The 72,089-nt window shown below is 44.0% G+C and overlaps 3 protein-coding genes across 3 annotated transcripts; 1 reads left to right on the forward strand and 2 right to left on the reverse strand.

The window, feature by feature from the left end:
• Positions 1-22,517: 22,517 nt before the first annotated feature.
• On the forward strand, positions 22,518-27,089 carry LOC124693063. Its single transcript, XM_047226516.1, has 7 exons — positions 22,518-23,000; positions 23,097-23,177; positions 23,281-23,457; positions 24,047-24,217; positions 25,029-25,238; positions 25,370-25,458; positions 26,144-27,089. Exons 1-7 carry the CDS (start codon positions 22,904-22,906, stop codon positions 26,792-26,794), a joined length of 1,476 nt encoding a protein of 491 aa, XP_047082472.1. The 5' UTR covers positions 22,518-22,903; the 3' UTR covers positions 26,795-27,089.
• A 548-nt stretch (positions 27,090-27,637) lies between these two features.
• LOC124693065 (rRNA-processing protein fcf2-like) lies at positions 27,638-29,640 on the reverse strand. Its single transcript, XM_047226518.1, has 5 exons — positions 29,371-29,640; positions 29,238-29,298; positions 28,605-28,679; positions 28,382-28,497; positions 27,638-28,012 (listed from the first exon to the last, which is right to left on the reverse strand). The coding sequence occupies exons 1-5, from the start codon at positions 29,601-29,603 to the stop codon at positions 27,904-27,906; spliced, it is 594 nt and encodes a 197-aa protein (XP_047082474.1). The 5' UTR covers positions 29,604-29,640; the 3' UTR covers positions 27,638-27,903.
• A 1,795-nt stretch (positions 29,641-31,435) lies between these two features.
• Positions 31,436-36,332, reverse strand: LOC124693064. The gene is made up of 6 exons (XM_047226517.1): positions 36,028-36,332; positions 35,834-35,904; positions 33,533-34,645; positions 32,823-33,035; positions 32,109-32,297; positions 31,436-31,952 (listed from the first exon to the last, which is right to left on the reverse strand). Exons 2-6 carry the CDS (start codon positions 35,894-35,896, stop codon positions 31,905-31,907), a joined length of 1,626 nt encoding a protein of 541 aa, XP_047082473.1. The 5' UTR covers positions 35,897-35,904; positions 36,028-36,332; the 3' UTR covers positions 31,436-31,904.
• Between the last annotated feature and the right edge of the window lie 35,757 nt (positions 36,333-72,089).

Consider the following 72,089-nt stretch of genomic DNA (forward strand, 5'->3'; position numbering starts at 1 on the left):
AGCTAAAGATCGGTTGCTATCTTTGCCTAAGAATAGAATTGATTCATGGACTAAATGTAAAGATGCTTTCATTGGTAGATATTATCCTCCTGCTAAAATTATATCTTTGAGAAGTAGTATTATGAATTTTAAGCAATTGTATAATGAACATGTTGCTCAATCATGGGAAAGAATGAAATATTTGGTAAAGAATTGCCCTACCCATGGACTAACTACTTGGATGATCATCCAAATCTTTTATGCAAGATTGAATTTTTCTTCGAGGAACCTATTGGATTCAGCTGCTGGAGGTACTTTTATGTCCATCACTTTGGGGGCGGCAACAAAGCTTCTTGATAATATGATGATCAACTACTCTGAATGGCACACTGAAAGGACTCCTCAAGGTAAGAATGTAAATTCTGTTGAAGAAACCTCTTCTTTGAGTGATAAGATTGATGTTATTATGTCTATGATTGTTAATGGTAGATCGAATGTTGATCCTAATAATGTTCCTTTAGCTTCACTGGTTGCCCAAGAAGAACATGTTGATGTGAACTTCATTAAAAATAATAATTTCAACAACAATGCTTATAGGAATAATTCTGGTAACAACTATATGCCATATCCTTCTAATAATAGTAATGGTTATGGTAATTTTTATGGTAATTCTTACAACAATAGTAGGAGTGTATCCTCTGATATTGAAGTCATGCTTAAAGAATTTATTAGTACACAAACTGCTTTTAACAAATTTGTTGAAGAAAAGCTTGGAAAAATTGATATTCTTGCTTCTAAGGTTGATAGTCTTGCTGCTGATGTTGATCTTTTAAAATTGAAAGTTATGCCTAATGAAGATAAAGATATTAAGTTATTTGCTACAACAAACGCTATACAAGTTCGAATTAATGAAAATATTAGATTGATGGCTGAATTGCATGCTAGGTGGGAAAGAGAAGAAAAACTAGCTAAAGAGGATAATGTAGCTAAAGTTTGGACTATTACCACCACTAGTAATGTTGATACTTCACATGTTGCTAAACCTCCTACTATCAATGGTAAAATAATTGGTGTTGGCAATGTTTCTACTCCTAGTACAAAGCGTGCAAAATTGCCTGAAACTGCTGAAACTGCTTGTGATAAAAGTGCTGAAATTTTTCAGAATATTGGGAACAATGATCCCATTGCTTTAGATCATAATGGTTTAGATTTTGATAATTGTCATATCTCTGAAGTTATTAAGTTCTTACAAGAACTTGCTAGAAGTCCTAATGCTAGTGCTATAAATTTGGCATTTACTAAACATATTACAAATGCTCTCATTCAAGCTAGAGAAGAGAAATTAAAACTTGAAACTTCTATTCCTAGGAAGTTGGAAGATGGTTGGGAGCCCATCATTAAAATGAGGGTCAATGATTTTGATTGTAATGCTTTATGTGATCTTGGTGCAAGTATTTCTTTTATGCCAAAGAAACTCTATGATATGCTTGACTTGCCACCATTGAAAAATTGTTATTTGGATGTTAATCTTGCTGATAATTCTATAAAGAAACCTTTGGGGAGGATTGATAATGTTCATATTACGGTTAACAATAACCTAGTCCCCGTTGATTTTGTTGTCTTGGATATTGAATGCAATGCATCTTGTCCTATTATCTTGGGAATACCCTTTCTTCGAACTGTTGGTGCTATTATTGATATGAAAGAAGGAAATATTAAGTATCAATTCCCGCTTAAGAAAGGTATGGAACACTTCCCTAGAAAGAGAATGAAGTTACCTTTTGATTCTATTATTAGAACAAGTTATGATGTTGATGCTTCTTCTCTCGATGTTACGTGAGTTACACTTTCTGCGCCTAGCTGAAAGGCGTTAAAGAAAAGCGCTTATGGGAGACAACTCATTGTTTTATTTCTGCAATTTTTGTTTTATATTTGTGTCTCGGAAGTTGTTACTACTGTAGCAACCTCTCCTTATCTTTATTTTATTGCATTGTTGTGCCAAGTAAAGTCTTTGATAGTAAGGTTGATACTAGATTTGGATTTCTGCGCAGAAACAGATTTCTAGCTGTCACGAATTTGAGTAGAACTTTCTGTAGGAAACTCAGAAAAATCTGCGAAAATTCATGAGTGATCCTCAGATATGTACGCAACTTTCATTCAATTTGAGCTTCTTCATCTGAGCAAGTTAAGTGCCTCTATAAATTCGTCTTTACGGACTGTTCTGTTTTGACAGATTCTGCCTTTTATTTCACATTGCCTCTTTTACTGTGTTGAATGGATTTCTTTGTTCCATTAACTTTCAGTAGCTTTGAGGAATGTCCAGAAGTGTTAAGAATAATTGTGTCTTCTCTGAACATGTGGATTTTTGATTATGCACTAACCCTCTAATGAGTTTGTTTTGAGTTTGGTGTGGAGGAAGTTTTCAAGGGTCAAGAGAGGAGGATGATATAATATGATCAAGAAGAGTGAAAAGTCTAAGCTTGGGGATGCCCCCGTGGTTCATCCCTGCATATTTCAAGAAGACTCAAGCATCTAAGCTTGGGGATGCCTTGGGCATCCCCTTCTTCATCGACAACTTATCAGGTCACCTTTAGTGAAACTATATTTTTATTCCGTCACATCTTATGTGCTTCACTTGGAGCGTCTGTATGTTTTTATTTTTGTTTTTGTTTGAATAAACTTGGATCCTAACATTCTTTGTGTGGGAGAAAGACACGCTCCGCTGTTTCACATGAACACTGGTGTTCTTAGCTTTACTTTTAATGTTCATGGCGAAGGTTGAAAACTGCTTCGTTCATTGCTATTTGGTTGGAAACAGAAAATGCTTCATGTGGTAATTGATATATGGTCTTGAATAATTTGATACTTGGCAATTGTTTTGGGTTCTCAAGTAGATCATGTTTAAGCTCTTGCATCATGTAGTTTAAACCTATTAGTGAAGAACTACCACAGAGCTTGTTGAAATTTGGTTTGCATGATTGGTCTCTCTAAAAGTCTAGATATTTTCTGGTAAAGGTGTTTGAACAACAAGGAGACAGTGTAGAGTCTTTTAATGCTTGCAATATGTTCTTATGTAAGTTTTGCTGTACCGGTTCATACTTGTGTTTGCTTCAAACAACCTTGCTAGCCAAAGCCTTGTACTGAGAGGGAATGCTTCTCGTGCATCCAAAACCTTGAGCCAAAAACCATGCCATTTGTGTCCACCATATCTACCTACTATGTGGTATTTTTCTGCCATTCCAAAGTAAATTGCTTGCGTTCTACCTTTAAAATTTCATTCCTTGCCTTTGCAATACATAGCTCATGGGAAAGTAGCCTAAAAACTATTGTGGTGATGAATGTGTCGCTTATGTATCTTATTTCTTATAAGTTGCTTGTTGAGCGGTAACCATGTTTCTGGGGACGCCATCAACTGTTACACCTTTGTTGAATATCATGTGAGTTGCTATGCATGTTCGTCTTGTCTGAAGTAAGGGTGATTTATCATGATTAAATGGTTTGAGTATGCATATTGTCAGAGAAGAACATTGGGCCGCCAACCAAAGCCAAGTATCATGGTGGAAGTTTCAGTTTGGACATTAATCCCCAATCTCTTATGAGTATATTATCTGTTGTTGAATGCTTAAGCATTAAAGAGGAGTCCATTATATGTTTTCTATGTTGTCCCGATACGGATGTCCTCAAGTTGAGATTTATCAAAAACGAGAAATCAAATGTGATCTATCTCCTTGGACCTTTGTACAGGCGACATAGAGGTACCCCTTTGTGACACTTGGTTGAAACATATGTAATGCAATGATAATCCATGGAAATCCAAGCTAATTAGGACAAGGTGCGAGCACTATTGGTATTCGATGCATGAGGCTTGCAACTTATAGGATGTTTTATGCATAACACATATGAATTATTACTACCGTTGACAAAATTGTTCTATGCTTCCAAAATGAAAATCTCTAGCACATGAGTAATCCCTGCTTCCCTCTGCGAAGGGCCTTTCTTTTACTTTATGTTGAGTCAGTTTACCTACTTCTTTCTATCTTAGAAGCAAACACTTGTGTTAACTGTGTGCATTGATTCTCACATACTTGCTTATTTGCATTCATCATATTACTTTTTATTGACAATTATCCATGAGATATACATGTTGAAGTTGAAAGCAACTGCTGAAACTTATATCATCCTTTGTGTTGCTTCAAAACCTTCTACTAAGAATCTATTGCTTTACGAGTTAACTCCTATGCAAGACTTATTGATGCTTGTCTTGAAAGTACTATTCATGAAAAGTCTTTGCTATATGATTCAGTTGTTTAGTCATTATCTTTACCATTGCTTTGAATCACTTCATTCATCTCATATGCTTTACAATAGTATTGATCAAGATTATGATAGTAGCATGTCACTTCAGAAATTATCCTTGTTATCGTTTACCTACTCGAGGGCGAGTAGGAACTAAGCTTGGGGATGCTTGATACGTCTCAAACGTATCTTTAATTTCTTATGTTCCATGCTAGTTATATGACAATACTCACATGTTTTATATACACTTTACATCATTTTGATGCATTTTCCGGCACTAACCTATTAACAAGATGCCGAAGCGCTAGTTCCTGTTTTTTGCTGTTTTTGGTTTCAGAAATCCGACACAGGAAATATTCTCGGAATTGGATGAAACAAAAGCCCACGGTCTTATTTTGCACGGAGCCTTCCAGAACACCGAAGGAGAGACGGAGGGGGGCCAAGGTGGCCCCACACCCTAGGGCGGCGCGGCCAGGAAGGGGGGCGCGCTGGCCTGTGGGGTGGGCCCCTCGACCGCCTCCCGACTCTGCCCCTTCGCCTATTTATTCTCTCTGTCGCGAAAACCCTATGACCGAGAGCCACGATACGAGAAAAGTTCCAGAGACGCCGCCGCCGCCAATCCCATCTCGGGGGATTCGGGAGATCGCCTCCGGCACCCTGCCGGAGAGGGGAATCATCACCGGAGGGCTCTACATCATCATGCCCGCCTCCGGATTGATGCGTGAGTAGTTCATCCTTGGACTATGGGTCCATAGCAGTAGCTAGATGGTTGTCTTCTCCTCTTGTGCTATCATGTTTAGATCTTGTGAGCTGCCTATCATGATCAAGATCGTCTATTTGTAATGCTACATGTTGTGTTTGTTGGGATCCGATGAATATGGAATACTATGTCAAGTTGATTAATTGATCTATCATATATGTGTTGTTTATGATCTTGCATGCTCTCCGTTGCTAGTAGAGGCTCTGGCCAGGTTGATACTTGTGACTCCAAGAGGGAGTATTTATGCTCGATAGTGGATTCATGCCTCCATTGAATCTGGGACAGTGACAGGAAGTTCTAAGGTTGTGGATGTGTTGTTGCCACTAGGGATAAAACATTAATGCTTTGTCTAAGGATATTTGCGTTGATTACATTACGCACCATACTTAATGCAATTGTCTGTTGTTTGCAACTTAATACTGGAAGGGGTGCAGATGCTAACCCGAAGGTGGACTTTTTAGGCATAGATGCATGCTGGATAGCGGTCTATGTACTTTGTCGTAATGCCCTAAGTAAAACTCATAGTAGTCATCATGATATGTATGTGCATTGTGATGCCCTCTCTATTTCTCAATTGCCCAACTGTAATTTGTTCACCCAACATGCTATTTCTTATTGGAGAGACACCACTAGTGAATTGTGGACCCTGGTCCTTTCTTTTACATCTGAAATACAATCTACTGCAAACTCTGTTCTCTGCTGTTCTTTGCAAACAAACATCATTCTCCACACCATACGTTTAATCCTTTGTTTACAGCAAGCCGGTGAGATTGACAACCTCACTTTGTTAAGTTGGGGCAAAGTATTTTGATTGTGTTGTGCAGGTTCCACGTTGGCGCCGGAATCCCTGGTGTTGCGCCGCACTACACTCCTTCACCAACAACCTTCACGTGGCCTTCATCTCCTACTGGTTCGATAACCTCGGTTTCTTACCGAGGGAAACTTGCTGCTGTACGCATCACACCTTCCTCTTGGGGTTCCCAACGGACGTGTGCTTTACGCATCATCAGCCTCCTACTCCCGCAAACTTTTTGTGTGGTTCTTATGCGCTCTTGTTCCTTCTAAGCATACTATCGGAGGACTCTGAGGCACACCCTCACGAGTTACACCAGCTACCTCATCTGAAAAATGGCAAGTGTCTAGTCCTGATCAGACTAATCACTATGTCACTTTGACCAGAGGATAGTCTCTGAGACGATATGTGGTTGAACACAACGACGTATGAAACCTCCACGAGAGTGAGGGGTGCACACTAAAAAACTTCATTCAAAAGCATATGAATGTTACAAATTACGCCTCACAGGCAAATGTCTACAATATCTTGCTACTACTTACACTCCCTTCACCAGAAGGAGTACACCCTATCCTCCTGCAGCAGGGTCTAGCCTTTTCATGAGCACGACCAACCTCTTGTTAGGTGAATCTTTGATGGGAGCTCACCAGTCTAGCAGGAAGGAAGGAATGTCGACGCGGAGGCCGGAATTGTCCCAGACGCTCATGGAGAAGTTGCCTTCGCCGCGGTAGCAAAGCCTCAGGCTGTACCCGCGGCAGAGGTCGTTCTCCTCGACGAAGCTCCTCCAGCCCAGCACCAGCACCAGGACTCCTAGCACGGGACCTTCGACGGCGAAGTGCCAGTGGGGCCGACTGACAAGGGATTAACTTATCAATGCCTACGTATTGTAGACTAGGGTTTTAGTCGGAAGTAGAGGGCAAGTAGATCTCGAAGGTTTTAGCCGAAAAGTACTGGACGATTATGAAAACTAGGGTTGCGTGAAACAATGAGTCGATCCTTTCTTTGTCCCTCGACTCCCCCTTATATAGGAGGCGGAGCCGAGGGATTCGTAATACACAAGTTACAGAGTCCGGGAGGGTTTCCAACCCGTCCCGTAAAATTACAAGTCTATATTTCCTAATACAACTCTAACTTTCCTTGGTACTAATATGGGCTTCCAAACTTCATAATCTTCGACTCGTGGGCCTTCAGTAAACCCCGGGTACCATCTTTGGCAGGCCCATTGGGGATGCCTATGTCAGTAGCCCCCGAGATTTTGCTTGAATCGAAGAATCAAGGAAAATCTCCTACTTTATAATCATCCAACAAATCCGCCAAGCTTATCACATATCTTTGGATACGCAATTATATATTGTACAGGGATAATGGTAGTTGGGGCTAGTTCATCTGACGGATCAGGTACTAGTTAACTGCTCTAGTGGCAATCCGCAAAAACCTACTTCAAGATCACGTCCCTAGACATGATCTCGGGATACTGGTGTTAACTCGACAGGTGCCGCTTAAGGTCTTACCATCTGTCGAGTCCCAGTCATGTTTTATCGGGTACCTAACGCGTCTGTTAGGATTTTTCTTCGTATCTGTTGATACGGAAAAAAGTAACAAACCGACGTCAGAGACGGTGCTACACCTCTCAGAACGGATCTGGGGTCTTACCTTCGCAGAGTTTTGCGGCATTCAGAGATTATTCGCAGCTTTGGCGCTCTGAGAATATATTGTCGAGTGCTTTTTCGACTGTTGGAATAGCACATTTTATTGAGTCAATGGATGACTTATCTTGTCCTCCCGATGGGAGTATATGTAGAGTTATTTGTATAACTCAAAATATGCTCACTATACTTTTTATAATTTCAACCGGCATGCGAACAGCGTTCCCGATGGGAGTAGCCCCCGAGGCTACAGCCAAGGACTTGTACTTGGTTGTAGGCTCAACACTTTAACGCCTTATGTCGCTATATTGTCATTCTTTCTCGAGCTTTTATTTCTATCGGGTGCGCGACCAACGCTCCCGATGGGAGTAGCCCCCGAGGCTATGAACAAATGCTTGTTTTTTATCATAGGCTCTCATCATTTCTATTTTGTCATACTCGAGCTTTTCTTTTTTCCAAAGTAGCCCCCGAGCATTTGATCAAAAACTTGTATTTGATCAAAGGCTCTCGAGATAATCAATAGTCTTTTCCTGTCGCCAATTTCATTAATCTTCACAGTCGAGATTTTCTCTTGGCAAGGTGACATCATTACTGACGATAGCCACGATCACTGTATCGGGAAAACGCGAGCACTGCTCTCTCTGTCTTGCGGGCCCAAAACCCTCATCAATTTGACACGTCGTGCAAGTGGGGGACACACGTCCTCCGCTTTTTCTGGCGCACGCACTATAGCGCATGTTCCGTTCCTTCACAGTCAAAATACACTTTTACCCCTTAGCCACGTGTACAGCATCCATGTCAAAATTATTCCATCCAACGGTGCGCCGATTCGCCAATTCCCTATACAAGGTCTTCTTGTTCCTCCGTTCATCCTTTCGCCTGCGCCGCACCTCTGCTCTCCTCTCCAAAAATCCCCCATTGCGCCCAACACTTCCTGAGCTCAGCCACACTCGCACTTCACGTCTACGCCATTGTTGATGCCACCACGCGCACGGCTCACCAGGCACAGCACTCCTGAGTCAAAGATGGCGGCGGAAGATCTGGAGTGGGAGAGATCCAAGATTTCCAATCAAGATCTCAACCTGATGAAGAAGCTCGGGTTGATGAAGAAAAAGGACGCGCTGCGCTTCCCCGGCGAAGAGAGCTATCCATCGCCTCCTATCGAGTATCGGGTCAGTTTCGTTGACCATCTTATCCGCGGTCTTTCTACCCCCATTCACGATTTCCTCCGCGGTCTTCTCTTTGTTTACGGGTTGCAGCTGCATCAGCTGACTCCCAATTCCATCCTCCATGTCTCTATTTTCGTTACTCTCTGTGAGTGCTTCCTCGGAGTCCATCCTAATTGGGCTCTGTGGAAGCGTATCTTCTGCCTCCGCCGCAACGGCTCCCACAACATCGCCTACAACATAGGCGGTGTTGTTATTTACGTTCGCCCTGACATCGAGTATTTTGACGTCAAATTCCCCGACTCCGTCCAAGGGTAGCGCAAAAGATGGCTTTATGTGCACGATGAAAGCTCCGACTCGGTGGAGTACAACATAGCTCCTTTCGATGGAGGTGCCAAAATTCTTCCCCGCCGATCCTGGGACGCGGAAGCTACCGAAGAAGAAAAAACGGCGACAGAGGCACTGATGTCCCGTATCCACGAGCTTCAAAACACCCGTGGCAAGGAATTGTCGGGTATCCAGATCACAGCGTATTTCCTTAGGATTAGAGTGCAGCCTTTACAAGCTCGCAAAAATCCCCTTTGGATGTATGCTGGCGAAGAAGATGTCGACCGGCTCTCCAAAGACCTTTCTGTAAAGGACTTGGAGAAGCTTATCCGAAGAATTTCGTCGCTCAACAAGAAAGATGCTATTCCATCCTCTTGCCGCGTGGAGCCATATAGTGGCACCAACGCCCTCCCCGAGGTAATTTTTGTTTGACTATTATTTTGTCCTCTCGACTTTTTTAATATTTATCGACTACTATTTTGTTGACATCCCTTGCGTAACTTCTTGTCGACATACCTTGTCCTTGTAGAATCATCCAGTTCTAGCTTCTCTTCCTCCTCGTCCTGAAGGTGGGGAAGTCGAAGAACGGGCCGTTGTCACCGACGACAACCAGGGTACTTCTCGCCCTGAGAGTGAAATCGCGGGTTCTCAAAAATCCGCGGCATCCTCTGAAAAATAAGTTGAATCCGAGGCTACCGCATCGACACACTCCCTTCCCTCAGCTGTTTCTCCAAGGAACAAGAGAAAAAGGGACGAAGTTGCCGATTCCGGCACATCCAAAGCCGGCGCACCTCCTGCCGAAGAAGTTGTTCCCGATGAAGAAGGGACAACTTTCAACCCTTATGAAGATGCCCTTGTCAGCTCGTAAGTTCTTGTTGCTTTTTGTTGTTTGCTCCCGATATTTTGTCTATGTTGTTTCTTATATTGTCGCCTTATTTGTTGTAGTGGTGATGAGGATGAAAATTCACCTATTGACGCGACTGCTCGAACGAGTACGTCTCTTACTTTAGTTGTCTCCGAAGCTCAACCTGATGGGGATGAAACCTCGCCTCCTCATCAAGATACAGAGCACCCGACTCCAGTTGCGAGCCCCCGTGCCTCATCACCAAAGAGAGCTAGGGTCGAGCCAGTCAAGGAGCCTACCCTGTTAATTGGTGGTTCGACGACTCCTTCGATGGATGATGTAAGTTTTCCCTTATTTTATGTTCCGAACATTTCAATACTTTCGACTCTCCTGTGGTTTTTGCTTGTTGCTGTCGAACTTTCGCTTCCTATATTGATTTCTCTTTCTCTGATTTTCTTTTCAGCCTTTGATGAAGGAATTTATCCGTCTCGGTACCCAATTCATCGGGTACCGTGACCATGCTAAGAAGCTTGAAGGTACTATTTTCCTGCCTCTTCTACTGAATAGACTCCCCTTCATTATTTTTGTCATGACATTTTACTGTCGTTTGGTTTTCCAGACACTCTTGCGGAAGCTAACAAACGTACCGATGCTCTTGCTCTTAAGTTGGAGCAAAGCGAAAAAGCTCGCAAGAAAGCTGAATCAGATGCTGCCGCTGTCGAAGATCTTCGAAAAAGACTTCACGACGCGGAAACTTCTTTAAGCGAAAACATAGCTCAGCGATCTGCTCGTGAAAAAGAAATCCTCACTCGCTTGGAGTCGCAGAGTCGACGTTTTGTTAGTAAGTACTCAGATCATTGCTATTTCTTCGGGTCATCATATTTTTCCTGGCGCGCTTTTTTGACAAGCTTCCTTTTGCTCATTTAGGGAAAACGCAGCAAGATTATGATCTAGAAAATCCTGAATGTGATCGCCTTCTCGACGCGCTCTCCCTTCTTGAGATTCATGGAGATGAGGCACGCCAAGGCCTTGCTGACGCTAGAACAGGTCTGTTGCGGCTTTTTCCCTACTTCTTCACGAAGAAAGAAGAACCCGAGACTTTTACTGCTCTCGCCAAGTGCTTCAGTTCTCAAGAAGATCTTGGGCTCGGTCTTCGACAAGAAGGCTTGAAGGTTGGTGTTGAAGGCACCATCGCCTTGGTTGCTGACAGCCAACAAGATATTGACTGGGCGAAAGTAGGCGATGTGAAGAAAATGGAGACGAAGAGGTGGCAGTCTTTGATTAAGGCTGCCAAGCCAAACTCAAAGAAAATCCTCGCCTACCTCGGATGCAAACCAACTCCCGCTCCTAGTTCATCGAAGCCGGAGGTCAAGTAGACCACCTTGTCTCTTCTTTTGTTTTGTTTCTCTTTTGATGCTGTCGCCATAGTAGCTTTGGCGACAACTGCCCCATTAGTTCACTAGGAACCCTCCTTTTGTAATAGCCATGTAAATATCTGACCTTATTAATGAATAGCTATGTTGCCGAGTTATTGATATCTAAATATTTCTCTCCAGTTGATTTTTGACAACTATACCGTGGTGCCTCATTCCTCGGCTGCTTTGCCCGCTGCGTCTTACTCGAAAAGATCCTCCGTTGTCGAGTTTATTGGAGGTTTTTCGAGTGCTGCACAAAATGAAGACTTGGACGAGCTCCGTCAACAACTGCAGTTGATGAAAAAGCAAGCTCTCGTGATGATGGAACAATCTCGAAGATCATCGGACAGGGAAAAACTTGTTGTTCAACAAGATCGAGAAGCCATAGCGTTGAAGGAGATTGCGGTTGCTGAGGCTGCTGAAGCTGCTTCCTGAGAAAATTATATGCTTCAACTGATGAACGACTCCAGCTTGGATATGACGGGTACGCTTCGCAAACTTGGTCATACTGTATTGTATTCTTACTGTCTTATATTCCTCGCTGATGCTTCCGCTGAAACAGGTTCTTTTTTGGATACTGCTGCCGAAGATCCACGTGTTGAAGCCCGAACCAATGTGCTTCTCAAGCTTGCCCTGGAGCATGGTTCTAATTTCTGGGTTACACCTGAGCGTACTCGCCAAATCGTCAGATTTCAAGATCGCGCGGGTCAGGTCCGCGATTTTCTCGACTTCTGCACAAGGACACTATCCTTAGTTTATAGTACCATGTTTCCACGCAACAAAACACCAAAAACTCTTCCTGCTCTGATGGAGAAATTCCGAGATGCCCCTCACATTCATGAATTTGTGCGAGCTCAACTATCTGATGGGGCAAGATTTGTCATGATTATGATACAGATCTGCTACCCGAAGTTTGACCTGACTCAAATTGTCACCAAGTGTCTGGCCAGGCAGGCGAAGCGGAAGAGGAACATCGACAAAATCAACGACACTGTAACCCCTATAGCAGAAGAGATGATGGACGAACTGCTTCGGATGGATGCTGAATTCTTTGTGAAAGGTAACTATGCTGAACATAGAACTGGTGCTGCAAACAACGAAAGTATAAACATAGATGATATACTAGGTAGCAACTGAAAGTTTATTTCTCCTTGTCGAATTTTACTTGATGATGAGGTTGTGTGTATTGTAAATATAATCTATATTGCAAAGCCCCCGAGCCTTTAGCCGGTGCTCGAGCTATTTTTACGCCATGGTGAATTTACTATTTTGCGGGAGTTCATATATATTTTGTTACCGCGGGTTATGAGCCCCCGAGCTTGTCGACGAAAAAGATGTATATCACCAATATCTTTTACTATATTGCAGCACCGCGAGCCCGCCTCATTAAAAACCTTTAAGCCCCACTCGGTGCCCTGAAAGGAAAAGAGGAAAACTCGCGGGCGTTTCAGTACATTGTATGTTTACAAGGACGACTATATTTCGACTCTAGGCGTAGAAGCGCCTGAGTTGCGCCACGTTTCAAGGATTTGGCTCTGCGACTCCTGTCTTCTTGTCCTTTATCCTGTATGCTCCTCCTTCGATTACTTCTGTGACGATGTAAGGACCAAGCCACGGCGACTCGAGTTTTTCATGGCTTTTTTGTGTGAGCCGAAGAACTAAATCGCCTACCTGAAAAGATCTTGGCCGCAATCGTCGACTGTGGTAGTTTTTCAGATCTTGTTGGTACTTAGTGACCCGTGATAACACTTCGTCTCGAGCTTCGCCGAGTGCATCGACATCATCCTCCAGTGCTTTTCTTGAAACTTATTCGTCATATCTCGTTACTCTCGGAGAATCATGCTCTATTTCTATTGGCAGGACTACCTCAGCTCCATGGACCAGGAAAAACGGAGTTTCCTGTGTCGCTGTATTTGGTGTGGTTCGAATACTCCATAACACACTGGGCAACTCCTCTGGCCAAGTATGTCGAGCTTTTTCCAATGGTGCTAGCAGGCGCTTCTTGATACCATTGCAGATGATACCATTGGCTTTCTCGACTTGACCATTGGTCTGCGGGTGCGCAACTGATGCAAAGTGTAGTTTGATGCCTACCTCTGCACAATATGCCTTGAATTACTTGGATGTGAAATTACTACCATTGTCCGTGACGATGCTATGAGGTACTCCAAACCGAAAGACGATACTTTTCACGAACTTGATTGCAGATGCTCCGTCTGGTGAATTTATCGGCTTTGCTTCTATCCACTTTGTGAATTTGTCGACAGCGACGAGCATGTACTCGTATCCTCCTGGCGATGCTTTGTGTAATTTTCCCACCATATCGAGACCCCACTGAGCAAAGGGCCAAGACAACGGTATTGGCATCAATTATGCTGCCGGAGAGTGAGGTTTTGCGGCAAATCTCTGGCACGCGGTCGCAAGTACGAACTATGTCTTTCGCATCCTTGATTGCTGTCAACCAATAAAATCCTGCTCTGAAAACCTTGGCTGCTATAGCTCGGCTGCTTGCATGATGACCACATATTCCTTCATGTACATCTTTCAGAATTAACCTTCCTTCTTCGGGTGTAACGCACCTTTATAACACTCCCGAAATAGTTCGTTTGTATAACTCCCCTTTGACCACAGTAAAGGCTTTAGAACGTCTGATAACTCGCCTTGCTTCAACTGGATCATCGGGTATTTCTTTTCGTAGGATGTATGATATGTATGCTTGCATCCATGGAATTTGTACCATCATTACTACGTCTGGTTCCTCTTCTTCTTCTAGTGCTGCTATTTTAGCCCCCGAGGGTTTCTTATCCTTCTCCTTCTTCTGTGGTTTCTTCGGCTTTGTAGATCTCTCGGCTATCTCCTCCCAGAACACGCCTGGTGGAATCGCGAGACACTGCGACCCAATGTTTGCAAGAACATCGGCTTCATCATTGCTTAGCCTGCTGATGTGATTTACTTCGCACCCATCAAACAGCTTCTCTAGCTCGTTATACACTTCCTTGTATGCTATCATACTATCATTGACTGCATCACATTGATTCATGACTTGATGAGCCACCAATTGTGAGTCGCCGAAGATTTTTAATCGAGTTGCGCCACAAGCCTTCGCCATCCTCATCCCGTGTATGAGAGCTTCGTATTCTGCCTCATTGTTAGACGCGTTTGGAAACGTCATCCGTAAGACATACTTTAATTTGTCGCCTTGAGGTGATATTAGTATCACGCCTGCTCCAGCTCCCTCTAATCTCTTGGACCCGTCGAAGTTCATAGTCCAGGTTCTCGATAGATCCGGGGGTCCCGTATTTTGTAGCTCCATCCACTCTGTGATAAAGTCTGGTAAAATTTGCGACTTTATTGCTTTTCTTTTTTCGTACGTGATGTCCAGAGGGGAAAGCTCTATTCCCCACAGGGAGACACGACCCGTAGCCTCTGGATTGTTTAATATATTGGATAAAGGCGCCTCATTGACCACTATTATCGGATGCGCCGAAAAATAGTGCCGCAGTTTTCTTGCGGTTGTAAACACTCCATATGCTAGCTTTTGGTACTGCGGATACCGCTGTTTTGAGGGCGATAAAACTTCACTGATGAAATATACTGGCCTCTGTACTCCATGGAGTTTTCCTTCTTCCTCTCTTTCAACTACGAGTGAAGTGCTGACCACCTGAGGCGTGGCTGCAATGTATAGCAAGAGGGGTTCCTTCTCCTTAGGCGCCACCAAGATTGGTGGTGTCGAAATTGTGCGCTTGAGATCCTCGAAAGCTCTGTCTGCCTCTTCGTTCCATTGAAACTTCTCTCCTTGCTTGATCAGAGCATAGAACGGCAACGCCTTTTCTCCTAGTCTGGCGACGAATCTGCTTAAAGCTGCGACTCGCCCAGTCAATTGTTGTATTTCTTTCAACTTTGTTGGCTTCCTCATTGTTACGATAGCTTGAATTTTCTCTGGATTGGCTTCGATTCCTCTTGCTGAAACTAGGTACCCGAGAAGTTCTCCCGCAGGGACGCCGAAAGAGCACTTTGTCGGGTTCAGCTTGAGGCAGAACTTGTCGAGGTTATCGAAAGTTTCCTTTAAATCCTCGATCAATGTTGACCCCTTCTTTGTTGTTATGACGACATCGCCAATGTATACTTGTACGTTTTTGCCAATCTGTGTTGCAAGACACTTCTGCATCATCCGCTGATATGTTGCTCCCGCGTTTTTTTAGACCAAAAGGCATTGTTTTGTAGCAAAACACGCCATAAGGTGTTATGAACGCTGTTTTGACCTCAGCATCCTCTTTTAGTCTGATCTGGTTATAACCAAAATATGCATCCAGGAAGGAAAGACGTTCACATCCTGCCGTGGAGTCGATAATTTGATCGATCCTTGGGAGGGGAAAGTGATCCTTTGGACAGTGTTTATTGAGACACGTAAAGTCGACACACATGCGAAGGACTTTCGTGTTTTTCTTCGGGACCAGCACTGGGTTAGCTACCCACGTGGCCTATGTATGTAACTCTTTGATAAAACCAGCTTCTCTGAGTCGATCAATATCTGACAGCATGGCTTTGCGGTTTGGTTCCGAAAAACGCCACAAAGGTTGTTTAATTGGTCTCGCTATTGGATCCAAGTTTAGGTGGTGCTCGGCAAGTTCCCTGGGTACTCCTGGTATGTCGGCTGGACACCATGCGAAGATTTTCCAGTGCTCACGGAGGAACTCGACGAGCGCGCTTTCCTATGCGAGGTCCATGTCTGTTGCGATGGACGTCGTTTTCTTTGGATCTGTCGGGTGAATCTGCACCTCCTTAGAATCCTTGGTAGTGTTAAAGGTTGGCTCCCTGAGTGGCTTTCCTACATCTGGCAACACATCATAATCAGTTGTTAGCCTTGACGCCATATATTCTGCTTGCATCCCTAAGGTTTCTGACAGTTGATGAAAATCCTTGTCGCATTTATCAGCTAACGCAAAACTGCCTTTGAGTGTAATCGGTCCCTTAGGTCCAGGTAACCTCCACAACAGGTACGTGTAGTGTGGTACCGCCATAAACCTGGCATATGCTGGTCGTCCCAACAAGGCGTGATATTGCGACGGGAAATCCACAACTTCGAACTCCAGCCTTTCTATCCTGTAATTTTCTCGGGTTCCAAACTGAACGTCGAGATTGATCTTCCCCAGCGGATAACTTGGCTTGTCTGGCGTGATACCATGGAAACGTGTGTCGGTTGGTTTTAGGTTTGCCAGGGATATGTTCATCTTCCTTAGTGTATCTGCATACATAAGGTTTAGACTGCTGCCTCCATCTATGAATACTCGAGATACGTCGAATCCTGCAATCACCGCTGGTAAGATAAGTGCTGATTGCCCTGGTCGAGGAACTTGCTGCGGGTGATCCGCTATTGTGAAGCCGGTGTCCTGTCCCGACCAATTTAGGTACTCAATCGTTGGTGGAGGCATCTTCTCTGCCATGAACACTTGACGCGAGATTACTTTCAGAGCCCTGTTAGACAGCCTAGCTTTCTGAATCATCGAGATCGCGCCATTGGTGTCGATATAAGGAGGCGGGTTTGGAGCTGCCGCTATTTGTAACCGGTGTCGATTTGCATCCGTAATTGCGGGAGGAGGCGGAAGTTGGATCTCACTCCTGGGCCCCTGGGGGTTTCTATTTGTTGCTTGAGCATTGGCTTGCCCTGCAAACCTCAACATTGCTTGAAAATTTCGACAATCCTTCTGCAAATGACCTGACTGCCTTTTTCCATTATTGTCGAGATAAAAATGCATCTGACACGGCCCGTTCATCATATCCTCGGGAGATACATATGATCTCTGGAACCTTGGTCCACTATTTTGCCTATTATTCCGAGAGTCATCTCTATTGTCGCCTCGCTGCTCACTACTCCTTTGATATTCATCTCTATTGTTTCCTCCAATGCTTCCTCGAAAACCAGTCGATATTGGGCCAGGAGCATCATAACTCGAGAACTGCCGAGGAAATCATCGTCTATTTTGAAAATTTTGACTGCGGTCCTCCTCTGGTGACCTATGTCGCTTATTGTGAACAACATCTTCTCCATCTTCCCATCTGTTTGCTATCTCCATTAATGTTGATACTGTCCTTGGGTTGGTTCTCCCCAAGTCTTCGACAAAATCTCCTCGTCGAATTCCTGCCACGAACGCATCTATTGCTCTCGCGTCAGATATGTTCTCTGCCGAGTTTTTAATGATGTTCCACCTCTGGATGTACTTTCTCATTGATTCATCATGCTTTTGTCTACACGACCTCAACTCTTCTAGTGATGCGGGTTTTTTGCAAGTAGATCGGAAATTCTTGACGAATACATCCTCAAAACTGTCCCAGCTGTCGATGGAACCTGTAGGAAGCTTCTTTATCCAAGATCGTGGGGCTCCACTCAGGTGTACTTGAATGCTCTGCATGGTTGTTCCTCTGGTTCCACCTATCAGCTTCACCGTCTCGAGATAATCAACTATCCAATCCTCGGGATCTTGCAGGCCATCGGATTTTTTGAAATTATCGGGTAATTTAAACCCTGAAGGAACTCGAGTTTTCCGGAGCCTCCTTGTAAAGCACGGTAACCCACACATATCCTCTTCATCTATTTCTGGGGAATGCCGATGTTCCCTTCTATTTTGTCGTGCTCTGTCTACCCGTGCTTGAGTTGTTGTGTCTCTTGCTCCACTTGTTCTCTCGGGACCTGGTGCCGCTGCAGTAGGTCGTGGACTATTTTTCCTTGCTGATCCTTCGGGAGGCGAATTTATAAACGCCGTTCCCATGGCTCCAACTCCTGCCATGGCCATATTGTACAATGGTTCTCTTGGATCTCCGGGAGGTGGCTTGGATGCGAGGATGAAGGCTTGCGTCGCCATGTACCCAGCTTCTGGTGTTTTGGGGATAATGTTCCCCCTCGTGTGTATCGACATAAAGGACATGTCGAGGTTTTGGACCAGATTTTCCCTATCTGCCTCATGTATATTTTGCAGCCGAGATCTCGCTCTATTTCGAGCTGCTCTGTGACTATCTCCTGAAGTGCCAGATTGTTGACTCAAGTTTGCTCTTCGCCTGCTTGACGCAGAAGCTGCGTCCTGCCTCCTATCCAGCTCGATTTTCTGTTTCTCGAGCTCCCGCCTGGTACGTGCAAGCCTATATTGATACGCTTGTAACTCCTCAGGTGTCGCTGTTATGGTCATTGGCTCTGTACCATCAATAGCTCTTGCGACTCGATCCCATACTGCCTGCGGAAATCGCACCATCTCTCGTGTTCCCGGTCCGATATATTTTGTTCCTAAACCTCGCGTGAGATCTGCAGGATCGACATACGGATTTCCCGCATCGTCGAAGTTCTCTGATGTCTCCTCCTGTGGGCGACTTGGTTCTCCAATTGCATAGATCTGATGATATTTTGGATTCCGAACTTTGTCGGGTTTGGTGACACCATCATAGATATTGGTGAAGACCTCTCCAACAATAGTGGATCTATCGATGAAGTTGAAGCTATCGATGTTGCTCGAGTCATCGCTTATATCGGAGTCCGCAGATGACTCGAAAGACATGTCGCTGAAGATCTTGGCGAGTTTTTCACTTGCCATAGTGCAGATGAAGCATGGCGGCGAAATCTCCTCGTCGCCTGACTCGGTTGACGATGTTGAATCCGAAAAATCGGGATCGACCGCTGATAATCCCGACGAGATCGGAATTTCGAGACGATATGATCCTTCCTTCTCGATGCGGAAGTGGAACTTTCCGAACGTCATCTCCATGGGCTCCTCCAGATACGCATATGCATCCAAACGGGAGGGCGGGTGAGGAACAAAATCGACTAGACCAGTTTCGATCTGTTTACCTCTGTCCATCGCGTTGCTTGCAGTTGACGAAGTCGACGATCTTGAACGTGCCATCAAGATCAGCTCCTTGTCGCCTCTAATTCCCACAGACGGCACCAATTGACAAGGGATTAACTTATCAATGCCTACGTATTGTAGACTAGGGTTTTAGTCGGAAGTAGAGGGCAAGTAGATCTCGAAGGTTTCAGCCGAAAAGTACTCGACGATTATGAAAACTAGGGTTGCGTGAAACAATGAGTCGATCCTTTCTTTGTCCCTCAACTCCCCCTTATATAGGAGGCGGAGCCGAGGGATTCGTAATACACAAGTTACAGAGTCCGGGAGGGTTTCCAACCCGTCCCGTAAAATTACAAGTCTATATTTCCTAATACAACTCTAACTTTCCTTGGTACTAATCTGGGCTTCCAAACTTCATAATCTTCGACTCGTGGGCTTTCAGTAAACCCCGGTTACCATCTTTGGCAGGCCCATTGGGGATGCCTATGTCACCGACCTCCAGGGTGATGCAGCCTCGCGCCGCACGGCATATCGCTAAGAGTCTCGCGGGCGAAGCGCGTGGGCAGACAAAGCCTCTCATTCTAGTCAGGAGCGTGAAGCCTGGCAAGGAGGTCCAAAGTACTGCGGGACCAAATCGTCTTCTTCTTCTTCTTCTTCTTCTTCGAGAAAGACGGAGCTGGATCTGGAGCCAAATCCGGGCTTGATGCAGGGGCGTCTTGCCTACGACGGGGGGTCTTGTCTCGGCTCCCACGAGGAAGGCCGCGCGACCGCTTCTCTGGCAGAGACTCGTCATCCCCCGCGGGCATCGACGATGACGCCTCTCCTACATGGCCACTGCCGCGGCCGCCTCTACCTCGACCACCACACTTCCCGCTCCCGGGAGGGAGACCCCATGGTCTCTTCACCACAAGGCTCACGCCCTCCGGCGTGGCTGGGGCCTTTCCTTTCAGAAAGACTTAAGACCTCCTTGGTGCCATTGGTGGTAGGGAGAAGAAGGGTGAGGAGTGGGGGAAGGCAATGAACCCTCTCCCCTCCTTATACCCGGACCGATGGGTGCGCTGGCGCTTCGATCGTCGCGCATTAATCGTCGGGAAGCGCCACGCACCCCAGTAACTCTGCGCGCAGCCCCAGGACGCGTCTTGTCACCCCATGGTTCCCAAACCAGCGGTGGGAAATCTTCTGCCGTTTGGTATGCACGTCTCAGATGCAAATCAACTGCATTGACCAGTGGAACCGCGAGAAGAAATCCGTGCCAGCAACTGTTGGCCACTTGCCCCTTCGTGGCCATCAACGGCCACAAGCGGGACAAGTGCCCGGGGGCTACTGTGGGATTCCTGGAAACTAGGGTGCCATAGACCTAAGGTTGCTGGGGCCGTAGTATTCACCTGGAAGCAATCACTCGAGGAGGCTACTCCCGAGTGAGGCTCCACGAGGCGTAAAACCCTCTTGGGGGCATCAAGCTGGAGCGGAAGACCGGCTCGGGGAGGAACTCCCTCGCGGAGGTTCCCTTGCCACCAGCCTCTCTAAGTCAGAGAGCCTTCTTTGGAGTGATGAGATCAACCAAGGGAGCATCGGATGCCACCTACACGGGCTCTGCCTTCGGGAGGAAGCAACGGGCTTCGCAGGCTACAAGACAAGGCCGAAAGACGCTGCGTGCGGCATGGGTGAGCTCAAAAGCTCCGTCCCGAGGAGGTGGGGTGCCATTTCCTCTTCGGTGATTAAAGCAAGCTCGACGAGGGCTAAATCAAGAAGACCATGTCCTTGCTACTTTGGTGCAAGACCGTATGGACGGCACAAGCGGCCACCGGAGGCGTCATCGATGACCTCAGCCTCTTCCATGGACCGCTGTTTTAATCAGCCATGGACTATGTTCATCTTGTAAAGGGCGGAGAGTTTCCCGCCCTCAGTTTGGAGATGTGGAAACCCTCCCCCCTTAAGATATTTCGGGGGGAAGAGGACCAACTCCTCTATAAAAAGACTAGCCTTGCTAGCGTAGAGGGGGACGATCTTGAGCGATCACAAACTCTAGACATATGTACGGTCATCTTCTCCATTGTGTCCTGCAATACAACCACCAAAGCAGGAAGTAGGGGTTTTACCTCTCCGAGGGCCCTGAACGTGGGTAACTGCCGTGTTCATTGCAGCAGTACCGACGTCGGGAGTTCACCGGCGTCCTTCTGAATCCCCTGTGTTCGAACCTTTGGGGTTCGGTGATACCTGTGTTCCTTCGCGAACACGAATCTCCCGTAGTGATGGTCTATTGCTGCAAGAAAACTTTTGGCCTCTCGGGTTTTTCCGGTTTGTGTTCATGACGTGATCTACACATGGTACCGCATACTAGCAGTTATTTTTTCGGTTGCGTGCCAGAGGGGGTATCTGCTAGAGATGTTCTAAGTGAGGGAAACCGCATTGAATCTAGATCTTGGATTCATTGGTTGACCTCCACCATTCTTCATCTTAGATCGACAACTGGGGAGGCCGGCCGCAAGCTCACGTCCACCGAGCGGCAGGCTATCGTGGAGCCGGAAGCCTGGAGGACGGCAAACACCACCACTAGAGAGGTTGCTGACGTGGCCATGGTGGAGGCTTACTAGTAAGCGCACAAAGCAGCGTCGACGGAGAAGTATGCCAGGAGGAGCTAGGAGAACGCGGCAAGGGAAGCAGCGTAGGCGAAGAAGATAGAAGCGAATGTCCTGTACAACAGCGGCAATGACAAGTAGATCTCATGTGTATTTAAATTTCACTCAATTATGTAAAATGTCCTAAAAAAGTTAAATGAAATTCATCCATTTCCTTTAAATTTGTGTATTCATCGTTTTCCAAATGAACCTATTGGGACTGTTGTTGGGAAAGAGGTACTCCCAACGTATATTACTGCGGTCGCCCTGATAGAACCGTTGATTCGCCTTTGTTGTAACCGGAGGTACGAAACTGATGGCACATTCATTTATGTATTCTTTTTATCATAAAAGAAGACGGATGTAAAAAATCCAATATACTCCCTCCGTTCATAAATATATTAAACACTGTAAAAGAATGAACATATGCAATACCGAAGATAAGACCGTTCCCTCAACCACTGTACATTGCCCTTTACGTTGAAAAAGATCATTGCTATAGTTTTTTTTTACGGGGCAGACGAGCATTGCTATGCTTTTTCTTGGCCAGAGCAGAATATTTGGGTCTCGTTTTCACACCTATCTGAAAGCATCTCCAATTCTCCACCCATAATACAGATGACTATTAAAAATAAATAAATTGATTCCATGACACAAGACAAGTCTTAGCATGATTTAACACTCGAGTTATACTAAAAAAGCCATGATTTAACGCCTCATGTTCGGTCCCTTTACTAAACAAAAAAGTTGTCTTTTTTCCCAGATTCCTCTACTAATGAAAAGGCGGCGACGGATTTAAAGCAGACGCCGGAATGGCGGATGAACACCACCTACAGCTACATCACACTCTCTCTGCACGTGAACCACTCCACTCTACGCTCTCACTCTCTCTCTCGTCGCCGTCACTCCCCCTAAACCCCAGCCAGAAATTCCGTAGAGCGAAGCGCAGGGCAAGAAGGCCAGTGGAGTGGCGATAGCAGCAGCAGCAGCCAGTCGAACAGCGCCTATCTTGTCTCTTCCTCCGCCGCCCGCCTCCTTTTTAATCTCTCTCCCCGCAAGAAAAGCTCGGATTCTTGGTGGTTTCCCCCTCCTCGATCTGAGACTCTGCCTTGCTTTTGTCCTCCCCCAAATGCCCGCCTCCCGCTCCCACTGAACCGAATCCCGCCGCCGGTACAACCTTCCCCGCCGCTTCTTGGCTACGCGCTGTCGGGAACTGGGGGTTATCCAATGGGTGCCAGGGCGAGGGCCGTCTCGGCGCTGCTGGTGGCCACGCTCCTCCTCGGCGCCTTCGCCCCTCCCGCCGACGCGTCGTCGTACCCCCAAAGTGAGCTCCGCGTTCTTGCTCTCCGGCCCTTCCGCGTTTCTTGATTCGATTCGGTTCGATTCGGCGTTTCTGACGAGTGTTCCCCCGCCGTTGCAGAGGTGGTGACCGGGTTCCTCTCCAATGCGGCGTCGGCGGTGATGAAGCGGCTCTGGTCGCTCAAATCCACGGCCAAGACAGGTGATTGCTGAAATCCCTCTTGTACCGTAGCGTTTTTTTCCAGATTTCTTGATCCGGGTTTTCCTGAAACAATGCTGTCTTTCTCTCTATTGGTGGGGAGCAGCGAGCGGAGCCAAGTCGATGGTGAAGTACGAGGGCGGGTACACCGTGGAGACGGTCTTCGACGGCAGCAAGCTGGGGATCGAGCCCTACGCCGTGGAGGTCACCCAGGGCGGCGAGCTGCTCGTCATGGACTCCATGAACAGCAACATCTACAGGATCGCGCTCCCGCTGTCCCGATGTGAGTCCCCCTTTCTTTCTGCCTAGATTTGGCCGTGTTTGTGCTAGCGTTAGTGCCTACTGGGATTCTGCTAACCAGATGTCTGCCAGCTGATTGGTGGGGGTTGGTGCTGAACTGCTTATGCTGCGGGTTGGTTGGAGTCATGAATTTTGGTCTGGCCTAGCTCTTGATTGCGATGTATTTGTTAGTTAGCAGTTCCTAATTCTCTAATTGCGATGTTTTTCATCTATTCTTGTAACCTGGTTAGTTCTGCTCGATGCACAATCAACAGCGGTAATTCACACTTGCAAAAGTGAGCAATTGGGTCTTACTTGAAAGGCTAATGCTAGTACTAATCTTTTCAAGTTGATGATATAATGTACTATAGCATTGGCAAGGACAACTTGGCATGATGATATCTAGACTTCCATATGATAATTTTCCTATAGACCTAATACAGCTTTACCCTGTTGCCCTGTGATCTACCTTTTTAATCTGTACGTTTTCCGTAAGGTGATGATGACATGGCTATCCATGTTTTGAGCAACAAATGATTTTTGATCTATATTAGACCTTGTTTCATATTGTGGTACTGGGCTGAACAATGCAGATAGCAGACCCAAGCTTGTTGCTGGTTCACCAGAAGGAATTCCTGGTCATATTGATGGGAGGCTGCGAGAGGCGAAGATGAACCATCCAAAGGGATTTACGGTGGACGGAAGGGGTAACATTTACGTGGCTGATGCTATGAACATGGCTGTTAGAAAGATCAGTGATACAGGTAAGCTAAAATGTCTAGTGGGGTATATGCACATGGTTTTGTCTGTTTCTTGAGCATCCTATGTCTGCCTTTTGGCTTTTGTTCTACACCATGCGTTACTCACCTGGCATAAAAAATTGTCAAAGGTTATGTACCAAGCTTGAGTAAATTTGCTTAGAGTGATCTCTAGAAGTCATCGTGATGACCAAAGTATGCTTCTTAAAAACTTCATGGAAGATCTTTGCATACATATCACTTGATTTCCAGGAAAGGAACAGAGAAAATGATTTTGCTTAATTGTTACCACAGAGAATCACAACAGTGAGACAAGAAATGATAGAGTGCACCACAAGTTCGTGACTGCTCTTTTGTATTCAAGCCAGGCTATTTTTTAACATTATAATGTTCTGAAGCTGCATAGGAAAAGTAGTAGAGAAAACCCTTCTGCTCTTCTAACTTGATTAAGTTGCTAGCTCATCTATTTCATAATAACGAATGATTCCTGCTTAACACTTTTACTCTGCATTGTTAATACTCCCTCATCTTTGTGTATTGCATTGTAACTGTGTGCCCTAAACATTTGTGTATTGCATTGTAAGTGTGTGCCTCAACTCTGCCCATTCATCTAATCTTATAGTCCACCATTTTATACGTGGAGGTAGCTAAGTACAGACGAGGGCAGTAAAATGCATAATTGTATTACAATATTTAAATTAACTGAGTTTCGTTGTAGTTAAATTCAATCTACGTGCTCTCCCATCCTTATGCATACCTCTTCCTATCTACTATTTTTTTCTAAACAAGTGCTTGACATATTGTGTTTGACATTTAGGGGTTACAACGATTGCTGGAGGGAAATCAAGCAGAGGAGGGCATGTTGATGGACAAAGTGGCGATGCAAAATTTTCTACTGATTTTGAAGTCCGTTACATTGCCAGTAGTTGCTCCCTTCTGGTGATTGACAGAGGAAACCAAGCTATTCGAGAGATTCCGCTCAACTTTGATGACTGTGTGTATCAGTATGAAGCTGGTGTTCCTCTAGGTATAGTTAACCGATATTGTACAATTATTATGTGACCTGAATAACTTGATGTTGGTGCAACTATTACTACCTAAGTTAACCTTTTAACCTCTGTACAGTATAGCTAATTACTTAAAGTTGTATCCTTACAGGAGTAGCTCTTCTTCTTGCTGCTGCTTTCTTCGGCTACATGCTTGCATTGCTCCAACGCAGGGTTTTGGGGATGGTATCAACAGAAGATGTAAGTATTCACTGTTTTCTTTGTTTGTGAGGAAAAAAACATGACGTGCACTCCCTGCCAGATTGGCAGAGTTAGCAAATAAGGCAAGGGCTACAATGGACCATGGGCCTGCTGTACCCCAGCAGGCCAGCACATGAATATGTTGCCATCAGTCTTTTGTCACTCCTGGTACTGATTTTCATCATTCATTGGCCCCAGCCTGCTTCCTTACTATGCCCACACATAGCCCTCATTTACCAGCTTGTGGGATAGCTAGTGCACTAGTAACATGATTCTAGCTGAAATTGGTGGGTGAAATAACTTACTATTGGGAAGTTCAGTCCTAATTACCATTCCAGTTAACGTAATTCAGAATGGAAGCTTTTACTTATCACAGTGCTTGTACATATTTGGATCGCCCAATCTTGATCAGAAGCTTCATCTGATTAACTAGGGTGGGGCACATGAAAGTTGCATAAACATCCAGTTTGTTTATTCTGCCATGATAATCCAGTATGAAATATCTTCAAAAATTAACACAATAGATAGCATATTTATGTAAGTCTGTGCTGTCCTTCTCCTTATGGCTAACTTCAAAGTTATGTCTTGTTATGTGCATTCTTGTTGCAGTAATTGGTTTTGATAGGGATCTTGTTGTAGTAAATTTGGAGACAACACTGTTTGAATGAATTTTTTTCCCTTGTAGGAACCCCAGATTCAACCAAAAGCCAGCATCGCAAGCATCCCTCCGTACCAGATTCAGAAGCCACTAAAGCCTTCCCTTCGACCCCCGCTAATCCCAACAGAGGAAGAATCCGAGAAGCAAGAAGCTGAAGAGGGGTTCTTCACCTCAATCGGCAAGCTGATCGGAGGAGCCAAATCATCCATCGTGGAGATCGTCGGTGCAGCATTTTCCAGGAAGAAGCGTGTCAACATGCACCATTACCAGCAGGGCAGAGCAAGCTCCTGGCCAGTACAAGAGAGCTACGCCATCCCGCGCGATGAGACACCTCCAGCGCTGGACTCAAGGACGCCGACCCCTCGCAAGAACTACGCGTTCATGTCGAAGGAGCCAGAGAAGATCCACCGCATCCGGCAAGACGGCCGGGCTACCCAATACAGCGGCTGGAATGGAGAATCACCTCAGCAGCAGCAGGTGCACCACCAGCAGTACCTGCAGCACAACAGGCAGTACTCCCTTGGACCACAGACCTTCTATGAGCCGAGCTGCGAGGCGACCAACGAGATCGTGTTTGGGGCTGTGCAGCAGGAGGGGGATGGTGCTCGCCGCGCCAGCTTCAGTGATGCGGTCTATGAGCAGAATGGGCTGCGGTACCGCAGCGGTTACATGGGGTGAGAACCACAACGGTGTCCGGTAGAGGATCGGGTGCTCTTTTTTTGCCAGCTACATGATTAGATTTACTGCTGTTCTGCCGCCCATGTTGTACTCCATGTCTACATGTAAGGTTATGACAAGTGAAAGACTGAAGAGAGGAAGAGAAATGTAGTACCTGTTCTCCGGGTTGAACCGTTGATGGAAAAGCTGGGTTTTTGCTAGAAGAATATCGTGAACTTTGACTAGTAATATATATACTAAGAGATAGATTATGTATGTATGTAAATGAATTCTGGTTTGATGTGTTGGTCCTGAATTCGTTGGGCAGATGATATCTCGCACTGATCGACGTTGTTGGATGCACTGTGCTAGAACATGTGCCGTGAGGTGCTCATGGGTGGCATGGCAGACAAGCAACGGTGATTTGCTGATGGGGCAGGGACTCCAGGGAGCGGTGGGCACCTCCTGAGGTTTGCTTTGTGTCCATCAGCATTCGCCACTGGCGCTGGGCAAAGGGACAAGTGGTGTGTACCCGAACCCAGGCAACAGATTGACACAGAACATACGCTGGCCCTCCCCGGCGCCCTACATCAACAGTTCTGTGCTTGTTTGTTTCCATCATTTCATCCATGACACCGTCCAGCAATTATCTCCAGGTCCAGGATGGAGATTATGATGCCCAATGTTAAGCACACGGGTCTTTATTTACAGATAAACTTACCACTTTCCTGGCTAATGAAACTATTCCGGAATCCAGAATGTATTGCTGGAAATACGTAGTTGAGTTATATTACTGAGGTAGGTAAAGCATCATTCCAACCTCAAATTCAGATGACTATGAGAAATATACATGGCTAGAGTTCATTCAGGAAATATGCTTGGATAATCTCCCAAAATTCGCAAACTCAGATCTTGTTACTAGAAAATGAGCGAAGAAACGGTTCTCACGTTCAGCACCTGCTTACATATAGGAATGGAAATGCTGTCTTCTATTACAAAGAGATCACCACATCACACTGGAGTCACAGCTACAACGCAAAACTGAGGAAAGCACTAGTAGCAGAAATATGAATGGCACCATTCCCCAGTTCTTCATTGGTGCAGAACAGGGACGACAGACCACACCTATCTCATTTCCGCCTATCCTTGGCCCTTTTAAATGTTTGCCTGCCCTTGTTCTTCCACTTCTGGTTGCCTCCTGGCGTCCGGGTCTCCTGAATTTCCCTTACCTTGCGCATCCTGCATTTTGACAGAGAGTGATGGCATTCAGTTTCAGGAATGCTTAGTTAAATGTGAAAAGATACATTATCTGCCAAGTTCTTTAGTAATTTATTAATCAAAGCACATAAGTACATTTTTGTTCTATTCTTGGTCAGGATCTACTTCGACATGTTACAGACAGAACCGGACAGTGATTCATGCAATGGATGCTGCGTCAAAACCAAACTCCAAACAAAGGAAAGGCTCTGTCTATTTTACAATATGGTTCTGTTGTTGTATAACCAACTTACTCATGCAATCCTTTGATCCACCATATATGCAACTAAAACATAAAAAAACTTGTACTGAGCCTCCAGTATCACTTCATTGGTAAAAGGATGGGCTTACCTGTAGTTCTTCAGTTTTGGGTCAGATAATATCTCATCGACCAAGTTTGTCTTCTGATCACTCTTTGTGAGCCTACCTGAGTAGAACTCAGACGCAGGCGCAATAACTGTTCCCACCTGAACCAATAATATTCAGCATATTAACTACTGATGAATATTCACAAGTTTTCAACAGGGTGAGATGCCTAAAATAATTAACAAATCTTTGTGATTTGATAACTTACTTGGAAATACTTGGGTAGGGCCTTGGATTTACCAGATCTCTTGAAATGCCTTTTAGGGTCCAGTACATGCCTCAGCTGAAAAACATACGCCGAGCATATTGTGGTTAAACCACCAAAAACATAAACACTAGGAACAAAGAGGTGGCCCCGTCGTCATTGTAGTTCAACATTTAAATTGCATTTTAACTCCCAATACTCTGGTCTTCTTAGAATTAACACAGTTAGAGCAGATTGTGGTACTAACATATAAGCCTCCAAAGACAGTACATGTTGACAATCAAAATATGGATGGTACTAACTACTAAGTGTTCACGAAACCATTCATGCTTGCTCAATAGCTATATTCTCAGCTACTGAGACCAAACAAAAGGAGGACACTTGTATTTTGTGCAGGGGAAACCTAGTATTACCCTGAGAACAACACACAAGCAAAGGAAAAATCCATGGGTAGGCATGCTCTACATTCTAGTACACGCTTATCAAACGGCTTATGCTTGACCATCATGGATTCAGTTCCTAAATGCTCAATTAAACAGGTAGTTTCTATTTTCCAAAGTTACATAATGCTGCCAGCAGCCACACACAAAAGTACTCCTACCACTGAGAACAATTCACCCAAGTGCAACACCATACCTGCAAAATCTCCAGGTCTTTCTTGAGCTCGGGCGTGATGGTGGGCGCAGGCATGTCGAACCTGCAAACGGAACCCGTAAGCACCCATACAAGGAACCAACAGCATTAAGTAGACTCTGAGTTTCCAACTCACCAGCCCTTGCCGGTGGTGTCCTTGACGTTCTTCCTGGCCATCTTGTTGACCTTCCTCGGGTCCCTGGGCGGCACGAAGAGCCCGCCCACGAGCTCGTTGCGGGGCTTCCAGAGGCTCCCCTGCGCGTCGATGCTCGAGGCCGGCGCCGCGCCCTTGCTGCTGCAGGCCGCCGGCAGGGAGGGGACCTTGGGCGCCCACGACAGGCCGATCGGCGCTGCCGCCGCCTCCGTCATCTCTCTCCCGCTGCCTGTAAGATCGGGTAGCTTCGTTGGGTTAGGCGGCGGCGGTGCAGGGGAGAGGAGGAAAGGCGGCGCGGGTGCAGGGGGAGGGGGACTGCGACGAGGGAGGGGGAGTACACCGACCGTAAGTGGGCTTGGCCCAGAGTCGTTCTCTGCGTTTGGGCTGCGTGCGTTTTTGGTTTCCTGCTAATTCGATGCGCCCTTGCCTTCATTTCGTTTCGCTGCGTCAAGTGACCCTCATAGAGTGTTTCCCTACTGATTCAGTCGTTTCAAGACAGAACAAAATTTTGGAAAATGTTCAGATTCAATTTTTTCTGAAATTCGAAAAATATTCAGATTTTGATTTTTAAATTTACTTTTCAAAATTTGAACATTTTTGGAATTTCAAAAAGTTTCGAATCTAAACATTTTAAAAAAATTGGAAAAAATATTTGTTTCACAAAATTTTAATATTTTTATGTATAAAAATTTTCTGCATTTGAATATTTTCAAATTTGAATATTTTTTGAATTTGAATAAATTTTCGAGTATGAATATATTTTTTAAAATTTTAAAAATCCAAAATTGACATTTTTCAAAATATGAACTTTTTTTAATATGAAAATTACCAAATTTGAAAAAATTCATTTTTCCCCAAAATAATAATATTTTTTCGAATTTGAACATTTTTTAAAATTTGAACATTTTTCAAATTTTGAACAATTTTAAAGTTTGGACCGTTTTCAAATTTGAACATTTTTTAAATTTAAACATTTTAAAAGTTGAACTTTTTAGGAATTTGAAAAAAAGGAGAAAGAAAGCATAAAAGAAAAAGAAAGAAAAAGAATAAACACAAAATAAAAAAAATGGAAATGGGCCGGGCCCTATACCCGACCAGGGTGTGCGGCAGGACGCTATACACCGACCTGGTCGGTGTTTAGGATCCGCCGGGAAGTAGGGCTTAGGAGTCCTCGATGTCGGGGGTTTTGGGCCGTGGCATGGAAGGTCTTCCTACTGGGCTATAATGGGAGTTTAATGGGCCACTGAGGTTTTTAGTCAGAAATGGGCCGTATTATGTGTCCCTCGAAGTACGCCCTTCGGCAATATCTATTTGATGCTTCATGCAAATGATATTGACTTGATGTGTACCCACAATGAGTGCCTAGGCCTGGCTCGTTAAGTAGCGAACGAAATGGAGATGAAGAAGACGACGACCCGACGGGGACGACTTGGCTGGCTACGACGTTGTTGGCAGAGGTGAGGAATGGGGTTTGGGTTCGTGTGCGGTGGCTCACCGACATTGATCCTTAGGGTTTCGGGTGCAGGGGGTCGCTAGAGACGGGGGAGGTGGGGTGGGTTCGAGGGAGTTCCGGGGTGGTGGAGGACCGGCGGAGGCGACGACTCGCGCAGGGCGGGGCGGCGAGGCGGGAGCACCATCGGCCGCGTGTGACGACAGCTAGCAGTTTCACCGGCGCGAGGGGGAGGGGTGGGGTTGTTGTTGTGGAGAGAGCATAAAGAAGACAACCGCGATGGAGGTGGGAGGAAGATGAAGGGCGACCGGGTGGTGGGCCATGACCCATGATGGCTTCCGCGCGAGCTTCGACGCGTTTGCATCCGCGTCAAGCGTGAAATAGGATCCCCTTCACCTTCAAACACAGGCAATGGCGCGAAAAATCTGCCAGAGACGACTATTGATTTTAGTGACCGAGCCAGGAATCGGGGTTAACCAGGGTGAATATTTAAGCTCTCATACAACTCATAGTTGCAGCTTGTCAATTTTGAGTTCTCAGGGTTGCATGCCTTCCACAACTCGTCGAGGATGACTGTGATCCAGCCCTAACACGAGATTCGAATTCCGCCACAAACATATTTTTGCCAGTCCTCTAGGTTTTCCCATGCTGGCCAAAGGGCACTTGCGACCGTTTGAATATGAAACTTTTTTTTTGGGTACAGTAACTTCCCCGCAAACATCCACTTTGGTTTTGCACCCGAGATACAGCAGAATCCATTATACTTTGCCTTGATTCCAACCGCACCATGCCGAAGAATCGACGTGTGTCGCCAAACCCACTAGAACCCTAATCGCCTAGTATGAGGCTCCTAGTTTTCCGGGGGAAAACTTTATAGGTGCACTAGATATATGTGTTTGCTGAGGACTATATATATCTGATCCATACAAAGTACAAACGTTCTATAGCAGATTTCTGTTAATTTGCATAGTGCCCACTTATTGGATCAAACTTCCGTTTCAACCTGTGGCTCAATCGCGCACCTCGATGAATTTTGCGATGTGGCGCAAAACCATCTGGATCAGTCTCAAGGCTCGTGGAGGCTGATAGTCTCCATGCTTGCCTCTATGTCTCCCTGCACATGGAAATGGGAATGGTGAGAAAATGTGTGGTGAAAACAGGAGCTGCAGGGTTCAGGTTCGTTGTAAACAATGGTAATCAGACAGTTTCAGGCTAAAAATCCACCAAATGCTGTTATTTTATATCTTTGATTTAAATAAGATGTACGTACCATTGATTTCAAGTCATCTGTTCCGAAATAGGATAGTCTAGCTTCATGTAACGAGTCTGCATTTATTCCCTTGCGTGCACAGCATGTATTTTCATTTCCTTCATAGAAGTCAAAATCGTCCAGAATTGATGTTCCATGGCAATAAGACTTGAAAATTTTCAACACTTCCAGACCCTGGGGCAGGCTAATCTACATAAGAAAGGAATAGAAGAGTAAGATTAAGATTAAGAAAATCTAGACAATAAATAAGTAAATTAAGTTGCAACGAAGCATATGACAAGAAATAAACTTGATATCAGGTAATATCGACATTCGACAATACATACAGATGTAAACAATGGATTCTGTGCAGTGAGATTGCCCCGATCTCCGCTGAGGCACCACACCGATATGCAATACAGGGAATAAGATCCGTTCAAGATAGCAAAAGATACAACATATGTCCATTTAGTGCTAGTAGGATTCCGCTACTTGATCTCACCCCTACTAGAGTTTCCCTCATGTTGTTTTTGGGAAGAAACACAACGTGAGGAATGAGATAAGTGACCATGCATTGGAGAGGCAGTAGTTGTAGCACTACCGCAACTGTAGGAGGCTTCCTTGGATATATTTTAGCTTTTCTTTACATTTTCTAATACAAGTATACAACAGCCAAATAATTCACTTCCTTGGAAATATTTTACAGTACAAATTAAGAAAGAAAAATCATGGTACCTCTTGAGCGTCCCGGCTGAAAGTAACAGGTCTGTTGTCATTATTTTCAAGGGTGATGTGCTTGAAGAGCCGATTCGGAATGTCCTTTATAATGTGCCAAACTATAGGGAAAAAGCCATTCCATTTATCTTGTTGCCAGAAGTCCATGGTCTTCTTAAAATCAACAGGACCTAGCATCTCAGCCATTCCTACAAACTGCCCACTGGTATTAACCTGAAACAGGGAATACTACGGAATGACCCGTCTTGAAATTTTTCCAGTTTGATAAAATAGCAGTACAATGAACAAAGTTTTGGATGGTTTCATTCAAATCTAGTGAGGGCATCCAGTGGATTAAATGCATCTGTTTTAGATAAAATCATTGCTTAAGCTGATGGCAAGAAGCTAGGAGCACAATTCAGGGAAATTTGAATTTGATAAAGGAATACAGTACTACATATTTCATATAATGAAGTCAATTCATTTATCAACAAACAAAACAAAGTGTGGAGTGCACATCAACATCACAGTAGTAAGTAGCAACTCAATCTAACTAAAGACTTAAAAAAAAACAATCTCATCAACGGAACTGGATATCACACACTGAGATGCTTGCTTAATTATCTCACTTGAACATATAACTCATCAAATACTAGGGTTGTTAAATGCTTTTTCTGCTACAAACTAGAAAACGATAAATAATTAAAGAAGTTCATTTGATCCTTACTGACCGAAAAGAATAGAAAGACAGGACATTTTGTGCCCTTTTCCTTAGTTAAAGCCTGAGCATCATGAAAAGCAGCATCCAGCTTATTGTTCCCATATGATGTACTTGCCCAAACATTGTATTTGATACCTTTATGAATATTATTTTCACTATATGACTTTATCATGAAGAACTTGGCATGTTCATACTGAACTGAGAAGTCCGATCTGTTAAATTGGTCTCTACGGACCAAAGGGCCCAAGATATCTTTCTTCGTAGTCGGTGTTGATGCGTTGTTCAACTTGTTTGCACGGGGACCACAAACTCGGTCCCTTAAATCCTCAGAAGTTCCCAATGGGTTTTCCTTCTTGCTATTTCGACAGTAGTCAGTGTTGTTAAGAGCTCCGTTAGCCACCTGTGGTCTTGTGCCAGTATGTATGGTTGTGGTCATCTTGACTTGCTGATTACTAACATGACTATTGACAAAATTGTCACATGGGCGCCCACTCCCACGAGAAGTACCTTTCTGGTAGCCTCTTGGGTGCACACTCCCACGAGAAGCGCCTTGCTGGTAGCTTGATAATTGACGTGCCTCAGCATCATGGGCCTCATGGCACCTCTGACCAGAATACAAAGATACTTTGTCTCGGTAGCGCCAATGGTGAGATAGTTTCGAAATGTCCTCGCCATAACCTTGTCTATTTGCGAATGAGTGGATGTCAGCACCATACTGCTGATATTGTCTTGAGTATGACATGCCATTAGACTTTTGAGTAGACAGAGAAGGGATCTCATCACCATAGTTCTGTCTACTTGAGAATGAGGGGAATTCAGCACTACAGTGCCCCTGATTTGAGTGCAAAATGCCATTGAACTTCTGATTAGATAGAGAAGGGATTTCATCGCCATAACCTTGTCTAGTTGAGAGTGACCGGGATTCCGGACCATAGTGCCATTGACTCGAGTGTGAAAGCACCCCATTGCCATTGCACCTGCGACTAGACAGAGAAGGGATCTCATCACCATAGGACAGTCTTGTAGGTAGTGAAGGCTCCTGCCCCCCATTTTCAAAGCTTCGTCGACTTGAAAATGAATTAGTCTCATCCATACAATGGGTCCCTCTGGGCGAATCAACTATCTGCATCAATGCGAATTTGTCATTAAGGAACACATCCATACACAAAAAGGTTTAACATTTACTACATATGCTAGATGCACAACAATATATACAGATATTTTTCATTCAAGTACAACTAATGGTCCATAGATAAATTGACCATTGTAATTTGCGAAGGCAGTAGATCGATCCGATCCTTTGTAGTGATGATCTGGATGACAACCTAAGCAAAATCAACTTTAGCTTCTTCTAGATATGATCTTCTCATGTGAGGACTACTAGAATATGATGTAGGATAGTCATCCCTTGCCCTAAAGACATTGCTTTTTGTTCTTGACATTGCATGCCCTGATGCATCTGGACTTGTTTCCAATAAAGAAGAATTTTCTCAAGAACAGCTCAATAAAGGAAAGTAAGGCTGCTAGCTACCATATATTCATATATATTCACTTTGTGGTGACATTTCTTCCTTGGAATATACATGTGACCCAATGTCAGCAGCATACTTGCTCTCCCAAGACTGTGCTTGATAATCCCGAGAAGGGATCAAAAAGTTGTTAAATCTTGACGAACAAAATCATTAGGTTTCACATAGAGCATGTTATCCACAAATTGCATGCCTTTATTAAAACACAAACTTTACTTAGCACATACCTATTGAACAAGTGATCAATAATTCTGTTCATTTTTAAACATCTGAAGCACACACACACACAAATGCATGAACAGTTCATTTGCATTTTGCCCCTGAATCTAAGTGTTCAAACTGACGAAAAAACAAGCGGAAATAATGTTAAACCATATTCCTAATAAGTTGGCTCTGGAGGATTAAACTAAACTGGAAAAAAAACCAGGCCGGCCGAAATGTGAAGTCAAGTTCGTGATAAGGCGTTCTCACGCGGAGGTGCTGGCAAGTGATACCTAGGAGCGACCTTGGTGGCGGGCTGCGGGTGTCCGGGCTATCCTCAAACGCCCTACGGCCACTCTAGTTGCTTTCTTTCTCAAACTTTGGCTAAGCTGTATGCCGCAGCATGTAATCCGTAAACCTGTGTTCCGAACCTGAGGGCTTTACTAATTTAAAGTCGGGCAGTAAGCTGCCTTGAGTATTATGCTTGAGTAACTGGACACTGGAGTAAAGCAAATATTTCTAGTTCAGAAAATTCTGATGTCGAGCAATGATGATTGAATAAGAGATAAGTACACCCATACCAGACGCGCTACAGGCCTGTTTGCGTCATGAAGAAAATCGGTGTCCTCTTCTTCACTTTTCATACTGTTCCCTGCATAACGGAAAAAATTGCCGGCAGAATAAGATATTGCCATACATGCAGGCGGATGAAAAGGTTCCTTCATCTGCACGCAGAACGATCCATCGAGGGGGGATCCATGGTTTGTTTACTTACCGGCGAACCCGATATCTGCCGCCAGTCCAGCGCCCGAAGCGGAGGTGGAGGATGAGGAGGAGAGGGCGCCGGCGGAGTACGAGACGAGGCAAAGAATCCGGGGCCGCTCCCTCGTTCTACCGGCGGGCGGCGGTGGTGGGGGGATTGGGAGGAGAGGAGGGCGGACGGGAGGATTTTTTGGAGGGAAAATCGATAGGGCGTGGAAAGAGCCAAAGAGGGGAAGGGGAGAAGGCGAGAGAGGAGGAAGAAGAGTGTGAATCGAGGGGGAGAGTGCGTGGTGTTCGGTTACCTCGAGTCGTATGCACCAGGGCTCGGCCCTGCTGACGGATCTTGGGATAGGTCACGCTCGAAATAGGCTTTTGGCCGCTATATTAATATAGCAACTACAAGATACAACAAGCACACAAAAACAGCAGCACAATCAAGTCCAAAAGAAAAGACACAAAAAGAAAGATAAGAGAAACAAAATGCCGTCATCGACAGCTCGACGGAAAAACGAAAATGAGTCGTCACCGCTGCGCCCTCCGGACAAGTCCCACCATGCTCCTAGCACTCTGGATCGCCCACATATCAAGCAACACCTCCAACAAGAAAAGCGACGACGACGCCGCTGCTGCCCGGACAAGTCCTAGGGTTTCCCCCGGTACACGACGGGGGTGAGGAGGGAGGTTCACATGATGCCCTTCAGGAAGGAAGGATGGCACCCGTAGGCATCACCGCATCGATGCCGAACGAGCCGGCAAGGATTTCTCCTGACCCCAACCAACACCACCATGGACGATCCAAAGAGCCCACCCAACCTATCGCCCACCAACATGCGCCACCACGGTCTTGACTACAACTTCGCCATCCCACTGCGAACACCGTCGCGAGGCCTAGAGAAAGGAAAGGGACAACAGCACCACAGCCGCGCGGGAGGGCACTACCTCCACTGCCTTTGCGGTAGCCGACCAGACGTAGTAGCAGAGACACACCAGGCCCGTACTGGCCCGGTTAGGCCCAAATTGGCCGTGAAGTTTCCGCCGCCACGTTGCGGAAGGACGGCTGGCAGTGCCGCCATGATACGTCTCCAACGTATCTATAATTTCTGATGCTCAATGCTAGTTTTATGATAATACCTACATGTTTTGCTCACACTTTATAATGATTTTATGCATTTTCCGGGACTAACCTATTAACAAGATGCCGAGGTGCCAGTTCTTGTTTTCTGCTGTTTTTGGTTCCAGAAAAGCTGTTCGGACAATATTCTCGAAATTCGACGAAACAAAAGCCAAACCTCCTATTTCTCCGAGGGACAAACGGAGCCAGAAGGACAAGCCAGAGGGAGGCCCACGGCCTCCACACCATAGAGGGGCGCGGCCAGGAAGGGGGGTGATGACCCACAAGTATAGGGGATCGCAACAGTCTTCGAGGGAAGTATTACCCAATTTATTGATTCGACACAAGGGGAGACAAAGAACACTTGAAAGCCTTAACAGCGGAGTTGTCAATTCAGCTGCACTGGAAACAGACTTGCTCGCAAGAATTTATCGATAGTAACAGCTTTATAGCAGATAGCAGTAGTGAAATAACAGCAGCAGAGTAACAAAGACAGCAGTAGTGATTTTAGTAAACAGCAGGATTAAAATACTGTAGGCACGGGGACGGATAACGGGCGTTGCATGGATGAGAGAAACTCATGTAACAATCATAGCATGGCATTTGCAGATAATAATAAAACGGTGTCCAAGTACAAAGCAATCAATAGGCATGTGTTCCAATTATAGTCGTACGTGCTCGCAATGAGAAACTTGCACAACATCTTTTGTCCTACCAGCCGGTGGCAGCCGGGCCTCAAGGGAAACTACTGGATATTAAGGTACTCCTTTTAATAGAGTACCGGAGCAAAGCATTAACACTCCATGAACACATGTGATCCTCACGTCGCTACCATTCCCTCCGGTTGTCCCGATTTCTGTCACTTCGGGGCCATTGGTTCCGGACAGCGACATGTGTATACAACTTGCAGGTAAGACCATAAACAACGAATATCATGATGAAATAATAACATGTTCAGATCTGAGATCATGGCACTCGGGCCCTAGTGACAAGCATTAAGCATAACAAGTTGCAACAATATCATAAAAGTACCATCTACGGACACTAGGCACTATGCCCTAACAATCTTATGCTATTACATGACCAATCTCATCCAATCCCTACCATCCCCTTCGGCCTACAGCGGGGGAATTACTCACACATGGATGGGGGAAACATTGCTGGTTGATGGAGAGGCGTTGGCGGTGATGGCGGTGATGATCTCCTCCAATTCCCCGTCCCGGCGGAGTGCCAGAACGGAGACTTCTGGCTCCCGAGACGGAGTTTCGCGATGTGGCGGCGTTCTGGAGGGTTTCTGGCGACTTCGACCTCTCCCTGTGCGTTTTTAGGTCGAGGCGAATAAGTAGTCCGAAGGGGGGCGTCGGAGGCCAGCCGAGGGGGCCACACCACATGGCCGCGTGGGCCCCCCCGGGCCGCGCCGCCATGTGGTGTGGGGCCCTCGGGCCTCCACTTCAATTGTCCTTCCGGCTCCATCGGTATTCCGGGAAAATAGGCCCTTTCGTCAAAATCCCGAGGTTTTTCCCGAAAGTTGGATTTCTGCACAAAAACGAGACACCGAACAGCTTCTGCTGAAAACAGCGTTAGTCCGTGTTAGTTGCATCAAAAATACACAAATTAGAGGCAAAACAATAGCAAAAGTGTTCGGGAAAGTAGATACGTTTTGGACGTATCAACTCCCCCAAGCTTAGCTTATTGCTTGTCCTCAAGCAATTCGATTAACAACCGAGCGATAAAAGAACTTTCACGAACACATTTGCTCATATGATGTATATATTCTCATGATATGGCTAATACTTGAGCAGTTCATAATAAGGTACATGCAAATAAGATCATCTAACAGCTATGTCAATCATGAAGAGGTACCAACAATTAATAATAAGCATCATGAATCATGTATATAGGCAGGATTGCAATGTTCATAAGAGAATATGATAAAGTGGTATCTCGCTTGCCTGTATTTGATTGGCAAAACATAAATGCCCGGGCACCTCTGGAGTTCATAGAAAGACTAGAAGTAGTGATTGTCAAAGATAAAAGCATCAAAGTTATACCACAATCAATCATATTTTGAGACAAGCATATTATACTAAGAATGACAGTTGTGCTCTCAAGAAAGTGCTCAAAGAAAGGATGGAGACACAACATAAAAGTAAAAGATTGACCCTTCACAGAGGGAAGCAGGGATTAACATGCGCTAGAGCTTTTCATTTGTAAAGCAGGAGTAAAATTATTTAGAGAGGTGTTTGTTGTTGTCAACGAATGTGTTATCACCAGATTTTGGCTAAATCAGGAGGTGGGTCGCGATCAAGATGGGCTTGGAAGATTACACGTGGAAGATCTCCGAAGCGGCCTTGCTCGGGGAATTTGGGCTAGATTGCCCATGTATCTTTAATTACAGTAGATTGTATCTAGATTAAAAGTTAGAATCTTACCCGTGCACGGTTTAGTGCACGCCCACATTAGAAAGTCCCCTGGACTATAAATATGTATCTAGGGTTTATGGAATAAACAACAACCAACGTTCACCCCAAAACAAATCTCGGCGCATCGCCAACTCCTTCGTCTCGAGGGTTTCTACCGGTAAGCACCATGCTGCCTAGATCGCATCTTGCGATCTAGGCAGCGTAATGCCTATCCCCGTTGTTCATGCGTTGCTCGTGCTGAAGCCTTTTTGATGGCGAGCAACGTAGTTATCTTAGACATGTTAGGGTTAGCATTGTTCCTCGTATAATATGCTATCGTAGTGCGACCCTTGCATGTCTAGCCGCCCTTACACCTATCTTAGGTGTAGGGGCGGCACCCCGCTTGATCATAGTTTAGTAGATCTGATCCGTTACGGTTGCTCCTTGTTTCATCAAGGATTAGTTTAACATCCGCAATAGTTAGGCCTTACAAAGGGTTGGAGGATCCAGCGGCGTGTAGGGTGACGTTCGCTAGCCCTAGAAAGGATGTTCCGAGGATCAACCTCCTGTTGGTTTTTAGGCCCTGTCTAGGATCGGCTTACGGTCACCGTGCGCGAGCGCGAGGCCCAATCGTGAGTAGGATGATCCGATTATGCGGTGAAAACCCTAAATCGTCGTAGATCTCATTAGCTTTATCTTGATCAAGCGGGACCACCATATATTCGGACACCCTGTCCGAATCATGGGTGAATCGGCTCTTTGAGCCGATTCGCAGATAACCCGAGAGCCGATCGAGGCTCGTATTTAACGTTTACGTGTGTGCCCCGCAGGAAACTAAGCGAGGCATCATCCACACCTTCCCGACCGGGTATAGGTCGGGTGGCACGCCCTTGCGATAGCATCGGACGTGCGACCGGGAGGCTTTGCGGGCCGTCGCTCCGAGGGACTGGGGCCAGCCGCAGCCCTAGTTGTTCCCGGCTCTACTGTGTTGCCCGTCTCTGCCCGCCAGGGGGTTTCTGACGTCAACACATTCTGGCACGCCCGGTGGGACCCCCTTCGACATCCACAACATCGCCATCTACATCTGAGATGGCGGAAAGCACTCCGGTCAAGTACGGGGATCTGCCTGATGAGCTCAAGAAGAAACATGACGAGATCAAGGCAACCCTCGAAGCCGAACTCATCGGCTCCTTTGAGAAGACCCGTGCGCACGGCAACGAGCTCAATGAAAACACACGTCTGTTGCATGGCGACAACATGGTGGATCTCAACCACTCCATATGCCAGCCAGAGTTCTCCTTTGGCGTCAACATGGCAGGGCTTGCAAGCCGCCATGGCAAAGATGAAGCAGAAAGCAGCCACTCCCGTGGCAAGGATAAAGAGGAGGCCGATCCACGCGACCGGCCCCGAGATGATGACAACTGCCCTCACAGCAAAGACGAGGAAGAAGCCGTTCCGCGCGACCGGCTCCGACACGATGTATGGGCAATGGGGTGCGTCGGCTGATACACTGGCAAAGATCCGTTGCGCTCCTAACAAAGCCGACGTTCACATCGTAGGACCTTGGCCGACCATAGAGCCGATTTCAGCAGTTACCTGGCAGAATCGGCTCGGGGGGGCACCTAAGTATATGAGCATACGCGACATCGTCGAACATGTGCGGAGAAATATTGGTGGCTGATAGGGAAATCAGCCAGTAAAAAAACGAACATGTGCGGAGAAATATTGGTGGCTGATAGGGAAATCAGCCAGTAAAAAAAAAGGAAGCTAAAGAAATCGAGACATGCATCAGTTCACACGGCGGTCAACCTTACAGCGAAGCAAGTCTACATACATCAATTCACACAAAGAAGCCCTACTGAAGGAAAGCCTCAAGGGCGCAAAGAGCATCGACACGGATTCGATCCACCTCGGCGATCTCGGCCTCGTCATCCTCGTCCCTCCCCATCACCAGCTGGCTACTCAGAGCACGAATTTCAGCCAGGTCGGTCTTCAGATCAGCTGTGAGACCTTGTGCTTCCTCTTGGGAGCGGGCAATGAGGACTTTCTCATCCTGGATAAGTTGTTTGGTCTCCCTGGTCCTCTTTTCAAGGTCTTCCAGCTCTTTGCACAAGGTTTCAAGCCTGACACTACGGGTGGAAGTGGCGGTCTTGGCGTCTAAAGCGGCTTTCTTCTCATTGAGCCGTTGACATTTGCCTGCAATATCGGCTCTTAACGGGAGTTGGGCACGCCGAAGAGTAATCCTTTGACGAGCCGACTGCACCCTTGACCTGAAAACTGATAAAGACACCGCCTGCCAAAGCTTAACTTGCAGCGTTACTGGGAGACGGGGCTGGATGTCCTCGAGGATGCCTTTGATTGCCTCAGGGTTCTCGACCAGCGTATCGACCGAGGAGGAGAGCAAGTCTTTGAGGCGCTGGAGTGGGCCGTCGATCGCGCTAGGATCTGGCTCTTCACCTGTTTTGGAAGCAGCTGGCTCGATGGAGTTGGGATCGAACGACAGCAAGCTTGAAGGATCACACCCCTGACAGGCGAGCAAGAGCAGCATGAGCATACGACAGAGGAGGAGAGTGGGCCCGGGAGGATGAATCTTACCTCCCCCAAGAAAGGAATGGAAGCCGAGGTGGCGACAATCGGCTTTGCAGTAGTTTCAGCCAGGGTGGCCACTTGGTCGGTCACGCTTGGCGAGTTAGGCAGGCCAAGGGTAGCCGATGGCATCGGCACCTCTTCAACATCCCCGCTAGAGGTCCCATTAATCTGCAAGGGAAATATTGAGGCAATCCAATTAGTAGCAAGACAGTGTGAAACATGAGCTGTTGAGGGAATTACATTTGAAACTTCCTGACTCGGCGAGGTGACTTGAGGGCCTGTGCGAGCCCGTGTGACGCATCTACGCTTCAGGCGTGACCCCGTTTGGATCGGAGCCTGAAGGACAACAGGTTCAGGAGTCGACCTCTTCCTAGAAGCCGATGTGGGCGAGTCCGTCTGGCTCTGTGTGGTGGATCTTTCTGTATCATCTGAGGAGGAGTCCCTTGGACTGGACTGTGCTCCCTCACTGGAGTTCCCTTCGGTGGAAGCCTGAAAGAAAGGAGGAGCTATGCGTTTCGGGGTCTTCCTGGCGGCCACCTTTCTCACTGCCGTCCTCGCCTGCGTCGAGGCTCGGGGGGCAACTGACCCTGAAGATGCTTTACTCTTGGGAGCCGATTTCGGTGAAATCGGCTGGCTCGCATTATAATTTTCTTCAGAGGTGGTGAGTTCTGGCAGAAGAGAACCACTGGGGCTGGAGGAAGGAATACGAAGGGGGAGCCATCGGCCTGCGTGGGAGTTGGGCCGTCTTGTTGCTGTCAGGAAATGGGGTCAGGTCGCAAACAATCATCATAAGCAGCTGTAAGTAATGTTTCGGGTGACGGTACCTGGTCTGCGGGGATGTCATACTCGGCATCAAGTTGTCTCAACAGCGGTCCTAAGGCCCTTCTGAAGACATGGGTCTTCCACATAGACCACCAAGTCTCGAAACCATCAGTAGTGAAGGAGAAACGGAGGTCGTGGGGAATAGGGATGGCCAAAGCATCAAAGAAGGTATAACACCTTTGGCCCGTAAGGATGTCAGGCAGTTCGGCTCTGCTTGCTGTCAGATGGTGCAAGAAGAAGTGTGGAGGCACCTGCCCAAGACCGAGTTGTCGGGCTACTACTACCGGTTGATAACACTCATAGCCAGGTTTGATGATCCGGTTTGAGGTACTCATGCCGACAGGAAGGAAGCAGGGACGGATCATGATGGAATACGGATCGTTGGGTGCCGGCATCATCGGCAAAATTATCCAATCGAAAGGAGACTGGATTTTCAAAGTTCACCGATTCAGTATAAGGAAAGAACAGGGGGTTGTCTAAACCTTGAAAGAAGATCTTGAACCACCCTGCTGCTTCTTTAGGGATCAGCCTGCTGCCTGGGAGACCTGATGCGTGTAGTTGACACGTCCGTTGGGAACCCCAAGAGGAAGGTGTGATGCGCACAGCGGCAAGTTTCCCTCAGTTAGAAACCAAGGTTTAATCGAACCAGTAGGAGTCAAGAAGCACGTTGAAGGTTGATGGCGGCGGGATGTAGTGCGGCGCAACACCGGAGATTCCGGCGCCAACGTGGAACCCGCACAACACAACCAAAGTACTTTGCCCCAACGAAACGAGTGAGGTTGTCAATCTCACCGGCTTGCTGTAACAAAGGATTAACCGTATTGTGTGGAAGATGATTGTTTGCAGAGAAAACAGTAAAAACAAGTATTGCGAGCAGATTTGTATTTCAGTATTAAAGAATGGACCGGGGTCCACAGTTCACTAGAGGTGTCTCTCCCATAAGATAAAAGCATGTTGGGTGAACAAATTACAGTCGGGCAATTGACAAATAGAGAGGGCATAACAATGCACATACATGACATGATAAGTATAGTGAGATTTAATTGGGCATTACGACAAAGTACATAGACCGCCATCCAACCGCATCTATGCCTAAAAAGTCCACCTTCGGGTTATCATCCGAACCCCCTCCGGTATTAAGTTGCAAAGCAACGGACAATTGCATTAAGTATGGTGCGTAATGTAATCAACAACTACATCCTCGGACATAGCGCCAATGTTTTATCCCTAGTGGCAACAACACAACACAACCTTAGAACTTTCGTCACATCGTCCCGGTGTCAATGCGGGCATGAACCCACTATCGAGCATAAGTACTCCCTCTTGGAGTTAAAAGTAAAAACTTGGCCGAGCCTCTACTAGTAACGGAGAGCATGCAAGATCATAAACAACACATATGTAATAACTTGATAATTAACATGACATGGTATTCTCTATCCATCGGATCCCGACAAACACAACATATAGAATTACAGATAGATGATCTTGATCATGTTAGGCAGCTCACAAGATCCAACAATGAAGCACAATGAGGAGAAGACAACCATCTAGCTACTGCTATGGACCCATAGTCCAGGGGTGAACTACTCACTCATCACTCCGGAGGCGACCATGGCGGTGTAGAGTCCTCCGGGAGATGAATCCCCTCTCCGGCGAGGGTGCCGGAGGAGATCTCCAGAATCCCCCGAGATGGGATCGGCGGCGGCGGCGTCTCAGTAAGGTTTTCCGTATCGTGGTTTTTTCGCCTCAGGGGTTTCGCGACGGAGGCTTTAAGTAGGCGGAAGGGCAGAGTCGGGGGCCAGACGAGGGGGCCACACCATAGGGCGGCGCGGGCCCCCCTGGGCCGCGCCGCCTTGTGGTGTCGCCACCTCGTGGCCCCACTTCGTGTGTTCTTCGGTCTTCTGGAAGCTCCGTGGAAAAATAGGCCCCTGGGTCTTTGTTTCGTCCAATTCCGAGAATATTTCATTACTAGGATTTCTAAACCAAAAACAGCGAGAAAACAGGAACCGGCACTTCGGCATCTTGTTAATAGGTTAGTTCCGGAAAATGCACGAATATGACATAAAGTGTGCATAAAACATGTAGGTATCATCAATAATATGGCATAGAACATAAGAAATTATCGATACGTCGGAGACGTATCAGCATCCCCAAGCTTAGTTCTCGCTCGTCCCGAGCGAGGTAAAACGATAACAAAGATAATTTCTGAAGTGATATGCCATCATAACCTTGATCATACTATTTGTAAACATATGTAGTGGATGCAGCGATCAAAACAATGGTAATGACATGAGTAAACAAGTGAATCATATAGCAAAGACTTTTCATGAATAGTACTTCAAGACAAGTATTAATAAGTCTTGCATAAGAGTTTACTCATAAAGCAATAAATCAAAGTAAAGGTATTGAAGCAACACAAAGGAAGATTAAGTTTCAGCGGTTGCTTTCAACTTGTAACATGTATATCTCATGGATAATTGTCAACATAGAGTAATATAACAAGTACAATATGCAAGTATGTAAGAATCAATGCACAGTTCACACAAGTGTTTGCTTCTTGAGGTGGAGAGAGATAGGTGAACTGACTCAACATGAAAGTAAAAGAAAGGTCCTTCAAAGAGGAAAGCATCGATTGCTATATTTGTGCTAGAGCTTTTATTTTGAAAACATGAAACAATTTTGTCAACGGTAGTAATAAAGCATATGAGTTATGTACATTATATCTTACAAGTTGCAAGTCTCATGCATAGTATACTAATAGTGCCCGCACGTTGTCCTAATTAACTTGGACTACCGGATCTTTGCAATGCACATGTTTTGACCAAGTGTCACAATGGGGTACCTCCATGCCGCCTGTACAAAGGTCTAAGGAGAAAGCTCGCATTTTGGATTTCTCGCTTTTGATTATTCTCAACTTAGACATCCATACCGGGACAACATGGACAACAGATAATGGACTCCTCTTTAATGCATAAGCATGTGGCAACAATTATTATTCTCACATGAGATTGAGGATATGTGTGTCCAAAACTGAAACTTCCACTATGAATCATGGCTTTAGTTAGCGGCCCAAAGTTCTTCTCTAACAATATGCATGCTCCAACCATGAAGGTGGTAGATCTCTCTTGCTTCAGACAAGACGGACATGCATAGCAACTCACATGATATCCAACAAAGAATAGTTGATGGCGTCCCCAGAAACATGGTTATCTCTCAACAAGCAACTTAATAAGAGATAAAGTGCATAAGTACATATTCAATACTACAATAGTTTTTAAGCTATTTGTCCCATGAGCTATATATTGCAAAGGTGAATGATGGAATTTTAAAGGTAGCACTCAAGCAATTTACTTTGGAATGGCGGATAAATACCATGTAGTAGGTAGGTATGGTGGACACAAATGGCATAGTGGTTGGCTCAAGTATTTTGGATGCATGAGAAGTATTCCCTCTCGATACAAGGTTTAGGCTAGCAAGGCTATTTGAAACTGATGACCCACAAGTATAGGGGGTGTATCGTAGTATCTTCGATAAGTAAGAATGTCGATCCCAACGAGGAGCAGAAGGTGTTGACAAGCAGTTTCGATGAAGGATTCACTGTAAATGCTCACAGACAAGTATTCAGGGGTTTTGATGTAACAGTTGAATAAAGTACGAGTATGTAAAGTGCGAGAGTAACAATTGCAGCGAGTGGCCCAATCCTTTTTAGCACAAAGGACAAGCCGGTTTGTTTACTTATAATGACCAAACGTTCTCGAGGACACACGGGATTTTACTCTAGTGCTTTCGCTACATACGGCTAAATAATCTTCATTGTTATGATAAGTGTTGTGTGGGTGAACCTATGCTAATGTACCGCCCTTCCTAGGACTAAATACATACTTGTGATTATACCCCTTGCAAGCATCCGCAACTACAAGAAAGTAATTAAGAATAAATCTAACCACAGCCTTAAACTCGAGATCCTGCGATCCCTCCTCGCATCGATATACCAACGGGGGTTTAGGTTTCCGTCACTCCGGCAACCCCGCAATTAGCAAACGAATACAAGATGCATTCCCCTAGGCCCATAAATGGTGAAGTATCATGTAGTCGACGTTCACATGACACCACTAGAAGAATAACACCACAACTTAAATATCACACCATTGAATATTACTCAACCATGGTTCACTACTAACATTTAGACTTCACCCATGTCCTCAAGAACTAAACGAACTACTCACGAGACATCATATGGAACATGATCAGAGGTGATATGATGATGAATAACAATCTGAACATAAACTTGGTTCAATGGTTTCACTCAATAGCATCAACAACAAGTATAGATCGATACCGGGAGAGTTTCCCCTATCAAACAATCAAGATCAAACCCAAATTGCTATGGCGGTGATGGTGTCCAGCGGTGATGACGGCGGTGATGATGGTGGAGATGATGATGATGGTGATGGTGATGATGTCCAGCTCGATGTCGGTGACGATGGCGTCGATTTCCCCTCCCGGAGGGAATTTCCCCGGCGGATTCCCGCCCGCCGGAGAGCTCTTTTCTCTCTGGTGTTCTCCGCCCCGCAGAGGCGGCTGTAACTCTTCGTGAGGTACCCCTTCTGGCTTAGGTTTTCGGGACGAAGGATTTCGCGAAGAAAAGGAGGCGAAAGGGGTCGTGGGCCCTCCACACCACGTGGCGGCGCGGCCAGGGCCTGGGCCGCGCCGCCCTAGGGTGTGGGCCCACCCTGGCTCCTCCTGGCTCCTCCTTCTGGCTTCCTCCGTCATCTTGAAAAATAGGATTTTTGGTATAATTTCCTTCCACAGGTGATCTTCCGAAATATTGCCTTCTGACGGTGCTTTTTCCAGCAGAATCCTCGCTCCGGTGCTTGATCCTCCAATAATGATGAAACATGCAAAATAGATGAAATAACATAAGTATTGTGTCCCAATATGAAATATATCAATGAATAACAGCAAATTATGATATAAAATAGTGATGCAAATTGGACGTATCAACTCCCCCAAGCTTAGACTTCGCTTGTCCCCAAGCGAAACCGAACTCAATAGACATGACCACATGTTTATGGAGTGAAGAGTCGATAAATAAAATACGGACAAGAAGCATCATATTCATTCACACAGGACATTATAGTAAACAACCTCTTATAATTCATATTGAAACAAGTATAAGGTAATCACAAGTAAAGGTGCATAAGAAATCATCATTGGTGATGGCAAACTTCGTTCTTGGTCAGAGAACAATTAACAGATTATATTTATCTCATTGAGCAGCGCTCTCATGTTAGAGTTTATAAGGCACAACTTGCATACTCAATCATAATGGTCTCTTCATAATCATTGATAACTTGCAAAGCTATATTCATTCAGATAAAACTTGTACTAACAAGGAAGAATAAAAGACATGATGTAGTAAATCACAATATAATGGTTTGATCACAACTACTCAAATGCTTGCTTGAGATGGAGAGAAATAGGTTTACTGACTCAACATAAAGTAAAAGACAGGCCCTTCGCAGAGGGAAGCAGGGATTAAATCATGTGCTAGAGCTTTTTTAGTTTTGAAATCATATAGAGATAATAAAAGTAACATTTTGAGAGGTGTTTGTTGTTGTCAACGACTGGTAGCGGGTACTCTAACCCCCTTGCCAGACAACCTCCTAAGAGCGGCTCCCATAATATTTTCATTTTGTGTGGCACTCCTTCCAACCTTTCTTTCACAAACCATGGCTAACCGAATCCTCGGGTGCCCGCCAACAATCTCATACCATGAAGGAGTGCCTTTTTATTTTATCTTTATGATGATGATGACACTCCCCCAACCTTTGCTTACACAAGCCATGGCTAACCGAATCCTTCGGGTGCCGTCCATCAATCACATACCATGGAGGAGTGTCTATTTAGTTTAATTAATTTGGGACTCGGGAATCCCATTGCCAGCTCTTTTTGCAAAATTATTGGATAAGCGGATGAAGCCACTAGTCCATTGGTGGAAATTGCCCAACAAGATTGAAAGATAAAACACCACATACTTCCTCATGAGCTATGAAACATTGACACAAATAAGAGATACTAAGTTTTGAATTGTTTAAAGGTAGCACATGAAGTATTTACTTGGAATGGCAGAAAATACCATGTAGTAGGTAGGTATGGTGGACACAAATGGCATAGGTTTGGGCTAAGGTTTGGATGCACGAGAAGTATTCCCTCTCAGTACAGGTCTTTGGCTAGCAAGGTTAATTAGCAAGCATAAGAGTCGAGGGAAACAAACAAATATACATATGATAGAAACAATCATGCATCTTCCTTGTAAGCACAAACAATTTTAACTTCAGAATAATGAGCTATGAGCTAACAAGAAAGACAATGAAACATCTACATGTATTTCTCTTTTCTATTTAAACCTCAAAGTGTTGTTGCTATTGACCAATGCTAAGTTTGCCAAAACCAAATAGATTTATTCAATGCTCCCAAAGTGATACCAATACTAACAACAAGATGAATCATAGAGATTGCAAACTAAAATAAGATGTGCAATATGTAAATGATAAGACTTCTCATTAATATTCCATATCGATAACTCACACCAAGGGATACATAGACAACTAAAGGAGAGATACTTCCAAACGCAACCCATCTTATACGATAACTTCCCTATTCATGATATGACACTACTTGACAATAAAAGTAAAAGGTAGTGATAATGTGATACCGCGGCACTCCCCCAAGCTTGGAACAAACCAAGGGGATGCCAATACCGATGATGAATTACTCCTGAGGAGATGGTGGCGATGAATTCCTCCCGCGCTTCTTAATGAGCTCCTTCAACTTCAGTTTCTCAGCTTGACAATTCTGCACTAAGATTCGAAGAGATTCATTGTTATCCGAAGTTGGCGATGACGACCTTGTGATGCGAATCGAGTGGTATTCAATCAATCTTCGGAGACGGCAATTCTCCTCCTGGAGTATCTCCACTTCTCTTCTCGAGCCCGATATTGATCACAAAACTCATCGGTGATCCGTAGAACTTCTTCCATCATGGGGAAGGAGTCGAGGCTAAGAGCGGGTGGTAAAGGTCCCTGCAGGTTATGAGAAAAAGAACGTCGAGTGTCAACAGATCCCACCAAGATTTGCTTGCTCCCTCCGGCTTGCTGCTCTTGTCTTGATGGCACCTCCTTCACTTCTTCCTCCGAAAACCCCTTGCCCTTGTTGTTGGAGGCCATGGTGCTTCTAGACTGAAAACAGATCCTGGCAGAAACAGCTCGAAACAAAACACGTCGAGAACACGATATACGGACCTCCAGGGGTCCGGGGGATTATATAGCAAAAAATTTCACGACCAAAGGAAAGTACCAGATCGAACCAGAGTCGGAAAGGGGCGACGGGGCGGCCAAACCATAGGTCGGCGCGGGCCCAGGCTTGGCCGCGCCGGCCTATGGTGGCGCCCCCTCGTGCGTCCTTTCCACTCCGTTTCGAACTCGTAATTTCTCATATTTTCCAAAAACAGCGAAAATATTGTTCGGAAAGTAAATTGCGTAATTTTCATTACCAGTACTGTTACCTATTCAAAGTCGAGTTCTGGCGGACTGTCAATTTGTCCTTTGATGAAAGCTTCCGGCGTTTCCACTTGAATAATATCAACATCAACATTATAAGAATCACCCGAGATATAATGCTTGAGTCTTTGTCCATTCACCACTTGCGTAGCATTGCCTTGGAGAGAGCTAATTTTGATTGCTCCTGAACGATACACCTCCTCGACAACATATGGTCCTTCCCATTTCGAGAGTAATTTCCCTGCAAAGAATCTGAGACGAGACCGATACAATAGGACCTTATCCCCAATATTAAACTCTCTTTTGATGATCCTCCTATCATGCCATTTTTTAACTTTCTCTTTAAAGAGTTTAGCATTTTCATAAGCTTCACTTCTCCATTCATCTAGAGAACTCAATTGTAGTAACCTCTTATCACCGGCAAGTTTAGGATCTTTATTTAATTCTCTAACGACCCAATAAGCTTTGTGCTCTAGTTCTAAAGGTAAATGACAAGCTTTCCCATAAACCATTTTATAAGGTGACATTCCCATGGGATTTTTATAAGCAGTTCTATAAGCCCACGAGTGCATCCTTCAATTTACTAGCCCAATTCTTTCCGGTTTTATTAACGAGTCTTTCCCAAAATAGATTTAATTTCTCTATTCGATAATTCTACTTGACCACTAGTTTGAGGATGATAAGCGGAAGCAATTCTATGATTAATACCATACCTAGCAAGAGTTTTTCTAAAACCTCCATGAATAAAATGAGAACCTCCATCAGTCATAATATATCTAGGCACTCCAAATCTAGGAAAAATAATATCCAAAAGCATTCTTAAAGAGGTCTCACCATCAGCACTTTTTGTAGGTATAGCTTCCACCCATTTAGTAACATAATCAACGAGCAACAAGTATATGAGTGTTACCTTCGAAGACGGAAAAGGTCCCATGAAGTCAAATCCCCAACAATCAAACGGTTCAATAACAAGAGTATAATTCATAGGCATTTCATTACGTCTGGAGATATTACCAACCCTTTGGCATTCATCACAAGATAAAATAAACTTTCTCGCATCCTTGAAGAGAGTTGGCCAATAAAAACCTGATTGTAGAACTTTTTGCGCGGTTCTTTCTCCGGCGTGATGTCCCCCATAAGCACTGCCATGACATTTACTCAATATCTCTTGTTGTTCATATTCAGGAACACATCTTCGCATAATACCATCCACTCCTTCTTTATATAAGTGTGGGTCATCCCGAAATAATGCCTCAAATCATAAAAGAATTTCCTCCTTTGCTGAGCTGAAAAGGTTGGAGGCAAGTACTTGGAAACAATAAAGTTAGCATAATCAGCATACCAAGGACTGTCTCGCGAGCTCACCTTTATCACAGCCAATTGTTCATTTGGAAAACTATCATTAACAAGAACAGGATCATAAGCAATATTTTCCAATCTAGACAAATTATCAGCAACCGGATTATCAGCACCTTTCCTATCTACAATATGTAAATCAAATTCTTGCAAAAGAAGTACCCATCTAATAAGCCTCGGCTTAGCATCTTTCTTTGTCATTAGGTATCTAATTGCAGCATGATCAGTATGAATAGTAACTTTTGAATCAACAATATAAGATCTAAATTTATCACAAGCAAAGACTACAGACTAATAATTCCTTTTCGGTTGTAGCATAATTTCTTTGAGCAAGCATCAAGAGTTTTACTAGCATAATGAATAACATTCAGTTTTTTATCTACTCGCTGTCCAAGAACAGACGCCTACAAGCAAAATCACTAGCATCACACATAATTTCAAATGGTAAATTCCAATCAGGAGGTTCAACTATAGGAGCAGTTGTTAAAGCTTTCTTAAGAGTTTCAAAAGCTTCCTTACAATCAACATCAAAAACAAACGGTACATCTTTTTGAAGAAGATTAGTAAGAGGCTTTGAAATCTTGGAGAAGTCTTTAATAAATCTCCTATAAAACCCAGCATGACCAAGAACACTACGAATACCTTTAACATCCCTCGGATAGGGCATCTTCTCAATTGCTTCAACTTTAGCTCTATCAACTTCAATACCTCTCTCGGAGATTTTATGTCCCAATACAATTCCTTCATTAACCATAAAGTGGCATTTCTCCCAATTAAGAACAAGGTTAGTTTCTTCACATCTCCGCAAAACTTTATCAAGGTTTCGCAAGCAACTATCAAAAGAATTCCCATAAACGGAAAAATCATCCATGAATACCTCTACAATACTTTCACAAAAACCATGAAAAATAGCAGACATGCATCTTTGAAAAGTAGCAGGAGCATTACATAAACCAAAAGGCATACGTCTATAAGCATAAGTTCCATAGGGACAAGTAAAGGTGGTTTTCTCTTGATCTTTAGCTTTAACAAGCAATTTGTGAAAATCCAGAATAACCATCAAGGAAGCAAAAATGAGTATTTTTAGACAATCTTTCTAGCATTTGATCAATAAATGGTAAAGGGTAATGATCTTTCTTAGTAACTTTATTAACTTTTCGAAAATCAATGCACATTCTATACCCTACAACTACTCTTTGAGGGATGAGCTCATCATTATCATTAGGCACAACAATCATACCTCCTTTCTTGGGAACGCAATGTACAGGACTAACCCATCTACTATCGGCAATAGGATATATAATACCAGCTTCAAGAAGTCGTAATACCTCATTCCTTACCACTTCCTTCATCTTCGGAATTAGACGACGCTGAGGTTCAACAACAGGCTTTGCATCATCTTCCATATTAATAGCATGTTGGCAAATAGATGGAGAAATCCCCTTCAAATCATCAAGAGTGTAGCCAATCGCTCCTCGGTGTTTCTTCAATATTTGCAATAATCTTTCTTCTTCAAACTCTGTAAGCTTAGAACTAATAATAACAGGATATATTTTCTTATCATCAATATGAGCATATTTAAGATCATCAGGTAAAGGCTTTAAATCAAAAACTGGATCTTCCTTAGGTGGCGGTGTTGTACCCAAATCTTCCACCGGTAAATCATGCTTGAGAATAGGTTGGCGAAGAAAAATTTCCTCAAGCTCATCTCTTTCTTTCCTAAAAATTTCGCTCTCACTATCCTCCAAATGTTGCTGCAAAGGATTGTTAGGAACAAGAACAATAGATGCACACTGCTCCATTTTAAAATCATTACTAGGCAAATCAGCTTTATAAGGAGTTTTAGTAAATTTAGAGAAGTTAAACTCATAAGATTCACCAGCAAATTTAGTCAAAATTTTCTCTTTCTTGCAATCTATAATAGCTCCACAAGTATTTAGAAAAGGTCTACCAAAAATAATAGGACAATAATCACTAGCAAGCAGAACCAAGTACCAAAAAGTCAGCAGGATATTTAATCTTACCGCATAAAACTTCCACATCTCGGACAATACCAATTGGTGAAATAGTTTCTCTATTAGCCAGCTGAATAACCACATCAATATCTTCAAGTTCACAAGAATCAATTTCGTGCATAATCTCCGTGTAAAGCTCATAAGGTATAGCACTAACACTTGCACCAATATCACATAATCCATAATAGCAATGATCACCAATTTTAACAGATAGCATAGGAACACTAGCTTGTTTGGGTTTATTAGGATGCGAAACAATATTAGAAGCATCTTCACAGAAAATAATATGACCATCCTCAACATTTTCAGTAACAAGATCTTTAACTATCGCAACAGCCAGGTTCAATTTTTATTTGTTCTTCAGGTTCTCTAGGTTTCTTTTCACTTTTATGAACCGCACTATTTATAACAGAGTACTCCTTCATTTTAGCAGGGAAAGGAGTTTTTTCAATATAAGCTTCAGGAATAACATGATCAGCAGTTTCAATTACAACACACTTATTAATAGATGAATCAATTTTATCTTTATATGGTTCATGATACTTATCAAAATTCTTCTTAGGCAATTCATAATGAGAGGCAAAAGCTTTATAAAGATTTACAACAACTTGGGAATCAAGACCATATGTAGCACTCATATTACGAAATAAATCAGTATCCATAAAAGCTTCAATGCATTTGTAATCATAAATTATACCTGATTCTCTATCCTTGTCGTTCTCCCAACCTTCAGTATTTTCTTGGATTCGATCAAGAAGGTCCCTTTTAAACTCTTCTTTGTTGTGTGTAAATGATCCAGAACAAGAAGTATCCAGCAAAGTCTTGTCTTGAAAAGAAAGTCTTGCATAGAAATTATCAATAATAACATTACCAGGAAGCTCATGAATGGGGCATTTGAGCATTAAAGACTTCAATCTCCCCCATGCTTGGGCAATACTTTCTCCATCATGAGGCCAAAAATTATATATGCGATTCCGATCCTTATGAATTTCACTTGGAGGATAGAACTTAGAATAAAACCGGGGCACAATATCATTCCATTCAAGAGAATCCCCATTATCCAAGTAATTTATACCAATGCGCCGCCTTACCGGACAGCGATAAAGAGAATAATTTCTTCCTCACTTCATCCATAGCAATACCTGCACATTTGAATAACCCGCATAATTCATGCAAAAACAAGTAAATGATCACCGGGTTGGACAGTTCCATCCCCTTCATAGCGGTTATCCATAACACGTTCAATAATTTTCATAGGTATTTTATATGGTATCACTTCCTCACCTGGCGCCTCATCTACTACCGTTGCAGTAGTAGTAGATTTCCCAAATAGAAATTGAAGAGAAGAACTCTCCATAATGACTTATGGCAGCAGGCAGAAATAAAATCAGCACAACAGTAAAGGTTTTCCTTACCAATTCCACTTACCAATAGCGATTCACTCCCCGGCAACGGCGCCAGAAAATAGTCTTGATGACCCACAAGTATAGGGGGTGTATCGTAGTATCTTCGATAAGTAAGAATGTCGATCCCAACGAGGAGCAGAAGGTGTTGACAAGCAGTTTCGATGAAGGATTCACCGTAAATGCTCACGGACAAGTATTCGGGGGTTTTGATGTAACAGTTGAATAAAGTACGAGTATGTAAAGTGCGAGAGTAACAATTGCAGCGAGTGGCCCAATCCTTTTTAGCACAAAGGACAAGCCGGTTTGTTTACTTATAATGACCAAACGTTCTCGAGGACACACGGGATTTTAGTCTAGTGCTTTCGCTACATACGGCTAAATAATCTTCATTGTTATGATAAGTGTTGTGTGGGTGAACCTATGCTAATGTACCGCCCTTCCTAGGACTAAATACATACTTGTGATTATACCCCTTGCAAGCATCCGCAACTACAAGAAAGTAATTAAGAATAAATCTAACCACAGACCTTAAACTCCGAGATCCTGCGATCCCTCCCGCATCGATATACCAACGGGGTTTAGGTTTCGTCACTCCGGCAACCCCGCAATTAGCAAACGAATACAAGATGCATTCCCCTAGGCCCATAAATGGTGAAGTATCATGTAGTCGACGTTCACATGACACCACTAGAAGAATAACACCACAACTTAAATATCACACCATTGAATATTACTCAACCATGGTTCACTACTAACATTTAGACTTCACCCATGTCCTCAAGAACTAAACGAACTACTCACGAGACATCATATGGAACATGATCAGAGGTGATATGATGATGAATAACAATCTGAACATAAACTTGGTTCAATGGTTTCACTCAATAGCATCAACAACAAGTATAGATCGATACCGGGAGAGTTCCCCTATCAAACAATCAAGATCAAACCCAAATTGCTATGGCGGTGATGGTGTCCAGCGGTGATGACGGCGGTGATGATGGTGGAGATGATGATGATGGTGATGGTGATGATGTCCAGCTCGATGTCGGTGACGATGGCGTCGATTTCCCCCTCCCGGAGGGAATTTCCCCGGCGGATTCCTGCCCGCCGGAGAGCTCTTTTCTCTCTGGTGTTCTCCGCCCCGCGAGGCGGCTGTAACTCTTCGTGAGGTACCCCTCCTGGCTTAGGTTTTCGGGACGAAGGATTTCGCGAAGAAAAGGAGGCAAAAGAGGTCGTGGGCCCTCCACACCACGTGGCGGCGCGGCCCACCCTGGCCGCGCCGCCCTAGGGTGTGGGCCCACCCTGGCTCCTCCTGGCTCCTCCTTCTGGCTTCCTCCGTCATCTTGAAAAATAGGATTTTTGGTATAATTTCCTTCCACAGGCGATCTTCCGAAATATTGCCTTCTGACGGTGCTTTTTCCAGCAGAATCCTGGCTCCGGTGCTTGATCCTCCAATAATGATGAAACATGCAAAATAGATGAAATAACATAAGTATTGTGTCCCAATATGAAATATATCAATGAATAACAGCAAATTATGATATAAAATAGTGATGCAAATTGGACGTATCAGAAACAAACACAAGGATGAACGGTACAGCAAAACTCACATAAAAGACATATGGTAAACATTATAAGACTCCATACCGTCTTCCTTGTTGTTCAAAACTCAATACTAGATGTTATCTAGACTCTAGAGAAACCAAATATGCAAACCAAATTAGCAAGCTCTAAGTATTTCTTCATTAATGGGTGCAAAGTATATGATGCAAGAGCTTAAACATGAGCACAACAATTGCCAAGTATCAAATTATCCAAGACATTATAGCATTTTACTACATGTATCATTTTCCAATTCCAACCATATAACAATTTAACGAAGAAGAAACTTCGCCATGAATACTATGAGTAGAACCTAAGGACATATTTGTCCATATGCTACAGCGGAGCGTGTCTCTCTCCCATAAAGTGAATGCTAGGATCCATTTTATTCAAACAAAACAAAAACAAAAACAAACCGACGCTCCAAGCAAAGTGCATAAGATGTGGCCGAATAAAAATGTAGTTTCAGGGGAGGAACCTGATAATGTTGTCGATGAAGAAGGGGATGCCTTGGGCATCCCCAAGCTTAGACGCTTGAGTCTTCTTAGAATATGCATGGGTGAATCACCGGGGCATCCCCAAGCTTAGAGCTTTCACTCTCCTTGATCATATTGCATCATACTCCTCTCTTGATTCTTGAAAACTTCCTCCACACCAAACTCGAAACAACTCATTAGAGGGTTAGTGCATAATAAAAATTCACATGTTCAGAGGTGACACAATCATTCTTAACACTTCTGGACATTGCATAAAGCTACTGGACATTAGTGTATCAAAGAAATTCATCCAACATAGCAAAAGAGGCAATGCGAAATAAAAGACGGAATCTGTCAAAACAGAACAGTCCGTAAAGATGGATTTTATTAGGCCACCAGACTTGCTCAAACGAAAATGCTCAAATTGAATGAAAGTTGCGTACATATCTGAGGATCATGCTCGTAAATTGGCGTAATTTTCTGAGCTACCTACAGGGAGATAGACCCAGATTCGTGACAGCAAAGAAATCTGGAACTGCGCAGTAATCCAAATCTAGTACTTACTTTTCTATCAAAGACTTTACTTGGCACAAAAAAACATAAAACTAAGATAAGGAGAGGTTGCTACAGTAGTAAACAACTTCCAAGACACAAATGTAAAACAAAAATACTGGAGTAAAAACATGGGTTGTCTCCCATAAGCGCTTTTCTTTAACGCCTTTCAGCTATGCGCAGAAAGTGTAACTCAAGTAACATCAAGAGACGAAGCATCAACATCATAATTTGTTCTAATGATAGAATCATAAGGTAACTTCATTCTCTTTCTAGGGAAGTGTTCCATACCTTTCTTGAGAGGAAATTGATATTTAATATTACCTTCCTTCATATCAATAGTAGCACCAACGGTTCGAAGAAAAGGTCTTCCCAATATAATGGGGCAAGATGCATTGCATTCAATATCCAAGACAACAAAATCAACGGGGACAAGGTTATTGTTAACCATAATATGAACATTATCAACTTTCCCCAAAGGTTTCTTTTTAGCATTATCAGCGAGATTAACATCCAAATAACAATTTTTCAATGGTGGCAAGTCAAGCATATCATAGACTTTTTTAGGCATAACAGAAATACTTGCACCAAGATCACATAAAGCATTACAATCAAAATCTTTGACTCTCATTTTAATGATGGGCTCCCAACCATCCTCTAGCTTTCTAGGAATAGAAGTTTCAAGTTTTACTTTTTCTTCTCTAGCTTTTATGAGAGCATTTGTAATATGTTTTGTGAAAGCCAAATTTATAGCACTAGCATTGGGACTTTTAGCAAGTTTTTGTAAGAACTTTATAACTTCAGAGATATGGCAATCATCAAAATCTAAATCATTACAATCTAAAGCAATGGGATTATCATCCCCAAGGTTGGAAAAAATTTCAGCAGTTTTATCACAAGCAGTTTCAACAGTTTTAGCAGTTTCGAGTAATTTTGCGCGCTTTGCACTAGGAGTAGAAGCATTGCCAACACCAATTATTTTACCATTGATAGTAGGAGGTGCAGCAACATGTGAATCATTAGCATTGCTAGTGGTGGTAATAGTCCAAACTTTAGCTACATTTTCCTTTTTAGCTAGTTTTTCATTTTCTTCTCTATCCCACCTAGCACGCAGTTCAGCCATTAATCTTATATTCTCATTAATTCTAACTTGGATGGCATTTGCTGTAGTAACAATTTTATTTTCAATATCTCTATTAGGCATAACTTTCGATTTCAAAAGATCAACATCAGAGGCAAGACTATCAACTCTAGAAACAAGAATATCAATTTTATTGAGCTTTTCCTCAACAGATTTGTTAAAGGCAGTTTGTGTACTAATAAATTCTTTAAGCATGGCTTCAAGTCCAGGGGGTGTATTCCTATTATTTTTGTAAGAATTCCCATAAGAATTAGCATAACCGTTACCATTATTATAAGGATATGGCCTATAGTTATTACTAGAATTGTTCCGGTAAGCATTGTTGTTGAAATTATTATTTTTAATGAAGTTTACATCAACATGTTCTTCTTGGGCAACCAATGAAGCTAATGGAACATTATTAGGATCAACATTAGTCCTATCATTCGCAAGCATAGACAAAATAGCATCAACTTTATCATTCAAGGAAGAGGATTCTTCAACAGAATTTACCTTCTTACCTTGTGGAGCTCTTTCCGTGTGCCATTCAGAGTAATTAACCATCATATTATCAAGAAACTTTGTTGCTTCACCAAGAGTGATGGACATAAAGGTAACTCCAGCAGCTGAATCCAATAAATTCCGCGAAGAAAAATTTAGTCCTGCATAGAAGGTTTGGATGATCATCCAAGTAGTCAGTCCATGGGTTGGGCAATTTTTAACCGGAGATTTCATTCTTTCCCAAGCTTGAGCAACATGTTCATTATCCAATTGTTTAAAATTCATTATGATACTCCTCAAAGATATAATTTTAGCAGGGGGATAATATCTACCAATAAAAGCATCCTTGCATTTAGTCCAGGAATCAATACTATTCTTAGGCAGAGATAGCAACCAATTTTTAGCTCTTCCTCTTAATGAGAAAGGGAACAATTTTAATTTTATAATGTCACCATCTACATCTTTATATTTTTGCATTTCACATAGTTCAACAAAATTATTGAGATGGGCAGCAGCATCATCAGGACTAACACCAGAAAATTGCTCTCGCATAACAAGATTAAGTAAAGCAGGTTTAATTTCAAAGAATTCTGCTGTAGTAGCAGGTGGAGCAATAGGTGTGCATAAGAAATCATTACTATTTGTGCTAGTGAAGTCACACAACTTAGTATTTTCAGGGTTGGCCATTTTAGCAATAGTAAATAAAGCGAACTAGATAAAGTAAATGCAAGTAAACTAATTTTTTTGTGTTTTTGATATAGCAAACAAGACAGTAAATAAAGTAAAGCTAGCAACTAATTTTTTTATGTTTTGATATAATGCGGCAAACAAAGTAGTAAATAAAATAAAGCAAGACAAAAACAAAGTAAAGAGATTGAGAAGTGGAGACTCCCCTTGCAGCGTGTCTTGATCTCCCCGGCAACGGCGCCAGAAATTTGCTGCTGGCGCGGAGTTGACGTGGGAGTTAGAAATCTTTGTGGAGTAGCTTTTCTTCGTTCCCCGCCAACGGCGCCAGAAATTTGCTTGATGCGTGTAGTTGACACGTCCGTTGGGAACCCCAAGAGGAAGGTGTGATGCGCACAGCGGCAAGTTTCCCTCAGTTAGAAACCAAGGTTTAATCGAACCTAGTAGGAGTCAAGAAGCACGTTGAAGGTTGATGGCGGCGGGATGTAGTGCGGCGCAACACCACAGATTCCGGCGCCAACGTGGAACCTGCACAACACAACCAAAGTACTTTGCCCCAACGAAACAGTGAGGTTGTCAATCTCACCGGCTTGCTGTAACAAAGGATTAACCGTATTGTGTGGAAGATGATTGTTTGCAGAGAAAACAGTAAAAACAAGTATTGCAACGAGATTTGTATTTCAGTATTAAAGAATGGACCGGGGTCCACAGCTCACTAGAGGTGTCTCTCCCATAAGATAAAAGCATGTTGGGTGAACAAATTACAGTCGGGCAATTGACAAATAGAGAGGGCATAACAATGCACATACATGACATGATAAGTATAGTGAGATTTAATTGGGCATTACGACAAAGTACATAGACCGCCATCCAACTGCATCTATGCCTAAAAAGTCCACCTTCAGGTTATCATCCGAACCCCCTCCAGTATTAAGTTGCAAAGCAACAGACAATTGTATTAAGTATGGTGCGTAATGTAATCAACAACTACATCCTCGGACATAGCGCCAATGTTTTATCCCTAGTGGCAACAGCACAACACAACCTTAGAACTTTCTCGTCATCGTCCAGGTGTCAATGCAGGCATGAACCCACTATCGAGCATAAGTACTCCCTCTTGGAGTTAAAAGTAAAAACTTGGCCAAAGCCTCTACTAGTAACGGAGACCATGCAAGATCATAAACAACACATATGTAATAACTTGATAATTAACATGACATGGTATTCTCTATCCATCGGATCCCGACAAACACAACATATAGAATTACAGATAGATGATCTTGATCATGTTAGGCAGCTCACAAGATCCAACAATGAAGCACAATGAGGAGAAGACAACCATCTAGCTACTGCTATGGACCCATAGTCCAGGGGTGAACTACTCACTCATCACTCCGGAGGCGACCATGGCGGTGTAGAGTCCTCCGGGAGATGAATCCCCTCTCCGGCAGGGTGCCGAAGGAGATCTCCAGAATCCCCCGAGATGGGATCGGCGGCGGCGGCGTCTCGGTAAGGTTTTCCGTATCGTGGTTTTTTCGCCTCGGGGGTTTCGCGACGGAGGCTTTAAGTAGGCGGAAGGGCGGAGTCGGGGGCCGGACGAGGGGCCACACCATAGGGCGGCGCGGGCCCCCCTGGGCCGCGCCGCCTTGTGGTGTCGCCACCTCGTGGCCCCACTTCGTGTGTTCTTCGGTCTTCTGGAAGCTCCGTGGAAAAATAGGCCCTTGGGTCTTTGTTTCGTCCAATTCCGAGAATATTTCATTACTAGGATTTCTGAAACCAAAAACAGCAGAAAACAGGAACTGGCACTTCGGCATCTTGTTAATAGGTTAGTTCCAGAAAATGCACGAATATGACATAAAGTGTGCATAAAACATGTAGGTATCATCAATAATATGGCATAGAACATAAGAAATTATCGATACGTCGGAGACGTATCAAGACCATACAAAGCTTGGCCATAGCTGGTGCATCGGATATCCTTTCCATTGACATCCGGAAAGGTGCAGGAGGTCAAAGGTGGGAAATCGGGGATCTGGGTCTGAAAGTATAGCTGCGCCCATAACTGAATAAACCACCAGGGACCGCCGCTTTAACTGTCTTTTGAGAGAACAGTTTGACAGACATCAGTTGAAGAGATCGATAGACCTCTCCAAGAAACAGTTTGCCTAGGCCGAGATGGGTGCCTTTAGCCAGTTCATAGGCCAGGGAAATGTAATTCTTGGTAGGGGCAAGGGATGGGCCACAGAAGATAAAATGCTCTAACCAGAAGTTCAGGAAGGCCGTATGTTCTCTCTCTGTCACAGGACCTTTGGTCTTCATATAACGTTTGAGGTAGGCTCCCCAGCTGGTACACTCTTTTTTGGAAGAAAGGGTGAAAGGAACTCTCGGCAGTTGGAATGCAGAAGGACTTGGGGACGCGACATCTAGGCCTGTGATCATGGCTACATCTAGCAGGGTTGGTGTCATAGGGCCGTGGCCGAACATAAAGCAGTTTAGCGCGTCGGACCAGAAATAGCCGATGGTTTTCGAATATTTTCATTTTTCTCAAGAGGAGATAATGATAGTGACAGGGCATCGGCTATTCCTATGGCTTCCCAGTGTTGCATAATGGGTTCTGGATACTCTATTATACCATACCACCCAACCCTCGTGGGGATTAGGCCAGGCTCGCAGACAGTCGGCCCATGAAGTCAGATCTAAGTTCTGGTTTACGAAGGGGATTCTGTTAGCTTCGCAGGAAATTAAGTGAGCAGGACTTTCGGAGGAACGAGGACCAAGGCACATAGAATTTGCGAGAGAAGGATGTGGTAGCAAGATGTCTGAGACCTAAAATTGATAGCGGAATAGAGCATTAATTCAGGTGTTTGCTGTTCACTCTTAACATTGGTGCGCATGACAAGAGGGCTGTCAAGGGTTACCTTCAGACCGGAGACCATGGCGCCAGCATTGGATGACTCCGCCATTGGGTGCGCTGAGGGATTGGGATGGTGCAGCTGAGATCTGAAATTCGTGGAACTGCCGGGGCGGCGATTTGGGGATCTAGGTTTCTCAGACGAGGGACGCAGGTTACCGTTTGGGAGGGCGGCTAGGTTGACCCTACTCCCGTTATATTTTGGAGGCTGATGTGGTACCGTCGGCTCTTTCAGGGAGTGCTTGACTCTAGCTATCGGCAAAGCTAAGGGAAGACATTCTTTCGGTTTAAGATGAATGCTTTAGGACGGTGATAAAGGCAAAGGGGGCAAGGCGCCATGACATATCCCGACGAAGGAAAAGCATAATGATTTTGGAAATGTCATTTCCAAAACCAGGGGGGCATGTGTTATCACCAGATTTTGGCTAAATCAGGAGGTGGGCCGCGATCAAGATGGGCTTGGAAGATTACACGTGGAAGATCTCTGAAGCGGCCTTGCTCGGGGAATTTGGGCTAGATTGCCCATGTATCTTTAATTACAGTAGATTGTATCTAGATTAAAAGTTAGAATCTTACCCGTGCACGGTTTAGTGCACGCCCACATTAGAAAGTACCCTGGACTATAAATATGTATCTAGGGTTTATGGAATAAACAACAACCAACGTTCACCCCAAAACAAATCTCGGCGCATCGCCAACTCCTTCGTCTCGAGGGTTTCTACCGGTAAGCACCATGCTGCCTAGATCGCATCTTGCGATCTAGGCAGCGTAATGCCTATCCCCGTTGTTCATGCGTTGCTCGTGCTGAAGCCTTTTTGATGGCGAGCAACGTAGTTATCTTAGACATGTTAGGGTTAGCATTGTTCCTCGTATAATATGCTATCGTAGTGCGACCCTTGCATGTCTAGCCGCCCTTACACCTATCTTAGGTGTAGGGGCGGCACCCCGCTTGATCATAGTTTAGTAGATCTGATCCGTTACGGTTGCTCCTTGTTTCATCAAGGATTAGTTTAACATCCGCAATAGTTAGGCCTTACAAAGGGTTGGAGGATCCAGCGGCGTGTAGGGTGACGTTCGCTAGCCCTAGAAAGGATGTTCCGAGGATCAACCTCGTGTTGGTTTTTAGGCCCTGTCTAGGATCGGCTTACGGTCACCGTGCACGAGCGCGAGGCCCAATCGTGAGTAGGATGATCCGATTATGCGGTGAAAACCCTAAATCGTCGTAGATCTCATTAGCTTTATCTTGATCAAGCAGGACCACCATATATTCGGACACCCTGTCTGAATCATGGGTGAATCGGCTCTTTGAGCCGATTGGCACGATAACCTGAGAGCCGATCGAGGCTCGTATTTAACGTTTACGTGTGTGCCCTGCAGGAAACTAAGCGAGGCATCATCCACACCTTCCTGACCAGGTATAGGTCAGGTGGCACGCCCTTGCGATAGCATCGGACGTGCGACCAGGAGGCTTTGCGGGCCGTCGCTCTGAGGGACTGGGGCCAGCCGCAGCCCTAGTTGTTCCCGGCTCTACTGTGTTGCCCGTCTCTGCCGGCCAGGGGGTTTCTGACGTCAACAGAATGGTAATGGGTACACCAACTACCTCGCCAACCGGACTTTCAAGAGCGGCTCCCATGAATTATTTGCATTTTTATGTGGCACTCCTTCCAACCTTTCTTACACAAACCATGGCTAACCGAATCCTCGGGTGCCTACCAACAATCTCATACCATGAAGGAGTGCCTTTTTTTAGTTTAGTTTTATTATGATGATGACACTCCCCCCAACCTTTGCTTACACAAGCCATGGCTAACCGAATCCTTCGGGTGCCGTCCAACAATCACAAACCATGGAGGAGTGTCTATTTAAGTTAATTAATTCGGGACTGGGAATCCCATTGCCAGCTCTTTTTGCAAAATTATTGGATAAGCGGATGTGCCACTATTCCATATGAGAGTCCGTCAAAAGTAAATGACAAGGTTGAAAGCTAAACACCACATACTTCCTCATGAGCTATGAAACATTAACACAAATTAAGAAGCATTTTGAAGATTTTAAAGGTAGCGCATGAGAATTTACTTTGGAATGGTTTGAAATGCCATGCATAGGTATTTATGGTGGACACTTTGGAATAACTTGGGTTTCACGTGTTTGGAGGCACGAGCAGCGTTCCCGCTCAGTACAAGTGAAGGCTAGCAAAAGACTAGGGAGCAACAATTCAAGAGAGCAGTAACTGTCATAATCATGCTTGCGGCAAAATAAATTAACTGAGGCATAAAAGTGATACAAGAACTCTGAAGCAATGTAAATCATGGAGGCTTAATTGACTTTTGTTCAGTCATATGCATGCGTGAGCATGTGCCAAGTCGATATAAATGAATTATTCAGAGGAGGATACCACAATGCCATACTTACTTATGAATAAAACAATGCAAGCAAACATCCACGACATGCTACTCATATTAATAAATTGGAGCTAATCATGAGAGATCATGAACTACTAGACTTTCTTAAATAACATATACCTCACATGAACCAACTAAGCATGCTCACATGGATGATTATATGTACAAAAATGAAAACAAATAGAGTTCATACCAGCCTCTCACCACAATCGGATTGTCGTAGATCGTCATTATTGCCTTTTCACTTGTGTAGCTTGGATAATATGAAATGAAAACCACGCTCCAGCCACCGAAGACCATTGAACTCATAATGAACTTTACAAACCAAAGAAGAACAGCAAATATTTTTGGTGTTTTCGAATTTGAGAATAAGAACAAAAGAAAACAAGCAAACAAAGCAAAATCTTTTTGGGTTTTCTTACAGCAAACTAGCAATAGCAAATAAAGCGAAACAAATGCAAGAAACCAAGATAAACAAATGGTGAAGAGAAATAACAGAAATATTTTTGGTCTTTTTGTGTTTTAGGAAAGAAACAAAGTGGAAACAAGAAATAGAAAACTAAAAGAAACACAGAAAAGCGAGATGGCAGAAATCTACCAAAACCTGACAGCAGTACAGAAATCGATTTTTACAAAAATCTTACGTTGCTCGGTTCAAAAAGTGTTCAACTAATGAAAGTTAGATAACAACCTGGGGAACCTGCACAAAAATTTTCAACTCAAAATAACGTTCTGGCTGTGCGCACGAATTTTTACGGTAACAGCCCAGAATCTGTTTTCAGGCAGCACTTCCCCAAATATCATCTTCCTCTCATTAGAAAACCACTCAAATAAACTAAACAAGTATATACAAGTATCCAGCAACCATAATATGCAAAGAATGAGTGATGTCGGTATACCTCCCCCCAAGCTTAGGCTTTTGGCCTAAATGGAGTTCAACCCCATCGAGGGTCTGGGTTCCACGCCGGTGGATCATACATGGAGTAGTCATAATAAGGTACCGATGCAGAGGAAAAACGTGGGGGCTCCTCATACCCAACTTGTGGATGCGAAGAGCTTGCTGCATCGGATGACGAGTCGAGGTGTTCCTCGACCTCATCTGTGTTGTCTCGTGCACGATGGCTTCCTCCCTCGATGTATGCGTTAACTGCACTTTCCGTGACTGACCAATCCTCCCTGGAATCAAGGTTAAATAGAGAAGGTGAAGGCAATCCTACTAATTTTTCAACTTTCTTAGTCCTTGTCCAAGATTTCTTGTAAAATGTTATTCTATAATACATGTTCCCTAAATTAGATGAACCAGAAAGAAATTCATGCTTAATCATGGAAGCTATGTCAAGTTTCTCCATGGGGAGCGGAATATCAAGATGGTGAGGTCCTACATTATGCATAGCTAATAAGCGAGAGGCGATGAGACCCCCACAAATTCCTCCCCTCTCACGGTTAGTGGCAAGTCTGTTGGCTATCAAAGCTCCCAAGTTATAAGTCCTATTACCTTGTAATGCAGCAGCTAGAAAGGCTAGATCCGGGATAGTTACTTTACCTCCATTCTTTCTCGCTAGAACGCACTTGGTAATGAAATAAGCGAAGTAACGAATAGCTGGGAAATGAATACTACTGATTTTACCATCATCCTCTCGAGAAGCTCCTTCCATGACAAATCATCTTGAAGAGGTCCAAGAGCTCTTGCGGCGATCCCTTTATCTTCTCGCATGATCCCCATTGCGGCACTCTGATTGCTGCACAAAAATCACTGAATGGCAAGTTGACAGTTTTATTATAAATTTTGTACTGAACCATGGGGTTAGATCGTGACCAACTGAATTTAAAATCTTGCACTACCGACATAGTCAGTTTCACATATTGGCATGGTTCCCCATCAACAAAATCATCCAATCCTGCACGAGAGATTAAATTTCGGACGTCCTGCAAGATCCCTGCACTTCTCATGAAATCCGCACACGGATAGTAAGTGGGATATACTCCTTCTTCTCGGTGAACTCTCATGACCTGTGGCACCTCTAACTCATGTTGGTTGAGTTGGTGCCTACCTCCTTCCATTTTCAGAAATTTTCAACAAACAATATAAAACTTGATTTGATGACATATAATTGAGGGGAAACTACCATAGGAACTTGCTAGAGTACTAATCATGCATCAAAACTAATTTCTACCACTTAGAACAAGCATGCAAGCTCACTAAACATGTTACCTACAGCAGCAAAATATTCAAGATATACTCAACCAAACAAAATTCTATTTGGATAATCGAAGGAGTCACATACCGGAGAGCAAATGTGCCAAATTTCAAACAGAAATCTGGGCTGAGCAAAGAGATCGAAAAATCCTGAGCTCTTGAGCAAAAACGCGAGTGAGAGAAAGTTGGTTCGAGTTTTTTCGGGAGAGAGAAGATTCTGGGAGGAAGAGATGAAGTAGTGGGGCAAGGAGGGGCCCACACCACAGGGTGGCGCGCCCCCCTTGCTGGCCGCGCCGGCCTGTGGTGTGGCACCCTGTGGTGCCCCACAGGTCATCCTCTGGTGCTCCCCGGTGCCTCGTCGAAAATTAGGACCAACGGTGTAATTTTCGCGAATTTTTGAAAACTTTGAAAAATGCACATTTCTGGGTATTAAATTTATTATTACTGGCCAGGAAATTTTTTGAAATCTCAAATCAACTAAGAAACTTTGAAAATTAAAAATGCTACAGCAACTAAAGCAAGTGGAGGAAGAAAGAGATGTTGTTTACCTCCTCTATGCATATAAGATGTATTTGTTAACAAGGTTGATCAAGTCTTGCCACCAAATAAATTTTACATAGCATATGAAGAAATAGACCTCAAATCAATCATGTTACCTTGAATTGTATTGATATGGATCCAATCACAAGAGTTTGATATTCTTCTTTAGGCTCATATATAGGACAATCAATAGTTCCCACTTTGATAGTTCTCACATTAGAAATAGTATTAACTCCGCACGCTTTTTCAATCCTCTTGGGGAAATAGACGGTGTGTTCCTTATCATCAACATTGAAAGTAACCTTTCGTTTATTGCAATCAATAACAGCCCCTGCGGTGTTAAGAAAAGGTCTCCCAAGAATAATAGACATATTATCGTCTTCAGGCATTTCCAACACAACAAAATCAGTTAATATCAAGCAGTTATTAGTAACTTGAACAGGAACATCCTCACATATACCAACAGGAATAGCAGTAGATTTATCAGCCATTTGCAAAGATATATCAGTAGGTATCAAATTGTCTAAGTAAAGTCTCTTATAAAGAGAAAAAGGCATAACACTAACACCGGCTCCCAAATCACATAGAGCAGTTTTAACATAATTATTCTTAATAGAACAAGGAATAGTAGGTATACCTGGGTCGCCCAACTTCTTTGGAACTTTACCGTTAAAAGAGTAATTAGCAAGCATAGTGGAAATTTCCTCATTGGGGATTTTCCTTTTGTTAGTAACAATATCTTTCATATACTTTGAATAAGGAGGCAATTTAATAGCATCAGTCAAAGGGATTTGCAAGAATAAAGGTTTCATCCAATCACGGAATTTATTATAGTGTTCTTCTTCCTTTGATTTTAGTTTCTTAGCAGGAAAAGGCATTTGCTTTTGCACCCAAGGTTCTCTTTCATTACCATGTTTCTCAGCAATAAAATCTTCTTTAGTATACTTTTTATTTTTATCATGCTTTTCGGGTTCTTCTTCTACCTCTTCTTTATCGGGAGTATCATTCTTATCATTATCTTTATCATGTTCATTACCACTTTCAGTTTCAGCATCAGAAATAGAAATACTATTAGGATCATTAGCAGGTTCAGAGGATTCTACAACATTTTTATGTTTCTTCTTCTTTTTTCTTAGATGGAGCACTAGTTTCAATGCGTTGAGAATCTTGTTCAATTCTTTTGGGATGCCCTTCAGGATATAGAGGATCCTGGGTAGAGACACCACCTCTAGTTGTTACTTCATAAGCATGTTTTTCTTTAGAATTATTTCCTAACAAGTCATTTTGCACTTTAGTGAGTTGATCAATTTGAGTTTGAACCATATGAAAATGTTTAACAAGCATCTTAACATCATTGGAGGTTCTCTCCACAATATCATGCAATTGACTAATAGCTTGAGAATTTTCCATTAGATGATTCTCTACCCTCATATTAAAATTTTCTTGCTTAACAATATAATTATCAAACTCATCTAAGCATTGCGCAGGAGGTTTTGAATACGGAATATCTTCCCTAGTAAAGCGTTGAAGGGAATTTACCTCAATCATGGATGAAGGGGGAATTATCTCACATATATCTTCTATTGGAGGTAGATTCTTCACATCTTCAGATTTAATACCTTTCTCCTTGAGAGACTTCTTGGCTTCCCTCATATCTTCATCATTCAATTTAATTAAACCCCTCTTCTTCACTATTGGCGTTGGAGTTGGTTCAGGCGTAGTCCAATCATCATAATTCCGGCCTATTTTAGCCAATAATTCTTCGACGTCGTCCGGAGTTCTTTTCCCGAAAACACAACCAACACAACTATCCAGGTATGCCCTAGACTCAATGGTTAGTCCACTATAAAATATATCAAGTAAATCATGCTTTTCCAAATCATGGTCGAGCGAGCTCTAATAAGAGAGCAAAATCTCGCCCAAGCCTCGAGCAATTTCTCTTCATCTCCCCGATCAAAATTATAAACTCTCTCGCAAAGCAGCATGTTGAGCACTAGCAGGAAAGTATTTCCGGAAGAAAACAAGCAAGCGGTTCTTTTGGACTTTTAATAGAACTAGGTGGCAAACTATTATACCAAGTTTTAGCGTCATCCTTTAATGAGAATGGAAAGATTTTAGCAACAAAGTAAGTACGCTTCTTAACATCATCAGAAAACAAACTACTCAAGGTAGATAACTCAGTCATGTGTTCAATAGCACTTTCTTTTTCAGTACCACAAAAGGGTGTTTTCTCAACAATAGCTATATGAGATAGATCAAGAGAAAAATCATAATCTTTATCCTTAATGTTTATAGGAGATGTGGCAAATTTAGGATCAGGAGACAGTTTATATCTAACAGTATGTTCTGCAAGCAACTTTTTAATTTTTCTTGCATCAGTAGTAGCATGGCATTTTTCAATGAAATCATCATCAAGTTCCACATAATCTTCATCAAGATCATCACTAGAGTATTCAAGTTCAGGTGATTTAACATGTGTAGTAACATCAGGAGTTTCAGTATTTTCAATTTGTTTAGATCTAGCCATGGAAGCATCTAGAAAAGTTCCCAATGAACCACTATCATCAAGCACAGCAGAAATATTATCAATATTATGAGAGTTTTCAGATTCAGCAGAAGTACCAGCATTTGAAGCATGTGGTGGTGAAACAAGTTTATCAATCATAGATGGTGAATCAAGAACAGCAGAGGTACTCAGAGTTGTACCTTTTCTTGTAGTGGATGGTAATATGGCGACCTTAGTATCGCGAGTTTTACCCATGATGGAGAATTTGCAGCGAACAATATCAATCCAAGTGAACTTCCAAATAAAGCTATGCTCCCCGGCAACGGCGCCAGAAAATAGTCTTGATGACCCACAAGTATAGGGGATCGCAACAGTCTTCGAGGGAAGTATTACCCAATTTATTGATTTGACACAAGGGGAGACAAAGAACACTTGAAAGCCTTAACAGCGGAGTTGTCAATTCAGCTGCACCTGGAAACAGACTTGCTCGCAAGAATTTATCAGTAGTAACAGTTTTATCGCAGTAGAAGTAGTGAAATAACAGCAGCAGAGTAACAAAGACAGCAGTAGTGATTTTAGTAAACAGCAGGATTAAAATACTGTAGGCACGGGGACGGATAACGGGTGTTGCATGGATGAGAGAAACTCATGTAACAATCATAGCAGGGCATTTGCAGATAATAATAAAACGGTGTCCAAGTACAAAGCAATCAATAGGCATGTGTTCCAATTATAGTCGTACGTGCTCGCAATGAGAAACTTGCACAACATCTTTTGTCCTACCAGCCGGTGGTAGCCGGGCCTCAAGGGAAACTACTGGATATTAAGGTACTCCTTTTAATAGAGTACCGGAGCAAAGCATTAACACTCCATGAACACATGTGATCCTCACGTCGCTACCATTCCCTCCGGTTGTCCCGATTTCGTCACTTCGGGGCCATTGGTTCCGGACAGCGACATGTGTATACAACTTGCAGGTAAGACCATAAACAATGAATATCATGATGAAATAATAACATGTTCAGATCTGAGATCATGGCACTCGGGCCCTAGTGACAAGCATTAAGCATAACAAGTTGCAACAATATCATAAAAGTACCATCTACGGACACTAGGCACTATGCCCTAACAATCTTATGCTATTACATGACCAATCTCATCCAATCCCTACCATCCCCTTCGGCCTACAACGGGGGAATTACTCACACATGGATGGGGGAAACATTGCTGGTTGATGGAGAGGCGTTGGCGGTGATGGCGGTGATGATCTCCTCCAATTCCCCGTCCCGGCGGAGTGCCGAACGGAGACTTCGGCTCC

Source organism: Lolium rigidum, chromosome 2, assembly GCF_022539505.1.
Source record: "Lolium rigidum isolate FL_2022 chromosome 2, APGP_CSIRO_Lrig_0.1, whole genome shotgun sequence".
NCBI classification, from domain to species: domain Eukaryota; kingdom Viridiplantae; phylum Streptophyta; class Magnoliopsida; order Poales; family Poaceae; genus Lolium; species Lolium rigidum.

Bases quoted from the DNA above. Each gene is read 5' to 3' on its own strand.
- LOC124693064 (XM_047226517.1), bottom strand. From the start codon at position 35,896: ATGAAAAGTGAAGAAGAGGACACCGATTTTCTTCATGACGCAAACAGG. The intron at 32,298-32,822 runs GTACCATGATTT...TTTCTTATGTAG, and splicing joins TCAGCCGGGACGCTCAAGAG to ATTAGCCTGCCCCAGGGTCT. The intron at 31,953-32,108 runs GTACGTACATCT...TTCCATGTGCAG, and splicing joins CAGATGACTTGAAATCAATG to GGAGACATAGAGGCAAGCAT.
- LOC124693063 (XM_047226516.1), top strand. From the start codon at position 22,904: ATGGGTGCCAGGGCGAGGGCCGTCTCGGCGCTGCTGGTGGCCACGCTC. The intron at 23,458-24,046 runs GTGAGTCCCCCT...TGAACAATGCAG, and splicing joins CGCGCTCCCGCTGTCCCGAT to ATAGCAGACCCAAGCTTGTT. The intron at 25,459-26,143 runs GTAAGTATTCAC...TTTCCCTTGTAG, and splicing joins GGATGGTATCAACAGAAGAT to GAACCCCAGATTCAACCAAA.
- LOC124693065 (XM_047226518.1), bottom strand. From the start codon at position 29,603: ATGACGGAGGCGGCGGCAGCGCCGATCGGCCTGTCGTGGGCGCCCAAG. The intron at 28,498-28,604 runs GTAAGTTATCAA...TTATTGGTTCAG, and splicing joins CCCTACCCAAGTATTTCCAA to GTGGGAACAGTTATTGCGCC. The intron at 28,013-28,381 runs GTAAGCCCATCC...GTCAAAATGCAG, and splicing joins CCAAAACTGAAGAACTACAG to GATGCGCAAGGTAAGGGAAA.